Here is a 68,596-nt window from a genome sequence, read left to right as displayed (position 1 = left end):
GGGGGAAAGACGAGATGGTGACAATTTATTACGTGCATGCATACACGTTGCAGAGAGCACTCCTGGAGAAGGGCCTCTGATTTGAGCAAGATGGAAAAGCTGAAGCTAAATGAGCTCCCAGCTGGCACCGACAGCCGGGCGATGAGTGAAGTTGCACGAGAGCTGGGACGACCGGCCTCGTATGCCAAACTAAAGCTCTGCGCTGACGTTATCCCTTGCAGCAAAGAGCTCTGGGCGCTTTCAAGGCTGCTGGCCCTTCAGACTGCTTCTGGACTGAGCCTATTCCTTGTCTTATTGAGTCATTAAAATATCTTGCTCTAAACCAGACGTGGGGTTACTTTTGAGTTGACCTTCCAGGGACGGTGGCAGTTCACGATTGCATGCATCCTACCTCGGGGGTAGGTCGGTATTGCTGCTCCTTTTAAAATGTAAACTTCAGCTTGCTTGCTTTTGCTTAGCCCGGTGTGGCTCTCTGGCCCTGGCTCTGCAAAGCCTGTCTCGTGGGGTTCGTTTAATCCCATCCCGCTGCATTACTTTCCTCCCTCGCAGTGGCTGTGCACACGCGCACAGAAACGCATACGTGGAAACGATATATGCACATACACTCTTATACCACTTGAAATGAGTCAGGGAATGGCTGTTTACGGTGCTAGAGATTTCTTCCCATCCACGCTAGGGATGAGATGACATAGTAAGACCAATAAACTCCACCTTTGTAGTCAGTTGTCTTCGAGTAAAGCAGAAGAGGGGCACTGGCCAGCGCCTACGTTTGGGACCACCCCGTGGTCCCCGAGGTGCAGGGAGGCAGCCGCCCCCACCCACCACCGGGGCGGTGGGACCCGAGCGCGGGGGACAGCCGGCCGGCCCAGCCCCGGCATCCCCCGTGCCTCAGTTCCCCCCGCCCCGTGACAAGGGGACGCCGAGGCTCCCCACCCCATGGGGACCGCGGGAGAGCCGGCGCATCCGCGGCGCTGACGTGCTCTGACAATGGGAAGTGCCGAAGCACCGAGTCGTGGTGCGCAACTGTCCGCCCCGGGAGGAACCAGCCGGCCCGCGGCTGCAGGCGGAGGTTTGGAAGATGACTGCGTGGCCGCGGCGCCGAGCCGTAACCCCAGGGCTCGGCGCCCCGGTTGCCCTCGCGGGCAGGGTTCGCTCCTCCTGCCGCAGCCTGGGCCGCCTTCGCTCGTGCCGGGCGGGCAGCCGGGCGGGGAGCTGGCGCGGCAACGTGGAAGGACTTTCCATCACTAACAGAGCCTCGTCCGGTTCCCTTCGGTCTACCGCGTGCATTTCATTGTCAACTTGAGGTTGTTGTTGTGCAAAAGAAGTGATTATGAAAAAAAAAAAAAGGAAAAAAAAAGAAATAAACTTGGTATGAAACCGTACGTGTCCGTCTGTCTCCATAAATGGATTGTTTTAGTCCTGAGCCTTCTCTTTGTATTGTGAGAATACTAATAAAATGCATTAAATGGAAAATTGACCTAAAGATTTAACAAAATTGACTTTAAGCACCCGTACGCTAGATGAGTACTTTGCACCCAGCATAGAAGAGACAGAAATCCATAGTTCATCGCCATTCTCAGAGGGGAAAACTAATAAAATGCTTGAATGAGGGTACTGCTGACATCCCTTGGGGCAGGAAAGGTGGGGGCATGTAAAGTCCTTACAGAGGAAGATCGAAAAAACTTAAGACAATTACAAATACAATAAATCCAGTTCTGGAAAAGACGTGAGCTGCTTTTTAAAAAGAAATCCAGTGCCTGCTTAACGAGCTTTTCCTGAGAAACGATCCAGCCTTCCCCCTGGGCTGGGCACGGCGGGGGAGCGGGGCTGTGGTTCCCCAGGAGAGGGGACCCTGACCCGGGAGGGCTCGCACGGCCACCGCTCCAAATCGCATCCCTGGGGCCAGCTACACAAAAATACCCAAAAAGCTGCAACTGAAAACAGGGAGGTTTGTAACCCACGGGGACGCCCGAGGGGAAGGTGCCCGGCCGCTTCCCCCGCGGCTGCGGGAAGGATCCCCCGCCTTGGCGTAGGAGCAGCTAAACCGAGGGGAAGGCAGAAAGTGGGACATTTTCATTCCCTGTAAGAGCGGGGAGGACGGCGCTGGGGCCGTCACCGCATCGGCGTCGCGCCGGCGGCCGCGCGGCCTGCGCCCGATGCTCTTCCCATGTGTGCGCAGGATGCTGCCGCCCACACAAACAGGAATTCTATTTTGTCAGCATGACCTTCCTGGTTTTAGAGGTAACGACCCAACTGCAAATGCAGCATTGCTGGCTTTTCCTCCGAGGTTTGCTGTAGACACTGACCCAGGCTCTTAAAGAGCGGATGTAATAAAGTAAGCTTCTGCATTTGCCTTAGGAAAACAGGCACCGTCCTTGGTGCCACAAAATTCGAGATATGTTAGTGAGACCAAGTGTGGTCACCCTCTAGTTAATTCAAGTCAGATCCTTCATCCTCTCGTGACCTGAAGGAGAAAACCGCAGAGGGCTGGGATGCGATGGGGAGGGGGCGGGCGGGAGGAGCAGCAGGCGCCGCGGAGAGGCTCCCGCTGCCCTCCAGCCTCTGCGGAGAGGGCTTAAAGACACGACACTGAAGTCTTGGACCAGATTGTAGCATCCACCAAAATGCTTCTGCCAAGAGCAGAACCAGGCCAACAGTGCAAAATAGCCTAAGTAACCCTTGGAAGGATCCCTACAAAGTGCTTGAGCAGTGTCTGAGCCAGGGGAAGGGATGAGAACCGCAAAAGCACACCTGGGCAGGCAAAAAAAACCCTGATTTTGCAGAGTAACTCGCTAAAGGTTTGAAAAATAACCGGCTGCCCTTTCTCTCTCAACGTCTGTACCTCCCAGACACTGAGGCTGCGAGGAGCCTGCCAACTGATAAAGGGGCAGACCGGGGAGCAGTGAGAGATAAGGGGTCGGGAGGCGAATTCCTCCTGGCCGTGGGTGCTGGGGAGGAGCCCGGGGAAGTCCCCGTTCCCAGGCCACAGGCTGCTGGGAAAACTGGAGCAGGGCAGCGTTGCTGTGGGCTTGCCGCCTTCTCACCGTCTTTATAAAGCCTCTGCCATTGGGCGCCGGCGGGAGCTGGTTACGGTGGCAGAGGGACTTTTTATCTGCCAGGGCAGGTCCCCGGGGAGCCGCTGACAGCAGCGACGGTGGAAATGCAGACAGGCTTCAGCGGAAAAGGGCGTCACCATTTCTAGCGGGTGAATTAACACTGCTGGCTACCGTCGGTTATCTCGGAGATGGAAAAGAAATCCCTTGTGGAATACCACTTCAGTGAGTATTAGCTTGGGTAAACTGGAAAGCAAAAAAGAACATGAGGGACATAGCGCTGGCTGCTGGTTATCGGGCTGGGTTGGGGTGGATGGGGAGGACGGAAAAAGGAAAAGCCATGGAAAAAATAAGCACTAAATAAACCACCATCAGGTGAGTTCATTAGAAATTCATGTGGGAAGTACCACTAACCAGAGCAAACACGCGTGCGACGGGCCAGCCATGCCACCTGAACGCAAGGTTCCCTCACCAAGCAGGTGTGAAACGCCGACAGAAGGAAAACACATCGAGAGCGTTTCAAAAAGGGATTCACGATTTTTCGGGCCGCTGGTCTGGCTCTTCCTTTCTCAAAACACGTTAACCACCCACTTGCAGAAAAAGAGCGATGCGGTAAGATTGCACAAAAAGTCCTCCCTGCAAAATCACTGCGCACCTTTCAAACCCCAGACCTCTTGCACAGCAAGCCCAGAAATGGCAGAAATTACACCAAAACCCGCAAGAGCTTGAGGTGGCCGGGCAAAACCCCAGAGAGCGGAATTGCAGCACGATATTTAGCGCTGGTATGCAGCAGCGTGTCTCGGGTGCAGCAGCTTGGCGGTGGCTCCTGGGCTCTGCGACGGGCAGGAATTCCCTGACCCCGGACCACCCAGCAGCGCTGCGGCATTGCACAGTCGCTTCTCAGTCGCTGAACAGCCTTTGCACGGGACACCCACCGATGCGTTCGCGAAGCCCAGGGACGGCTGGCAGACATCTCGGGTAGGAGGGAGAGGTGTCCACCGTCATGGCGCAAACCCGTGCAGCGCGTTCCTGAGCTGCACGATAAATGGCCGTTGAACCTAAACACCTCCGCAGCCATGGCCACTTTCTCCTCCAGGTGCAAAACACACTTTTCTATCTCCCCTTTTATAATCCATTGCTGATACGACGGTGAAAGAGTCCTCAGAGAGCTTCTTTATCTCTTTAGCTTTTATTAGGCCGTTTGAATCGGAGGCAAAGTCGTGCTGCAGAGCCCGCGGGGCTGCAGCGGGTACCGTAAACACGAGTGAAACACGTGTTGGAAAGCAGATGCCCGAAGCTCTCGCTCGGGGCCAGTCCCAGCGTGGGGAGGGAGCGGCTGGAAGGTCACCGGTGACGCCTTGATACCTGCTCTGAATCCTGGCAGCCTCCAGCGCAGCCCCGCAGCACGGGCAGGCAGCCTGCACCGCCGGGCTCTCGCCCGGGCTGGAGCGGAGCCTGGGCAAAGCGGAGCACGGGCGTGCCCACGGCTGAGCACAAACCCCTCGAGCTGTGTTGCGGGACACCCCAAAACGCTGTGGGGACTGGCGGGGGGACTGGCGGGCGCTGCGCCCCGACGGCAACGGCAGGTACCGAAAGTTCCCCAGCCCCCTTATCAAACACGTGCACAAGCGCTCCCAAACAGCACGCACGCGCGTCCCGACCACGCACACCCACGCGTGGGGTGGGAGGGGAGAAATATCCGCCCGGCACCTCCAGTGCACTTGGCCTCAGGTGCACACACGGCCCCGGGGGCCGGGGGGGGTCGCGCACCCCGAGGTGCACACATCCGAGCCGCGCAGCCACGCGCGGGGCCGAGGGCACGCGGGGGCCCTGCCGGGGCGCACGCGGGACCCAGGGAAGCACGCTCACAGCGGCTGCACGCGCGGGGAGGGCATCGCGCGCAGGCCCCGGGGGGTCACGCGCAGCCGAGGGCACGCACGAACCCCGGGAAGCCTGCGGGGAGCCCGGGAAGGCACGCCGGGCCCGGGGAGGACACGCAGAGCCGCGGGCGACATGCAAGGCCCGGGGGGACATGTAAGGCCCAGGGGAACACGCAGGTCCCGGGGGGGGGGGGGGGCGGGTCATGCGGAGCCCGGGGATCCCACGGAGCCGGCTGCCGGCGCACCAGACCGCGCGCGGCCAAACCCGGGCGGCGCGCGCCTTTGCCCCCGCTTGCCCCCGCCCGCCGCCAGCGCGCAGGCGCGCTGCGCCGGCCCGGCACCTATTTCACAGGCAGCTCGGGCCGCGGCGCCCTCGCGAAATAAGTCCCGGGAGCCGGGCCCGGCCGTGCGCCTGCGCAGGGGCCGAGAGCCGCGCGCGGCGGAGCCCCGCTCCCCCCCCCCACCCTGCCTCCCTCCCTCCCTCCCCGCACCCACCGCCCGCCGCCCAGCCGGAGCGCCCGCCGCCGGAGCCGGAGCGGGGCAGCGGGACCCCGGCCTGAGGTAAGCGCCGGGCCCGGCCTCACCCTGCCGCGGGGCCTCCGCACGCGCCGTCCGGCCGGCGGGTCCCTGCGGAGCGTCAGGACGTTACGGCAGCGGCAGGAGACGGCGGCAGCGCCCGGCCGCCCGCCCCGCGCCCCCCCCCTCCTCCTCCTCCTCCTCCTCCTCCCTCCCTCTCCCTTTCCCTCCCTCCCGCGCGCCCGGCGCTGCCAGCGTGAGCGCGCCCACGCGCCCCCCCCCCGTTCCTCCCCCCCCCCTCCGGCCTCGCGCCCGGCGCCGTCGGCGGGAGCGCGCGCGCCGACCCGCCGCGGGGAGGGAGTGGGGGGGGCACCCCCCTCCCGCGCGGCTCCACGCGGAGCGCCGCGAGCCCGCCCCGGCGCCGGGGGAGTCCTGCGCGCGGCGGCACCCCCGTGCACCCCCCTTCGTGCAGCCGGCCCCATGTACCCCCCCGTGCACCCCCCCGCACCCCGCGACCCCTGTGCTCGCCCCCCGCCCTCCCTGCGGGCACCCTTCAGCCCCCTCCGCGTGCACCCCCTCGCTGGCCGCCCCCACGCACCCCCCGCGCTCCCGCCCCCCAGCAGCGCCGCCCCCACGCGCTGTGGGACCCCGGCTCTGTGCCCCCCTCCACTGACAGCGCACCCCAAAAATCCCTCCTTTCTGCGTGGCGCGATGCTTTGCTTTTCCTTCTTCTTCCTTTTTTTTTTTTTTTTTAATTATTTTCCCCTACCTCACCCCAAATCTTCCCGCAGCCGCCGGAGCTTGCTCAGCGCCAGCCGAGGCGCGCCGGCGGGGACGTGCACGGGCGCACCGAGCCCGGGCAGAGCCGGGGTGCTCCCTGCCAGCCTTCGCCCCCTCCCGCCGCACCCCACGGCTGACGATCCCGTGTGTTTTCCGCCCGGTTTTCGCCATCCCACGCTGGTTCCCGCCCGGAGGCAGCCGAGCAACGCGCGCTGGTGGAGCTGAAGCCGTGCCGCGGGCCCGTGCAGCCAGCCCTCCGCCGGCGTCGCCGGAGCTGGGCGGGATGCCCGGAGCGTCCCAAAACCGGGCACCGGGGCGGAGGCCTCCGCAGGCGACGCTAACGCTGGAAGAAGGGATTTGCCCCAAAACGAAACGTAGCGTTGGAGCGACGAAACAGTTGCAGTGGTTTGGCGCTCGGCTGCGTTCGGGCTGAGACCCCTCCCGCGCCTTCGTACGGCGACGAGCAGCACGCGGCGCGGGGCCCGAGGCAGCGGCTGCCGCGGGGGGCCGCCGTGCCGGGGCAGGAGCGAGGCGAGCGGGAGGCAGAGCGAGCGGGCCCGCGCCTGGAGCGCCGCGCGCTTTTCTGACCCTTCGAATGACGGTTCGTAACGCGCCCTCCCGTTTCCCGCGCCGTGCCCTCGGCCCCGCCGCCCTCGCTCGCTTTGGTCCTTTTTTGTTCCTTTTTGCCGCAAAAACCGAAGCGCTTCTCTTGGTGGCTTCACGCCGGGCTGGCTTGGGGGGGTCCGTCCACCTTTCACCACTTGGTCCCGATAAACCCCGAGGCCCACGCGGAGGGGAAGGTCACCTCGGGGGGTCGGGGCGGGGCGGGAGTTTCTGTGGGGCGTGAATCACGTTGCAAAGTCGGGTCAGACGTGTGGGGTCAGCGCGCGGCTCCGGTGGTGGGAGCCGAGCGGCTGCTCCGCCGCGCTCTGCGCCGCCGTCCCGGAGCGCGGCTCCTTCGGGAAAGGCGACGGCGCTGCTGCCGCCGCAGGTTTGTGGGTGGGGATGTCGCTTGCTCGAGAAACCCCAAGTTTCGGGAAAATTAATCTCTTTCACCTTGCTGCTTTCCTGTGCGATGAAAGCGTCACGCGGGCTGGCACGAGCGAGCTCCCGCCTTGAAATCCGGTTCTGCAGAGGAGCAGCGGCGGTTCTGGTCCTGCTCAGGTGACACCGGAAACAAAACCGGGAGCCCAGCAGGAGCTCACGCTGCGGCTCCCGGCCGGAGCCCGAGCTTGTCGAGGGAGCACTCACGCAGCTATGCCTGCATATGTAGACCGCGTATAGACTGCACCGGCGCTATATGGGGACGCCGGTGCCGTACCGCAGGAGATGCTTGGTGCTCTCCCTCCATACCCGGGCGTTAGCGTGCAAGTGGGTGCCGCGCAGGGGCTTGGGGCAGATGCAGGCGTGGTTCACCCATGGGGCTGATTGGCAAAGAGTTTTGTGGCTCTAAGTAGCGTACGCTAATTTTCTTGTAGCATCCTTGCAACGTGAACGGTAACACGGGTGTTTGGAGGACGTTTATGCACGCGTGTGGACACGTGTGTTGGTAAAGAATATTTACCTCCTTTTCTGACCTCTCCTCCCCTATTGCTTGAATGGCTTAAAACTGCTTTTAATCCTGCAGTTACCAAAAATCTGCAGGAAAGCAGGCAGAGGCGTGGTCACGGGGCGTGAGCTGGCAGGAGAGGTGGGCGATGGTGTCCCCGCGGGCCGGGGGCTTTCCCCGTGAGTTCCGCCACGCCAGGCTTACGGAGGCTGGAGCAGCCGGGGGTGTGCGTAGTACAACCATGAGAGCGTAAAGAGGCGCAGCCCGTTGTGCCTTGAGTTGTTTAGGGTTTGTGGTTCTTTCCAGGTTTCTTCTCACATATGAAATACCGGCTTTGCAGGAGTGGGCACTAAAGTCGGTTTTAAACGCTGTCTTAAATCTATTGCTGATTTATTAAAAACACACACTTTGAGATAGTTTTCAGATGTCGCCTTGTTTATGCAGGCTTGAAGTGCTTTCTAAATCTGATTTTTTTTTGTGTGTGTGTGATTTTGGTGGAGGGGAGAGTCCTCGTTTCTGCCACAGAGGAGACAGTGGTGAGCTCCTCCAACAGCGTGAAATCCTTTGCGATGTTTTGAAAGGCGCCTTCAAACCTTGTCTCTTCGTAGAGTTTTTGGTGAATGCCAGGACCATGTTTTTGCTTGCTACCCGCTCCCACACTGCCCCTCGCCACCCCTGCCCCGCTCCCTTCCCACCTCTTGCCTCTTCCCGTGCCCATCACCCTCACCCAGCCTGCAGAGCACGCGTTGAGTTACAAGCCTGCCCTCATCCCTCCTCTTGGCACGGAGCAGTTGGGGCTTGCTAATCCCCTTCTCCTTAGGAGCGCGGATTCCCTGCAGCCCCCTTGCTCCCACCGCCCTGATGGTCTTTCCACGACTGATTTTAGCAGGGACACCTTTTCACACGGGGCTTCCCCTCGTTTCTCCACAGGCAGCCGGTGACCAAGGGCTTGCCCGGCGCTGCCCGCTCCTGCCTCGCGATGGCGACTTCGGACGTCAGCGTTCACATGGAGGAGGTGGTGGTGGTGACGACGCCTGACGGCACGGTGGATGGAGGCGGCGTGGAGGAGGTGAAAACGGTGCTGGTCACCACCAACCTGTCCCAGCACTGGTAAGAGACGGGGTCGGCGTATGCCCAGGTGATGTGCTGGAAAACCTCCCACCCGTGGTCGTGGCCAGCTGAGCTGGGTGTATTTAATCACCTACTACATACCCTGCATCACTTCTCACAGCGGGCACCTCAGTGACGCCCGGAAACCTCCGTTTCCTCGTTAGGTCCTCGCTGATGGCCCAGGACCGTGCCCAGGGCTGTGGGCTCTGCAGAGCAGAGCAGGCTCCACTCTTTTTCTGTTAAAGCTGAGTTACCGTTGGTGGTTTTAAGCTGGTGTTACCTGGAATAAAAAGCAATGCAACAGTTTGTTTTGGATGTTTTGGAGAAAACAAGAGGAAAAAACCCAACCCAACCAAACCAAAATACCTTTTCTGAGTGGATGTGGCTGTTGGAATGGACAGAACACCAGTAGTTAAATCAATGTTTTCCTGCTATTTATTTTGTGACTGCTTCACTGAGCTGCGTACCTCCAAGAGATGAGTCTCTGTCCGCAGCGTGGTGAGTGCGGTGCAGCCGGGCTCCCCTTCCTGAGCGGGGTTTGGGGCCGTGTTTTTCGGCAGAGCTCTGCAGGAGCTGCTGCTGGCAATAGGAGTGAGAGAGGTGGCATTGAAACCACACGGCGTTGAATGGAGGGGCAGAGTGAATGTGTCTGATTTTTAAATTACCACTGCTTTGCCCAATTTCTGCCTTTCTTGTTGGCATTTCAGATCCAGGACTGCTGTTCGTTCAGGTCCGGTCTGTTCAGCTGCAGGTCGGTCAAGTCTTTGCTTCCATGGCCAAAGTGCCTGGCTGGTATCCTGAGGGCCTGTGTTGTGCTGGGCTCTTTGCTTTATTTCTCTACAGTCTGGTGCCCAGAGACATGTCAGTGCTGTGCTCTTTCGGTGGGCAGAAAATCCAAGTTCGTGCCTGGAGCTGGATCCGGGCAGGTTTGTCTGATCCAGGAATCCCTGCGCTTGAAATAAGTGGGTAGCGAGCGGCTGTTTATTGCTCTCCACAAAATGGAGACATTTGTCTCCTTTCCTCCAACACGTCCTGCTCTTTCTGTGCCGGTTCCCTGTGGCTCAGGGCAGGGCACAGCTTTTACGTTGCAGTGTGGGTGCCGCTCCCCTCGTGCTGCTGTAACTGGTAGAAAGCTCATTCACAGATGAACTTCTTGTAGGGAACAGGCAGGGGCCGGCAGCGGCGAGAGCCGGCAGCGCTGGGGCGGGCAGAGGGGAGAGCTGCCCCGCTCCTCCCCTGCATCCCGGGTCCGCGAGCGCTTCCCAGAGCCTTTTCCTTTCCCAACAGAGTGGGTGATGGTGGGGAGGAAGGGCTCCGCTCCTCTTGCTTTCTGGCCCACAGTGACTTCTTAGTTGTCTCAGTGGAGAAGCCAGATGTGGACCCTGGGATGTGGCTCTCGGATGCAGAGCGGTTGCTGGTTTTAGTGTGGCTCCAAGCCTTTGCAGACCCCCGTGCAGCAGTGCGGCATTGTCCGGGAAGACAGATCCGTGGCAGAGGCTGGCTCAATCAGTTTAGTTTCCTTTCACTCTTATTTCCCCTCCTATTTTTCTTTGGAAACATTTTCTCATCCTCCCAGTGTCCCCTGGATAGTCAGAAGCAGGACGGCGCTACGCAGCAGCGAGGATGACTTTTACTTGCTGCAGCTACAAGCAGAGCGTGTCTTGGCAGGCGTTAAGAGAGTCCCTGAGGGTTTTCCATGCGGCTCTCTGGAGAAGGGCCGGCAGGCAGGCTCCTCGCTCCCCTGTGCGACCTGGGACGGGTTGATGGGAAGGATGTGGGTCTCGGGCTCGTGGAGCAAAATCTGCCCGACTCCCGCTGTGCCGGCTGCTGGGACTCCCCTCGCCGAGCCAGGCTGCGGGGCTGGTGGTGGGTGGCGGCCAGAGCCACCCAGGGTCTCTCCGTAGCCTCGGATGGTTGCCTCTGCGGGGCTGTGCTCCTCCTGGGGAGATGCCGTAGTGGCACTGGGTCCCTCTCCCTCTGTGTTCCCTTTGCAGCCCCAGCTGGGGTAAGGAAAGCAGCTGCAAGCACAGGCTGGGGTTCTTCAGCTTTGGCTCGGTCCTGGCTGCGCGGGAAGCTGGCTTTGAACTCTTCTTTATGGGGCACTCATCAACCCCCGAGCTGAGTTTGGTTTCTGCCTTTTTCTAGTGCTCCTTTGGGCATGGTTTTGCTATTTTAAAAAAAAAAAAAACACACCAAAAAAAAGCAGCTTAATAGCTGAACTAGTTCATGTGTTTTTAAGATTGACTGGAAAAGGCAAAGGAAAATGGGAAAATAGTACTAATCAGCAAGAAGCTTTTCTCTTTCGTCTGTGGCTGGAAGGGGTCTGTACTTGATGCTCTGATGAGGTGCCTGTGTTTCTGATCAGCATCCCCAACGCAGGTTCTGGTGGAGCCTTGTTTTCTCTCTCAAGTTTCCAGGTGAGGCAGGAACGGAGGAGAAAGGAGACGTGAGCCCGCTGCTTTATCAGCACGCGCTTTCTTCTTTTCCTTCCATCTGGTTTGTGGATCCTCCCAGGGAAGATGAGAGCGATCCTCTCCCGGCTTCATCTTGTCCGCTGGTGAAGGCAGGACCGGTCCGGTGGGATGCGCTGCTGGGGCTTGGAAGATGTTTGGGTTCTTTCCTGCGTCTGCCTCAGTCTGTTCCTCTGGAATGGGGGAAGCGGTGTGGAGAAACTCATTTTTGTTGTTTTTTCTCTCCCCCCACCCCAGTTACACCTCCATGGCAGACACAGATTTCGGTTGCTTGAATTTTTCATACAAGTTGGTTTGTTTCTTTTCCTCTGGAGGATGGGGTTTAAGATGTGGGCTGGTTTATTTCTCCCAATCCAATCAAGCCTTTCAGTCATTTTCTGGAGCGGCGCGAATGCGCTGGCGTCCTGGAGGAAGCTCTGTTTCAGGTGCTAGCTTTCTGCTGGGGTGTTTCTTTTTGGCAAGTCAGTGGAGCTTTTGGGCTGGTGGCAGATCAGAGCCAGGGCTGCGGAGTGCTGGGCTTTGCACGTCGGAGGTGCACTTTGCTGAAGTGGTGTTGCTGGCTTTTCTCCGAATGCATCCGGAGAAAGCCAAGAACCAAGCAGCAAACCGATGAAGTAAAACCAGGTTACAGTTCTTCCTTTTTTTGTTTCGTCAAACTGCCACTCTGTAACATTCACCTGCATGCAGAGGTGCTAGCTCTGAGTCTACCTGTTTGAGTCCTTCTGCGTTATCCACCCCCTTTCCCTCCCGGGGTCTGGGTGGTTGGTCACCGAGAGCCGCAGAGGCAGCGTGACGTCGCACGGTGCCTTTCTTCCAAAAGCGGGGCTGCCGTCGGCTCTCGCTTCTCTGGAGCAGCATCTCCCGAGTCACCCAGCCGGTGAGGCCGCGCTGCCGCCCACGCCGGGTCCCTTATCTCAGTGCTGCTCCCCACCAGGTACCTGCCCTGCAGCTGGCAAAGGTGAAGGATGCTTTGAAGCTGCAGTTCCACCCCAGAGCTGTGTGTTAGGAGGCCAGGATGGAAAAACCAGTTGCTCTTGAATCTGCTTGTCCCCGTGGCACTGCAGGTGGGAAATGCGGTTTCCAGTGAGTCACTGGGACCGTTCTTTTAATTCATCCATGGTACCAAAAGGGGGTAGCTTTCAGGTTTAAACCTATTTTCTCCTGACGGTCTTCCTTAGGAAGTTATGTGCTGAAGCATGTGAAAAGTTAACTGTTGTTTCCTCAAAGAGGTCCGGCAAGCCTCCTATGGAATCGGACATCTTCCATAGCAAAACCAAATACGCGTCTTAAAACCCGCGAGGAATGGTCCGTGCCGAGAGCTGGCCGGGGTGCAGAGCTCGGATCCGTAAGGGTACCCGCGCGGGCTTCCTCTCTCGCGCAGGACCCTCCCAGCCGAGGGGCTGAGGAGCATGTCCCAGATCACAGCCCTAAAGGCCTTTCCCGTCCAAGTGTGCAGCGAAGCTTGTTAGAGAGGCTTGCGGCTTCGTACGCCGCAGCGAGAGCTGGAACGGGCAAACGGGGCGGGTGTGGATGCTGTGTGGGACCAGCTGCATGTCCCCATCGGCAAAGCACCAAGAGAAACTGGAGATCTCGGGGGGGAGGACGAAAGCGGTCGGATAGGCAGCTGTTAGTTAATGGTACGGGTATATTGAGTTGCGAGAGGCTCAGAGGTTGGATCGCGGGGGTCTAGAGCTCACGTTCTGTTCTCTCTGCTCGTGGATCCGCTGCTAGGGTTTGTTGAAAGCCTTTACAGGGTGTTTGTGGCTCCGTGAGGTCCTGCCCCAGGGAGCAGCCCGCACGCCGGGGCATTCGGCCAGTCCGTCGCCCAGACAGCGGGCAGCGTGTTTTGCACATGTTTTTCCCTGGGAAATCTTCTCAGGCAAAGCTGCCAGAGGCTGGCAGCGACTTCTGAGCGAGGGGCCGTGCTGGCAGCACCCCTCCACGCCAGGTCCCCAGCATGGGCTGTGCCAGCGGCAGCTCCATGGGGCTGGGATTAAAAAGGAGGTGAGGCAGAGCCGGCCGGGCTGCTGGCAGCGTGCCTGCCTGCCTGCCTGCTGCGGGGCTCTTCATCTCCGTACAGAAAAACAGAGCTGAGACTCTCAAAACTAGAGCTGACTTTTAGCTCTTGTGGGAAAACGTAGTCTGAGCGACTTTTTGAAGCGATGTCTCCGTGGGCCATCGGGTGGGGGGGTGCCACATCCATGTGGCTGAACTCTGCCCCTCTGATTCTTTTACCAGCAGTGACATAAATGAAGACACTCTGGAGACCGAAAATGCGGCTGCTGCGGCTGCTGCTGCCTTTACAGCCTCCACGCACCTGAAGGAAGCGGTCCTAGGTAGGTTCAGCCCGTGCCGTAGCCCCGGGTCGTGCTGCGCTGGCTCTGCCGCGCTGCCGCGGTGCAACCCTGTGCCGGGGCCGGCCGAGAGGGTCCGGCCGCCGCCGCATAGGGCAGCCAGCGGGCCCCGGGCAGGGTCTCCGAGGGGTCCTGGGGAGGGTCTCCCGGCAGCCCCAGGGATGCTCTCCCCAGCATCCAGGGGAGCCCGGCGAGCTGCGGGGTTGGGTGACGAAGGGAGCTGGCGGCTGCTGGCTGGGCTGCTGCTGCCCTCTCCTGGTGCAGGGTGAGACCCTGTGTCGGGCCATCGCCGGCTCCTGCCCTTCCAGCTTGCCATGGGGATGTCAGTTTTGCAGCAAACTCGCAGGCTTTGCTTACAAGTAAAAGTGGATTTAGTGAGCAAAGACCGTAACCAGCTGGGCTGGAGCTGCCTTAAAAACAGCTGCACTCTAAAACAAAAGGTGAATGTATTAATTACCTGAACAACAAAATCCCTTTTATTTTTATCCAGAGTTGAATTTTCTCAGCCCTGGCTACTGACTTCTCAGATTTCACGTGCTCAGCTGCAGCCAGATCAGTATAAATCTGCCTGTACTGTTCTGCCTGAAAAATTTGGGTGGTTGGATGCTTTAGTAGCAAAGTGGAAGTGAATGGTGGCCACAAACCGCAACACACCCCGTCATCCATCGTCTACTTTTTTTTTTAATCCTGAGCTTCAAAACTGCTTTATCACTGTCTGTGTGCATCAGGGTGGTGAATCGGGGGCTGCGACTCATGTTTCTTCTCGATCTGTTCCTTCCTCTGTTCCCTGTGAGAAGTGAAGATGGCTGAAGATGAGGACAGTTTGGAGGCAGAGATTGTCTACCCCATCACCTGCGGAGACAGCAAAGCCAACCTCATCTGGAGAAAGTTTGTGTGCCCTGGGATCAACGTGAAGTGTGTGCAGGTGAGAATAAAGAACCCTGATGCTGGACTCCTGCCTTCCCATGCCCACACCACAGGCACACCTGGCTTGTCCTGGTTTTGGTGAGCTTTGGTAAGCTGCTTTGCATCAGAACCACATCATGGTGGGAGAGGAGGAAATTCTTGTTACTGTTGTGCCTGATAGTTGTCTTCTCGGCCGAGTTGAGCAGTCCTGGCTGGAGAGATGCTGCCTCAATTTAACTGCATTGCTGGAGAGTTTGAGAAATTTGGGCGCTTCCAGTGTCTGCTCAGTTTGGAAGTTGAGAATTTGTTGAGAAGCTTGTCAGTAGGGGACCTACTGAAGAGCTTTTACTGTGTCCTGAGATGGTCTTTTCCATCCCCGAGGCAGAGGACAGGTGCTGCTGCGGATAATGCTGCTGCCTAAAATCAGTCTTGTCTTTGCACCAAAGCCCAAGCGCTAGTTCAGAGAAGCAGTTTCTCATGCAGTAATGGTGAGTGAGCTCTACGTTGGTCAATATGGGCACTGAAGAGAGGAGGCCAGGACTTGGGCCATCCCTTCTGAGATGGGCTGGAAGGCAGCTCTTTAGAGGGCTGCCTGATTCTGCAGGTTGCTTTTAGGCCAGCACATGGGTTGAGGCACAGCTGAGGGCAATAAAAGAAGGGGGAAGAGCTGGCTGCCGATACAGCGTGTGCCAACTCCTTAAAGCTGGATTTCGTTAGAAGTGGGTGTATGCTTTGAGAGAGGCCAGAGGTTTCACTGATATCGATGGTTGGGCTCAGTACCAGAAGGTCAAAGACCGAATGGGCTTCTCCTTCCCTCGGCCGTGCAGGGCATAGTGTGCCCCGGACCCAAACGTCGCCGGGGCAGCCCGGCTCTCGTGAGCTGGTGGGAGCATGAGCAGCTCACTGCTGCTAATAATAATTTGCACAAGCTACGGGTTGTTTTTTTCCCGGCCATCCTGCCTGGGCTGGGCATTTAGCAAACTCCTCCGCTGCACACACTGCCAAACCCTTGGCTTTGAGCAGCTGTTAACCAACCATGAAAGCGATACTTGGCTTTAATTTTCTTTAACTTGGTCAATGTTCTCTAAGGTGGGGAAGCGTGTGTCAGCCATCTGTTCTGGTGCTGTTATTTAAACAGCATGTTGAGGCTGTGATGCAGCTCCGCTCTGCTGCTGGGCACCGGGAAGTGCCGTCCAGGCAGCCTGGCTTTGCTGCTGAATCACGCTTGCGGGGGCACGCTTTCATTATTTCACGGCTTGTCACGCTGATGTTGCACTTCTGCCTCTTACAGTTTGACGATCACCTGATTAGTCCCAAGGAGTTTGTCCACTTGGCGGGCAAGTCAACCCTGAAGGATTGGAAGCGGGCAATCCGGATGAACGGGATCATGCTCCGGTTAGTCTCTTCATTTGTATCCACACAGCGACAGTGGAGACTTCTTCTTTCTGGGGGATAACGGTGGGGTGGAACAGAGCCTTTGGCATGATTGTTTTGCTGCTGAGCCGGCAAATGCACCACTGAACGTTGGTTTTAACAGCGTGGTCCCAAATGTGGTCTGCCCAATGGCTTTGCTTTATCCTTGTGCCTAGGGAATAATTTGGGGCAACAAATGCTTCCCCGGTCTTTTTAGGACTTGAAGCACACAGAGTTCCCAGCTGGCATAAGGTCATTGCAAATTTTAACAGCCAGTGGTGGTCAGGCCATGCTGTTTATGGGTTCTCAGTGTGACCTACCAAATGGAGGTCTGATCATGAACTAACACTCCCGTTGCACCATGCCTGCTTTATATAACTTTTTTTTTTCCCCCCAAGAACTTATTTAAAGCTTATTTATGCAAGCATTTCTCCTCTCTAGTCTTAACTACAGCAATTTAATTCTTCTATGGTCTTCCTGAACACCAGCTTGAGACTGTGATTTAATTAAAGTCTGTCTCTGCCTGGAGGCAGGATAAAAATGCATCACCTCTTTCCCCAGGAATTGTCAGTGGTTTTGTACTCTTTTCACAGGGTGACATTGCCTTTGCCTGTCGTCTTCTGCTTCAATGCAGGCGTCTCCCGTATTCCTTCTAAGCAGTTTTTGCTCCAAGTAGGTTTTGCATAATAGGCTTACGCTTTGGCAAGGCAGGTCCTTCAAGGAAAAAAAAACTTCAGGAGGAATGTGTGAAGGCAAGCCCAGCAGCCCATGGGAGCAAATCTTGGGAAGCTCAGGTTGCTGTTGGCCAGCAAAGCCTGGGGATGCTTTGGAGCCAACGCGCTTAGACTGGGAAGATCACATATGCCAGTGTTGCAACCTCCTTTGCTTAAGCTGAGAGACCTTATTTTAGTTTATAAATGGGGTTATGCCCCATCTCTTTTTGAGATGTAGAGCTAAAAAGGGAAGGAAGAGACTTCCTGCTGTCTCACCCTGAACTTCAGCTGACCCTTCTCTGGAAGCTGCAGGCGTGCGTGCGGGGAAGGTGCTGGTGGGACCAGACTGGGCCCTTCTCTTCTCCTTCCTCCCTCAATGAACCAGGAGTTCATCAGTCCCAGCAAGGGTTCCTAGTTAAAATTAGAGACCCTCATGCAGAAGAGCCTGCTCAGAGAGGTGCGACCAGCTCTGAAACCCACTCAGGGTGTGTGTGTGTTGCTCATACAGAGGCAGGGGATGTCCTCAGAGCAGGTCAGGAGATCCCAGGGAGGAGGACCCTCTTCAGCATCGCAAGGCAGGGGTAAAACTGCTGCATGAGAGCATGGCCCAGAATGACAGGGAAAAGCTCCCCCCACTTCGCTGCTGTTACGGGAATGGCAGCGTTTGGGCTCCAAACAGTACGTTCTCCCTGAAGGCTTCTAACCAGCAGAAGATCTGCTGAGAGCAGTGTGGTTTTTCCCGATGCTTCTCAAGGTATGTTTAGTTTTACAAGGATATATCCTTAGGAAAAGCTCACGTGTCTCTTGAGCCTCTCAGCCCAACCCGAGTGTTCCGGTGGCAAAGAAAAGGACTTTCTTGCACTAAGGAAATTCATCCTCTCTGGGTTGGACTTGGACTGGAACCTTTTCAGAGGGCTGAAGTCCTGCTCCCCCTCCTCCGTCCTGTGGGAGGATGCGAGACGTGGCAGGGAAGTTGTCAGAAACCGAATCTGCTCCAGTCCTGTACAGCAGCTACAGAAAAGATGGGCCCTTTTCTCTCCATCCCAGCCTCCTGAAAGGCTTTACCACCACTGGAGTACTGCGTGGTTGTTGGATTTGTGCGTGTGGCCAGCATGGAGCAGGCTGTGGATGCTGTTTTAATTAACTCTCGGTTGATGCTGCCTCTAAGGTCAGGGCACAGTGGGACTTAAGGGAAATTCAGACTGTTGCCTCTGCCTGTTCTCCTGGCTTTTGCTTTTCATCTGGGTTTTTGAGAAGTTTGGGGGTGAAGGCTGCCAGGAGCTGCGTCTCGGTGCTCTCAGCTCCTGCTGACATGCTGGTCCCTGTGCTTGCTCCCTGACTTGCAGGAAGATCATGGACTCTGGGGAACTGGATTTCTACCAGCACACGAAGGTCTGTTCCAACACCTGCCGGAGCACCAAAATTGACCTGACCGGAGCCAGGGTGTCCCTGACCAGCCAGACGTCGACGGAGTACATCCCTCTCACTCCCGCTTCTGCAGATGGTATGTCCAGCCATTCCTCTCACCCTGAACAGGGGCTTTGAAGCGTCAAAGCATGACAAATGCCACGTAACCAACACCCCTTACGGTTGCCTCTCTTTTTGGCTTTGCAGGTTGTTTTATCCTCTGCTTTCTCTCCCTGCTCTGTTGCAGCATTCCCCATAGCAGAGCTAGGCAGAGTCGTTGTTAGAGCATCTCGGCAGAGATGCAGTAACTCACCTAGTTGCTCTAACACTGCATGACCCGAAGAGCTGTCCTTCTGGCCTCCTGCCCTACCCCAAACTGTGTAGCTGAAGCAGAAGACTGCAATTAATCTGTAAGAAAACAGTAGTCGTTGCTCAGTGAAGTCCCCTTCTGTCCTCGCTGCCGGTTGGGCGCTGTGTCTGTAGGGCTTGTCCCGGGAAGCAGGGATCAGCCTGGCTTCTCCCGCCACGCAGGGTGCCAGGGCAGGAGTCCCTCCTCCCCTGGCCCTGACCTAGCTTCTTCTGGAATAATTTAGGGATTTTCATTTAGGACTCCCTGGCTGCATTATTATCAGGTTTCTCTGATGAGAGATTAAAGAGAACCAGGGGATACAACAGATTTTTATCTGCACTCATGCATGTAGCTTATAAAACTGGATTTAATTGATGTTGCGGCCACACGGCTGTAGCCTTAAACTTAATTTGACCTATAACTACAGGCAACTATCTTATTGGAAAGCTTTCAAATTTCTAAGTACTTTTATGTTTCTGAGAGTTAAGAACAGCCGCTGAAGAGCCCCACACCCCAAGCTCCTTGACGGTGTCTGTGGGAGCAGAGCAGGGACAGGGTGAGCCCCTCGGCCAGCTCTGCAGCGCGCCTGCGGCAGCACGGCCCGGTGTTTTGGTGGGGAAGCCGATGCCGATGCACGGTGCAGCCTCCCCGGGCTCCTGAGCCGCAGCCTGTCCTGAGCCCTCCCGTTAAGTGTGGAGATCAGGTCGCTGACCTGAAGGCTGCAGAGTAATTGGGTTTGATGGCAGCGGCTGAGCACCACAAAGGCTCCATGCAGCACTGCGGATCTCTGGCTGGATTCCCGTTCATCCTGCTCCCGCGCACGGCTCGAACGATGCCGGTTCCCCCAGCTCTATGGCAACAAAACCGCTGAGATTCAGCAGAGCGGGAGGGAGGGAGGGGGGATGCTTCAGAAACCCTCCAGACATCCCAGTCCCCCAAACTGTAACCTGGGCAAAAAAGGATTGCCAAAGAAATCAGTCTCTAAATCTGCTTGACTTTTGCCCTAAGCAGTACTAGTGTGCACGCAGGGGCGCGGGAGGGAAACGCGGCTCTTGGGCATGTGTTCTTGTGCAAGGGTTGCAGAAGCAATCCCTGGGGTATTGCACTCCAATGTGGAAAAATAAGTACTGCTGGCACAGCAACCACCTGCGGCTTCACCGGTCGCTTGGGCGTCTCTCTCCGTTCGGCTTCGAGAGCTACGTTCAAATACAAGTGGTCCTATGCAATAAAAAGGAGAAGTCACAGAAATGCAGCAAGGGAGCGTGTCCCTCAGAAACAGCCTGTGGAAAATAAAGAGAAAAATCAGGACTTGGGTTTTGTTTTTTTTTTTTTTCTTTTCTTTTTTGCTATTGGTTGCAGTGAACGGATCCCCAGCTACGATTACCATAGAAACGTGCGAGGATGCCAGCGATTGGAGCACCAGCATCGGAGGTACGGCTTGGGATCCCGCCGGGCTCGGCGCGCCCGGGGCAGAGGATGGAGGAGGGAAAGAGGGAAACAGAAGGGATGAGGAGCAGTACCTGTCTGCCCAGAGCAGCCCAGCTTGAGCCCCCGCTGGGATTATTCCTTTGCCACGTACCGGCGCACCGGGCTGCATTATATCCCTCCTTTGTGCAGTCTGACTGCGCCATCGTCTTGGGATGAAGTTGTCTCTAAGCGCTAAGATGTCAAAGCGTTGGCCACGTGCTTGGCCTGGCTCTAGGGGAAAAAAAAACCCAACAGGTCATAAAACCATTCTTGCTCCTCTGGTGTACACTGAGCAACGGGCTTTTCCGTAGCACTGGTGTCCTGTTTGTGTGGCAGAGGATGGGGAGACGTGTCCTTTTCCAGCTGCCCCTGCTTCGGGCACACGCTGCGGCTGGGCTTTGCTCCGGCGCCCTGTCCCTGCAGCCTAGCAGGGCTTCACCCTGGCAGGGGCCAGCAGGGGAACCCAGAGCATTAAAACCACCTCGGAGGATTCTGAGGTTCTTCCTTGCTTTCTTTTTCTGCAGATGACAGCTTTGCTTTCTGGCGAGGCTTGAAGGATACAGGTCTCCTGGAAGAAGTAATCCAGGAGTTCCACCAGGAGCTAGTGGAGACCATGAAGGGCTTGCAGCAGCGAGCGCAGGATCCCCCGCTGCAGCTCGGTGGTAAGGACCTGGGCACGGGTCCCCTCGGGAGAGGGGCTGGTAGATTTTTTTGTTCTCCTTAGGGGTATCGGGGTGGCATTATCATCATAAGTAAATCTCATTTCTGGCTGCTCCCTGGGCAGGCTCTTGGCTGCGCTCGGGGACGCTTCAGGAGGCCTCAGTTCTCCAGTTCCCTGTGCCTGGGGCTTCCTGTCTGCTGGCTCTGGGTCTGGACAAACGCCTGGCTCGGGAGCTGAGGTGGAATTTAGGCCACCAAATAATGATGCAGCAACCAGCTACTGTGCCAGCAGGTTTCTTATCGCCCCTGCTGAGCAGGAGAGGGCTCTTCGTACGCGAGTGACCTCTTGCACTTTCTCATGACTTCTCCTGTCTTCTCGTCTTCCCCAGCCTCTTGCCTTACCCTCCCGCAGATTTTGGCCATCTCAGCTGAATGTGTTTGCTGTCGTATGGCCTTTTACCAAGCTGCAAATACTCTGCATAGGGAGTTTTGCTGTCCTCAAAGATCTGTGTCTTGTTTTGAAGATGCTGTTTTACTCAACAACGTAGTCCAGAACTTCGGTATGCTGGATCTGGTCAAGAAGGTCCTGGCCAGCCACAAGTGTCAGATGGATCGCTCGAGGGAGCAGTACACGCGGGATTTGGCAGGTATGCCCCAGGGACACGCTGGTGCTCTGGCACTTCTCGTCACTGCCAGCTCATTTTCTTTCTGCATAAGGGGGGTTTGTGTTAAAGCTGGTGGGTGCTAAACCAGCTCCAGGCGTTGCCGTGGTCCCTGGGAAGCCCGTCCCGGGTCCAGGCTGAGCAGACCCTCCTCTCTGTCCAGCTCTGGAGCAGCAGTGCGACGAGCACCGCAAGCGAGCGAAGGAGCTGAAGCACAAATCGCAGCACCTCAACAACGTCCTGATGACCCTCACGCCCGTCTCCGTCCCCACGCCTCTAAAACGTCCCAGGCTGACCAGGGCCACCTCCGGACCAGCTGCCATCACCTCCCAAGTCCTGTCCCAGCCGGCGCAGCTCGCCGTCACCCCTGGCGTGCCGGTCTCCCAGCTTGCCAACCTCCCTCTCAGCAAAGTGGTCTCAGCCCTCCCGCCCTCGGTGCTGGGGAAGAGCCCGTCCCAGCCTCCGGCTGCCAGCTCCCCGGCCTCCCCGCTGCTGGGAGGGTACACGGTACTGGCCTCCGCTGGCTCCACCTTCCCCGGTACGGTGGAGATCCACCCGGACGCTTCCAACCTGACGGTGCTGAGCACGGCCGCGGTCCAGGACGGCAGCACGGTCGTGAAGGTGGTGAGCCCCTTCCAGCTGCTGACGCTGCCGGGACTTGGCACGACCATCCAGAACGTGACGCAAATGGCTCCCGGTGGGAGCACGGTCGTGACCGTCCCATCTGGTGCCACCGAGGCTGCTGGGGATACGCACGCCGCCGCCGCCATCGAGGTGGCCGATGAGGCGGAGCGGAAGTGAAAGGGGGACTTGCCTGGAGGGACGCTGGCCGTGCCACTCTGGGTGGAACTGCCTTTTCTCTGGCTGCACTGTGGGACGAGGAGCGGTGTAACGAGGGGCACGGGTTAACGAGACTCAGAGCGGCTCACATCGGTAATGAGGAGGTTCAGGTCAGAGGGAAGGATGTGGAGGAAAGATGCCTGGAGAAAGGAAAGGCAAAAATGCTCTGCCCTGTTTGGAGCAAAAAAAAGAAAAGCTTAATTTTTTATAAAGCTTTCCTGCCCCGTTCTCTTGGAATAGTTATTCGCCTCTAGCTCATCAGCCCTGCCTCGTCTGCAGGCACAGCTGGAGCAGCGCCCGTTAGAGGAGCGGGCAGGAGCAGGGCGCAGGGCAGGGAGAAGGCGGTGGCGAAAGGAAAAGCAGGCGAAGCGCTGAGCGGGCACCGGTCCGGCTGCCGAGGGGTCTGGCGTGAGCTGATGGGAGGCGTCGGGGAGCCGGCTGCTCCCCGTCCCCGGGGGGCTCCGGGAGGGAGAGGCGATGCCGAGAGCGGAGTGTCCGTGGGACGTGTGTGGCCGTCGACAGCAGGAAGAGGCTCCGTGCGGCAGCGCTAGCTCCGGGAGGTCGGCGTCTGTGTGTGGCGCTGGCTTTGCGTGATGGCAACAAGCAGCAGCTCTCGTGGCAGTGGTCACAGTGGGTTGCCCAGGTCTGCTGGGGGAAGGAGTGGGGAGAGAGAAACCCAGAGGGTTGGGAAGAGCTGTAACTTCTGAGGATTTAGAGTCTCTTTCTGGTTTTCTCAAAAAAAAAAAAAAAAAAAAAAAAAAAAAATCCACTGTTTGGAATTTTTTTTTTAGGTAAATGGCGATTTTTAAGCAAAGCCCTTTGGTTGTGAAGATCAGGCCGTAAGGCAGGGACGTCCTGTTGAATGTGCAGAGAGATGAGCCGAATGGCAGCGCTCTGAGGAGCTTGCACTTACGTTAACGGGGTGTGAGCCTGGTGCAGGATCAGGCCGGTCCCCGGCATGTCGCCAGGTGCCTCATCCTGCAGGTTTGAGCAGCCGTTCTGTATCGGGGTGGTTGACACCCCAGTGCTCCTTTGACCGTTCAGCTCGCTGCGGGTCTCCCAGCTGGTCCCGTGTCGGGGCACGCGCGCGCCCTGCGGCCGCAGCGACGTTCACGCTGTCTCCGGCTGGAAGGAGTCGGGTGCTTGAAGTGTTGGGGTTTCTACAAACTTGATCTGGCAGCAGCAGCGATGACAGGTCACTTTAATGAGCTAATAAATATTTTTTGAAAGAGCGACGCTGTTTTATTGTGTTTCCGCATCTGGTTGCGACAGCCGGGGTTGCGAAGCGGGGCTCGGGCGGGGCGGGAACACGCTTTTCACTTTAAATGTAAATGAACACGTATGTGTACTGCACGCACGCGGCTGGCTGCACGCGTGCAAAGGTGCTCCCAAACCTTGTGAGGATGGTGGGCACGTTGCGGTGGTCTCCAGCTCTGTCCTGGGTGTTTAAGGAGTGTCCGGGGTGGGATGCACTGCTGTGTTTGGGGGGTTCATTAACCACAGGGAAGATAAAGGGGTGTTTTGTTTGTCTGAATCTGCTAGCTGTGTTTGGGGGTGCTGGTCCGGTCAAACGCCGGGAGGAGGGAAACTTGAGGAAGAACCTTAAGTTTTGTTAAAGGAAGACAAGAAAAGACAAGAACAGAGTTTTGCGTTGGGGGAGCGCGATTCTCCTGTTGGAGGGAGGAAGAGAAGCCCCTCGGCGCTGGTGTGGACCCTGCCAGACACGTGAGCGTGGGCGATATCGGTGCTACCTCAGTGAGTGGGAGCAGCTTTGATCCCAAACACGTTCACAGAATAAAAGGATTTCTTTTCTTTTCTTTGCAGATGATGCTTTTAATTTCAGGAACTGGAAATGCTGGTGCCACCCTGCAAGCCTGCCAGAGTGGCGTGGATGAGAGCAGCGGTCGTGCAGATCTTCCATCCTGGCCGTGGGACGGGGCTGCCCTGCCCAAGTTAGGAGCTGCAGCTCCTAATTTTCTAAATTAAAGTACCAGTTTTAATTTAGAAAAGCGCTTTTTGGGGTGCCAGGCGGGCCTAGGCGGTCCCTGGGGCAGCCCCAGCAGGGCAGGGTGTGCGTGGGGCTGCTGAGCCCAAAACGTGGCTCCAAAGTCTTGTCATTCGTGGGATGGCTGGGGCGGACCCGGCTGTACCTGGTGCTGATAGCAGCCAGCTCCTCAAGCTGCCTTTAGAGGAGTTACGACACACAGTCGGGAGGAAAAAGTATTTATTCCTCTACGGCATTAGATTTTGTTTCGTTTCAGCTGAGCCTGAACCTGGAGCCGTGGCTGGTTAGGAGTCCTGCCTAATCGGAGGCTTCTCCCTCCCAGGCTGCCTGCCAATAAGATACCGTAGTCACTTCTTCCTTCCTATCTTCGTACTTGGGACAGAATTAGTACGTTAGACCGAGGAAATACAGAGTGATCACTGTGAACCTCTTCTTGGCTCTCCAGCGTGAGCAGCAGTGCTGAGCCGGACCCGGGGCTGCGTTTCTAGCCCAAAGCCCCCCGCTGCTGCACTGCAAGGGTGAGTGAAGGTCCCTCCGTGGCCGCAGGGACCCCTTCCTCAGCGGTGCTGGGGGCCGCAAGGTGTCAGGGCATGTGCCCGGCCCTCGAGAGCTGCGGGCTGAGCGCCCTGCACCAGGCTCTGCTTCGGACAAACCCATCCAGGTTATCGGGGGGCTGCGGGCTGAGAGGGGGCGGCTGGAGGGACCTCCTGGCTCCTCGTCAAGGGTGACCAAGAGGTGGTATCTGAGGGCGCGGCGGGGCAGGGTGCGGGGCACGTTGGTGCGGGCGGTGCTGGGGACGCGGCAGCGGGCGGCAAGCGCCAGGGCGGAGCTGGGATCGGGTAGGAGGCAGCGGCTCTTCCCCAGCTCCGTGCACCTTTACCTGCCCCGGAGACGACACATCTCCTCGCCGGCGACGTATTCGCAGTCTGGGTGTACTCTGCCCTGCAAGGCAACGCTTCGCAGGGGGGTAAGCAGCTCTCCAAGCAAGAAAAGCTCCACAGGCAGATTTTGGCTGGCGCAATCCTCCTGTCCCTTTGCAGGAGCTTCTGGGGTGGCCGTGCAGGGAGGTGCCGGCAGTGCAGCCCTGTCTCCCCAGAGAGACCGGCCACGGTGCTCTGGGATGCGCCGGTCGCGCGCTCTGCTCCCGGCGTGGCTGCGCAGCTCCCAACGGCACCAGTGCTTCCCTGCTCTGCGGAGGGTGGCTGGGCTCTTGCAGGGCCGTCGGTCACTCGTGGTAGAGCAGGGGCTGAAGCCTGACGAGGACAAGCAAGGGGAAGATGTCTACAGCAAGCTGTAAATGTAGATTATCAGTTAGCGTGTGCGTAACTGGCCTCGGGCCGGCGGCAGCAGGGATGCAGCCGTTGGGGTTTGAGCAAGATGTCCTGGCCGTGGTGGAAGGTTCCGTGGTGGTTGGTTTGTCTCCTCAGCCCTGGTTTCAGCAGTGGTGGTAAAGCATCGCGCGTGGGGAGCACGTCATCCCCGCGGTGCTGATGGCGGCACCAGGATCCAGGGGTCTGCGCTGGGGAGCCCCCGAGCCCGGCCCTCCCCGGCGAGGCTGCGCGCACGGGCCGAGCGGAGCCGGGATGGGTTCCCGGGGCTGCAGTGGGTGTCGTCCACCCCACGACTGGAGCATCGGGGTGACTCCCAGTGGGTCGACTCGCCATGTGAGCCTGGGGTCCCGGCAGCGGGGCTGGGGCTCCCCGGCACCCGCTCCGCCAGCCCGGTGCTGCCGGCAGCTGCCTTCCCAGGGCCCACTCGGGTGCTCGGTTCTGCTGCCCTTCCCTCCCCAGCGCAGGGGCAGGCAGCATCCCGGGCGAGCCTGGGCTGCTCTGCTCGCAGCCGGGCATGGAGGACTCGCATCCAGAGACAAATTGCATAAGGGCTGCGGATGACTCATGCCGATCTCTGTTTTCCTCCGGGTCATGCGGCGATGGAGATGCGGCCGCCCGCATTTTCTCCTCCAGGCATCCGCAGGAGCAGCCTGCAGCACTTGGGAAAGACCCGCAGAAGCTCCTGCTGCCTGGGCATCCGACCGGCAGCGTTGGAAGCGGAGCCGTGCCGCGGTCCTGCCTGGCAGCTGCCTGCGCTGCTGCCCGTGGGCTGCCGGGGAGTGGGAGGCTGCAGGAAATTGCCAGTTCCTCAGCCACTGGGTTTCTCTGGGCTGGTTAGAGGTGTTACTGGGGCAGGAGATGCTCCGGCATCTTCACGGGAAGGCCCTCCCAGGTCCCAGCTTGTCCTCGCACAGTTGTGCAGCGCACGGACGCAGCGTGCCCAAGGCTGGGGGGGGTGCAGCCGAGCCCCCCGGGGCAGCAGTGATGGCTTTGTGGGGAAGCAGCTCTGTAGCTGTTGGTCACATCACCGCAGGAATGGAAACCGAAACTCACGGCTTTCAGCCGGGTGTTTGTTTGTCTAAAATCAGCAAATCCTGGGTGTTGCCTTTCCCCCACCCTGACGCTGCTGATGCGGTGACGCAGCTTTGCCTCCTCCCCGCTCCGGCTGCGGCTGCCTGGCCCTGGGCAGAGGCTTCCTCCCCTCTGCCGGCCGGAGGTTAAGTAACAGCAGAGCCTGGCTTCTCCTCTGGGTTTCTTCTGTGTTTCTGTTGCCTTTTTATGCGTGCTGAGCAGGGCCAGAAGCTTCCTGTCAGATGGTGAAAGCTCATTGCTCCTGGCTCCTGGAGCTCTGGGGAAAACATCCCACCTGTAAAATCGGAGTGAAACCTCCCAATATCCCACCTGTAAAATCCGAGCGGAGCCTCGGTGCCAAGGCTGCTCTGGCACTGCCCGTCCTGGCTCTGGCATCGTGGGGGGCTGTTGGAGGGTATTTTGTTTCTGTTTTCACTGCTGCCTGATGATGCCTGGGCTGTTACAGAGGCATTTGCTGTGGTTTACAGGCCGCGCTGTGGGGAGGAGGATTTCTGCCCACAGGCAACACAAACCAGGGACAGGCTCCATCACTGTCGCACGTCCCGGTGCTGGCGCTCGCTCCGCGCCAGGACCGGAGCTGACGCCTTCCTGAGCTTTGGCCCCGCTCTGCTCCGGGGCTGCATCTTCACAGGGGAAGGGACCGCTCCTTTCCTGCGCAGGGATGGGGCAGCTGCGAGGAAAAGGCCGGGAGGCTCCTTCCCGGCCAGGACCGCCGGGCGTGGGGGCTCTGTGGGGTCAGCGCCTGCTGTGGGGCTGAGCCGCCCGCTTGCTCCTTGCTGACGAAATGCAGCGCGGAGCAGAGTGCAGCCCTGTGGCCGCGGCCCTGCCGGCGATGGAGCTTCGGTGCATGGAGCAGGCGGGTTTGCTGCCCGGGGAGGGCTGGCTGGCCCGCCCGCCCGCTGCTCCGGTGGGGTCCATCCAACGCCTGCAGCCCTTTCCCTCAGGGCTCTCTGGGGCGCTGCTGGGTGGAAGAGGGGTTGGGCTCCCTCGGAGGCACCTGGTGGGCGCAACCTTCCCACGCAAAGCTGGGAAGTAAAAAACATCGTTCCTCTTCCTCCTTCCTTCGGTGTTGACAAACATGCCAGAAACTGGTCCCTGCCGCTCCTTCCTCCACCACTGGCGTGGCCGGCGGGCTGGCGCTCAGTTCCTCGGCGTTTCCTCCTCCTGCTTGTTTCGAGGCCAAGCTTTTATTTCCCTTGCTGACGCTGGCTCTGGTTCGGGGCACCTGCACGGCGTCACCAAGCGTGACCTGCCCATCCCTCGACGGAGGGATATAACGGCGTTGGTGCCAGCAGGGAAACTTTGCCTCTGGTGCGTGCGATCTTTTACAGCCGCTCGTAGCTGGAGGTGTGGTCGTTTTGCCTGGGTGGTTTCCAGGGCTTGCAGCTGGCCCTTGGGGTGAAGATAATTTTATTAGGTGGGAAGGCTGGGGCCCGGCGCATCGCTGTGTCGCACAGCATCCACTCCACAGGCTGGTGCTTTCTGAAGCCTCGTGTCCCGGCTGGTGAGACAACACGCCACCGCAGCCCCCGTGCCGTGGTGCGGTCCTGGGGCTGGGCGGGGGCTAGAGGGACCTCCTGGGCCTTTTGCTTGGCTGTCTGTGTCTTGGGCGGGGGGGCTCGGGCTGCAGTGTTAGCAGGACCGCTGCGCTTGCCAGTTATCTCTGTGTACCCCCCTCAAATTTACAGCGGCACCAAACGGGGCAGGGGGAGGATGCTGCCTTGGGCCGAGCGGCTGTGGGTTCATCTCAGTGAATGAGGAAGGGGCAGCGCTGGGCGGCTGAGGAGCCCCTGCTCCCCACGGTGACGACGCTTGTGTGGTGGCATGTGCCCGCAAGCCCGGGTGCGGGCTCTTGCTGCCCAGGGCGTGGGTGCTGCCGCCCTGCACAGGGCGCGATGCTCGCCTCGGAGCGCGCTCGCTGCTGCGGGGGGGGGGGTTGGGTGTTGGTTTTTTGGTTTGTTTTTGACTGGAGGTTGAGCTTGCCGCAGCTGGGTGCACCTCGTCAGGCCGGAGAAGGAACGGAAAACGAAAGTGATGCCGAACAGAAAGGAAACCAGCGCTGCGCCCCTCCCGCACCCCCTTTATAAGGGCTGCTGGGCCGCCGGGGGGGCTGCCCGGGCCGGGGAGCGCTGCTGCCGCCGTCCCGCTTAATAATTCGCTTTATTACTGTGGCCGGTACCGCCGCTCGCGGGCGCTGGACCGAGGCTGAGCCCGGGAGAGCCCCGACCCTCCGCGGGTGAGCAAGGCCGGGGGGCGGCGGGGGCGGGCAGGCAGGACCGGGCGGGACGCTCGTCGCCCGGGGGTGCGGCGAGGAGGACGGGGCGGGGGGGACGACGACGGACTGGTGCCCCCGAGGAGTGCCCGGTCCTGTTCGCTGTTGGGTGCGGGCAGCGCTGCCCCCCGCCCCGGACCGCTGCCGGTCGCCCCCCGGTGCTGCCCCCCCTCCCCGGTGCCGGCGGGCGGGGCGGGGCCGCCGTGATGCAATTTCCGCGAAGTCCGGCCCCGGTTTGAATGCGGGGAGCCCCAGAACGAAACCGGTGGCGGCGGCGGGTCCCCCCCGGCTGCGGCAGCGGTGAGAGCGGAGGGGTGCTCCGGCGGGGCTGCAGGGTGCTGGGTGCTCCGGGGTACCAGGTGCTGCAGGGCTCAGGGTGCTCCCGGTAGCCCCGCAGCCTTGCTTTGGGGTGCTGCATGGCGTGGGGTGCTTCAGGGTGGTGCAGGGTGCTCAGCCCCAGCTCGCAGCACCCCTGCCGTGCTGGAGCCCCCTCGGGAGAGGAGGGGGAGCAGGATGCAGGGTTTGGGGTGCACAGCCCCGCGCTGGAGGGCGGGGGGCACCGGGGCTGGCGGGGGGGCTGCGGTGCCGGCGGGCTCTCCCCTCTCTGCCGCCGCCTCGTCGGGGACGCGGCCCGGGACCCCCCAGGGAACTTCGTACGGTTGGATGAGGCAAACGCAGCAGCTGTGGGTGCGGGTGCCTGGGGGCCGTGCACCAACCGGGGGTTCGGGGGGAACCGTCTTGTCGACAGGGAGGGGCCCCCGGAACTTCTGAGGCTGGTTTTGCCTGGGAGGGAAACGCCGTGGGGGCCGCGGCGCTGCTGCGGCCAGAGGATAACGGCGGGCAGTGGGCAAGCCCACGGCCGTGGGGCAGCATCCCTGGTGCGGCTCCTCTTGCACCGGTGCCAAACCCTCCCGTCCAGCCTGGCTGTGGGGTGCTGGGGGACGCTGTGCCGGTCTCCTGCCACTGCTCTGCGTGCTCGTGGCCAAGAGGAAAAGCTCCCCGGGGGCCCAGGTCCGGTGCTGGGCTGGGGCCGATAACCGGGGTGTGGGGCCATGGTCCCCCGAGGCGTGCGGTGCCCCAGGAGTGCTGTTGGCCTGTGCCCACCCCCGCAGAGGGGCTGTCCCGGCACCCTGACCCATTTGCTGTGATCGAGGGGCACTTGGCTCGCCCCAGCCCAGCCTGTTGCCTAATCTTCTGTTAATAATTAATCGAGGCAAGAGCTGACAAAAGGCCACCTTCCTCCTGGTGGGCCGGGATGGCGAGGAGTGCGGAGCGACAGGACTCGGCCGCAGAGGCACGATGAGCATTCCTCTGCCGCAGCCATGCTTCAACTCGCCATTTCCAGGGAAATGTGATTATCCAGGGAAACGTCTTCCCGAGCACAGGGAAAACGCCGTTAGCGAGGCGGTGGCATGGTTTGGTTCGGTTTGGTTTGCAGAGTGGCTGGACCGGTGCTGGGCAGCGGGTGTGTGTGTGTCCGTGTCGGTGCCCAGTGAGGGTACGTGCTATTGGGAGAGAGACAGATGCTCACCCCAATGGGGCCAGGAGCCTCTGCGAGTGGGTGCAGAGCTGGGCATACAATAAACCAGCCTCTCCGTCTGCAAGAGTGACTTGTTTCACCCATCAGCAGGATGCAAGTAGCTTTAAACACCAGGCTGGGCTTTTCAGGACTAGCGTAAGGAAGTTTGTTAAAGTGTACAAAATTCAGCTTGCAAATCATGCTCTGTGCCTTGCTGGTAAATACTGCTCTCAATCTGCTTCCACCTTCCTCGGGGCACTTGGATTTTGCCCTGTTGACATCAGAGTTTTATTATCAGTAGGACGGCTATCTCGTGGTGCACCTCCCCAAGCTTCCTTGTGCCCTGCATCTTTCCTCCGCCCAGGCTTGGATTGCAAAAGCTCCCATAGCTCTTTCCTTTTTTGCCTTTCTTTTCTGGTATAAGATGGTTGTAGAGAGAAAAATGGTTTAATTTGGCTTCAGTGCTCGTGCTGCGCGGAGACTTTAAGAGGGGTTTGCACTTCCCCTTCCTCTTCCCTCCCACCTCCACACCCAGAGCATGTTCTGGCAGCTTGCTCAAAATCAAAGGCTTTCTTAAAAAAATAAACAGCAAGGGAATTGACCCTTTAAAGGTGGACTATTCCCTCTTAGCTTTTTCAAACTGGGATGCCTTGCCTAGGCATGAATACCAGTAACAGCCTGGCTGACCTGTACGGTGTCTACGGGTAGTTCTTAAAGCATTTAACTGAGCAGGTCGGCGTTGTTGCTGCTGCAGGACCACGTCTCCTCTGGGCTCTGTGGCTGTGGACGTGCTGGGACCGGGGAGCTCGGCTCCCACTCCATGGAGCCGAGTGCCAGCAATCAGGCTTCCTCCTCTCTCATGTGCGTTACTGAGGTATTTTGGAGTTTTCACCAGCAACAGCTTTGCACAGATCCTGAATGTGAGTGCCTTTCCCAGGAGGACTCGTCCTACGGAGGAGACTTCCAGAGGAAGGAAGGTGAAGCTGCTATTGGAGGGAAGCCAAAGTGTTCCCAAAGCTGCAGATGTTAGCCCTGAAATAAGCCCCGGTTCCGCTGGGAGCGTGCCGCTCACCCCCGCCAGCTTCAAAGGAGCTGAAAGGCTGTTGGAAGCCGAGCGTGACCTCGGGTCCCTCTCCGGGCGTTGCCGCTGGCTGCGGTTTGGCAGCAGCCCGGCCCCACCGGCCCCTCGCGGCCGCGTCTCCTGCTGCCCTCCCTCCTGCCCTGCCCGCTGCCAGCCCGTGCGGAGCGACCGCGGCAAGCTGAGCCGGCGGCAGCCGGCGTAGGTGCCTCTGCTGTGGGGTCTGGGTTAGCTCCAGCTGGTTCCTGACCTCCCGGGGAAAGGCGAGCGGGAATGCTCCCTCTTAGCATCGCGCTTCGGACAAGGACAAACAGTCTCCCCGCGCTGTGGCAGGAGGGATATTTGCCCCCGCAAAAGGTGCAGGGGTTTCCCCTCCTGCAGCCTAGCACGGAGTCCCGCAGAGCTGTGCTCAGGGCAGACCGTGTCTCCCCAAACCGCTGCCTCGGTTCTCCGGTGCGGAGCGCCGACGGCGTGGCACAGTGACCCGAATCGTGGCGGAGGAAGAGCCAGCGCTGCCGTGGGACTCCACCGTGGAGTCTCACAGGTTACTGAAACAGAAACTAGCAGTTCTGCCCAGCGCCAGGCTCGCTGCCAGACCTTGAGAGATAAACAGGGCTGGTGTTTATCCACTGAGCGTGTGTCCAACCTGATGCACAGCAGGGAAGTGGGATTAGGTGATTTCTTCCTAGCAGCTGGGATGGGATGCGAGGAGCTCGCTGACGGTGTGCTGGGAGAGCGGGTGATGCTCCGGTTGCTGCCTCCCTGCCGTCCTGGCTCCGTGTTTGCTGCCTACAGCCTCAGGCAGAGCAGCAGCTTCAGCCCCCGCCTGCCTGCCTCCCTCCCCCGGCACCAAGCACCCTTTTCATCCCGGCACGGGTAAAGGAGTCTCAATGAAAAATGAGAAGTGTTTCTGCACAAGAGGCGCAAAGTTTGCCCCCTGCTCTGTTGTCTGCCGGACCACAGCCATAAATAACCGTGTTCTTCCGGTATCACTAGAGAGCCCGTCCTTCGTGGCTGCGGGTCAGGAGCCCAAGGCGGATGCTCGGCACAAGGCTGGTGGCTTTGCTTGGCAGCACACCCTGCCCCGTGGATCTGCCCCGGCGTGTTCCCTTCGCGCCGCGTGGCCCAGCCACGAAACCCTGCAGCATCATTCCTGGGGATGCTCATGGCCCCTGGTTACCCAGGAAACTGCTGGCAAATGCCACAGCCAGTGGCCGGGGAGGGCAGGGAGTGGCGAGCTGCCTTCCTCACCCCAGAGCCTGAGGTCTCCCAGCCCCGTGTTTACAGAGCTGTTGGCCAGAGGAGATGCCGGCGAGTCCCTGTTCCAGCATGCCCGTCTCCCGGCCTCGGGTGCTGCATCCAAGGAGCAAAGAGGGTGGTTGCTTTGTTAATTAATTCCAATTAATCTTCTGTGCCACAGGGGAAGATAGGCTGGGGGGTTGGAGATGGGTTTCTCCCGCTCGGCGTGGGGCAGCCCCGTGGGACCCAGGGGAGAGAGAACAGGAAAAAGAAAGAGAAAGTTGGCAGGAATGAACCGAGGCGGGGGAGGCACCGGCAGCGGGAAGAGGAAGTCAGATCGTCTGGCCACTGTCCAAGAGGAGGTTGGTGGCCACAGGGACCGTGTCGGGCCCTCCGGGGCAGCCTCCCCTGCAGCCAGTTCTCCCGGGTTGGACGGTAAATGCCAGCGGTCTGCAGGCTGCGGCACGCCGGGACCGAGCTGAGCCCCGCCAGGAGCCCTCGGCGCTCGCAGCCCGGTCCCTGCGGGACACGGCCGCCCGGGGCCCGGGCTGGCAGGTGAATGGGGCTGGGTGAGCGCGTGGGGGCAGACCCCAGGCGCTTGGGTGCCGAAGGCAAGGGCGTCTCTGGGGGGTTTGGGTGGTGGGTGAGCTTCCTGGGAGCTTGCTGGTGAGCGGGGCCGGGCTGTGCCAGTGCCTCGGCATGCGCCCAGCCAGGGACCCGCTGATGTTTCCTGCTAAATCGCTTGTTCCGTGTTTCTTTGTCAGGCTTTGTGAACTCGCACCAATGGCCGGCAGGTACGTAGCAAGCTAGGACACGGCTGCTCCATGGCGCCTCCTCACCCCGGCATCGGCTGGTAGGAACTTCCCGCCGTTAATTTTGCTCCACTTAAGCCACGGCCGAGGATGCCGACAGCGAACGGCCCGGCGGTGCCGCTGGGCAGCCTCCAGCAGCAGCTGGAGCTGTGCCTGGTCTGCTCCAAGTGCAGCGTGAAGGAGAACGAGATCACCTACCAGCTGCGAGAGGTGGAGCACAAGTGCATGTACGAGATCCTCCTGGCCCGCTGCCGCGGCCGCCGGAGCGCAGCCTGGAGGAAGGTGTCCCGGCGGCCGGGCTTCCCCAACCCGGCCCGCTACGCCGTCTGCAGGTACTACGTGGTGGGGCTGGGCTGCAGCAAGCACAAGAGTCAGTGCACCTTCGCCTGGAGCCCGGAGGAGGCCATGGTCTGGAACTTCGAGAGGGAGCAGCAGCTGGAGCGGCGCTGGCTGAAGGCAGCGGTGCTGCAGGCGCAGCTTGGGGGTCGCACCGCCGCCACCCCCCACCCCATGGCCAGCGCCGCCGGCGAGATTGCCAGCGAGTTCGGGGGGCAGTTCCAGGAGATCTGCAAGCGTTGCTTCTTCGGCTGCCCGCAGCGCGTCTCGGCGGGCGGCCAGGGGCGGCTCTGCGAGTCCCACCGGACCTGGGACCCCCTCCTGGTGCACGTGGTGTCGGACAGCCGGAGGAAGCAGCAGTACACCGCCATCCGGCCCTGCCCCGAGTTCATGCCGACCCTCAGCTACTGCAGGTTCGTCTCCAGGGGCCAGCCCTGCAAGCATGGCCCGCAGCGCTGCCAGTTCGCACACAGCGACGTGGAGATGGCTGTCTGGGAGGCCGAGAGGGAACACGGCTTGGTTCGTTCCGACCTGCTGCCGGCCGTGGGGACCTGCAGCACCAACGGCGAGCCGGCAGCGCCCGTGCCGGTGCACTTCTACTGCCGGATCTGCCTGGTGATCTTCAGCTCGCAGGAGAGCTTTGAGAGCCACTGCTCCTCCATTGAGCACATGCAGATGCTCTCGGCCGACACCTCTGTCCAGTGGGTCCATCGCACACCGCCACTCGGGCTGACCAAGTTCTCGCTGTGTAGCAGGTAAGGCATCCGCCCGGTGCAGCGGGGGAGAGGGCAGGAGCAGCGGGCAGCTGCCGGCTCCCGGTGGACCCCCATGCCAGCGGGTATGGGTGGCACCTGGGACACCTCTCTCCCAACAGAGCGGAGGTGTGCGAAATGGGGAACAGCTGCACCAAGGCTCATTCTGCCGAGGAGCTGCAGGAGTGGATCCAGAGGGTGAAGGTTGCCGTGAAGAAGAAGAAGCAAGCACTGAAGGAAGGGCTCTTGTCCTACCAGGACCGGCTCATTGCTGAGTATCAGACGTGCTCCAACGAGGTGTTGATTGTGAGTCGCGGGCGGCAGGGTGGGAGCACGTTGGTCCAGCACATTGTGAGAAGCCTCTTGTGTAAGAGCTTGGGAACGGAGCCCACCACTCACCTTTCTAACGGTGATGCAGAAAGGGACGTTGCGTTCCCCCTTCCTTCACCCCTTCCGAGACGGCAACCCAAGAGCCTGCTCGGTGTACCTGACCACGCTGCGGTGCCGTGGGTGCTTTTGTTTCCCAAGGCCGCTGCGTGGGAACACTACACTGAGCAGCAGTGGGTGAGGACTGAGCATGAGGATTTACTGACAGTCCCCTCTCGGGGATGTTGCCTTCAGTCCCGCTCCTCTCGTGCCTCCCCCACAGATGGCCGAGCATGTCGAGGGCGTCAGAGTTGTGTGTGAGCAGCCGCTGCACGTGCAGTTGGAGGACAGGAGGATGAAATACCACTGGAAGTTCAGGGTCCACTCCCAGGTAAGCCCAGCTCTGCGCAGCGGGAGGCTGCGAGCCGCGGGCAGGACCTGCTGCTGTGCACAGTCCTTGTACTTTGGGGGTTTTTGGGTTTTTTCAATTATTATTTCTGCAAGGGGCAGAAGGATAGGGGTTTTGGGATGTCCAGATGAGGATGTGGGTATTTGGGAGCAGCTCAGGCTCAGGTGGTGCCCGAGCTGGGACCATGCATGAGGGGTGCAGCCACCGTGTCTCCTGTCTCGACTCGTGCGGTGGGGCTGGGGCGGGCCCGGCTGCTCTCAGCACCTCCCATGTATCACCACAAATAACAAGATTCAGCTGCTTTCCTGCCCAGGATTTTGTGGGTGTTGGGGGCGAGAGGCTGGGTCTGATGGTCCTCTCCAACACAGGAGATTTCCCACTTACAGCAGACTGGCTCAATTGCTATAAAACCGAAACATGACATTCTTTAAGACTTTAAAATACTTGTTGTGGGGTTGCATGAGGAATAGGCTCCTTTAAGGCGAATTTCAAGCGCGCTGTACGTCCGGCATGGCGTTTGGTTCTTGCAGCAGCTTTCAGTAGGAAATGCTGCTGGGAGGACCTCATCAGCCACTGGGCTCTTCCCGTGGGCTGCTCTCACCATGGCCCTGTCTTCTCCTGAACTGGCAGATGCCTCTGCAGCACGTGGCGCTACTGAAGCGGGAACCTGGAGTCAGCTTCTACCTCTCGGGGAACGGGCTTTCCCGGGGCCTGCACTACATTCGAGGGGAGCACGTGGCCACCCTGTCCTCCTCCCCACGCACCGCGCTGGTGGAGGTCTGCATGGAGTGCTGCACGCTGGGCGTCTTTGAGCAATGGGTGGTGTTCGACTTTGGCAGACGCCCCGTCCTTATGCAGAAGATCAAGGTGAAGGTGGGCCAGCGGGAGACCCCCCAGCACATCCCCAGCAGCAGGGAGAGCCGCCGCCCCGTCAACTTCGTGCGATGGGATAGAGGTAACCGGATCATCGTTCCCAGCGTGCCAAGGACCAGTGACGATGTGGATCTGCTGGCTAAATACAAACCTCCTGCTCTCGCACTGGACTACCAACGTGAGGGTGGTGCAAACATTCCCATCACCCGTCTCAACTATCGTGAGAGGATGCACAGCTTCCTCTTCCGTGAGGAAGAAGCTGAACAGGCTCTGATTGCAAAGTAAGTGCCAGGTGTGGATCCAGAGGGGTTCCTCCTCACTGTGGACCACGAGCCCATTGCTAACCCTGGGGCCATGCTGCTACTGAAGTCTCTGTCCCTTCTGGGTTGTGTCCTGGGGCGCCTCTCCCAGAAAAATGGAAACCAGCCAAGAAAGATGGCTTGCTGGGTACTGATAGGAGGGGAAGGGCTGGGTCTTGTCCCGCACCTGTGGCTTAGCTAGAAGCACAGTTTCAGACTCCGTGTGCTCAGGGGGCTGGCAGACCCTCTCTGGGTGTAGGTGGCAATCCCCCCTCTGCAGCAGGGAGGGCGGTTGCTGATGAACTGGTGGGTCAGTTCTCTGCTTTTCATTCGGGTGTTTCCTCCTTTCAGACTCAACCTGCGTGTCCTCATCTTGCTGACCCCCATGCTGCAAAGCCTCTCCGTGGGGATGAAGTTTGCTCTCTCTGGTGAGCTGTTTGCTGAAGTGCCTACCCCTTATAACCTCTCGCCGGACACGGACGAGGGGTATCTGCTGAGCAGGTCTGTGCCCACTGCTTTCCTGGCACTTGACCCACCCGTAGACAATCGGGTTTACGAAGTTGGTGTGGAGCATAAAGCCACCACAGAGAAGACTGTCTGGCTACAGATACCAAAGAGATGCTGCTCAGAGCTGAACTTCAAGCCAAACACCTCCCACAGGGTAGAGATCCAGTTCCAGATTGACCAGCTGCTGTTCCGGCAGTGGCACCAGGCTGTGGACCGCCTGTTGGATGAGAAGCTGGTCCTCCCGGATGTTGCCAGTTGCTCTATCCCCTACTCTCTTGGGTCACCACAGAAAGGGAACAGCAAGCAGAAACTAGCCATCTCCTTCATCACGGGACAGGCAACCAGCAGCCGGCAGGTCCCACCTCTTCTCATCTATGGGCCTTTTGGCACAGGGAAGACATTCACCTTGGCAATGGCCACCATAGAGATCCTCAGGCAGCCCAACACGCGGGTGCTGATTTGCACTCACACTAACAGGTTAGCAGGGGATGAGGGAAGAGGCAACTGGAGTTGTGGGCCAGGTCCCTGCACTGATCCATCGCTTGCCTGATGGGATGAGCGGGAGCCAGTGTGTATGAGATGGAGCTGAGCCCTTTTCTTAGTATGCATTTCAATTACTTGTTTAAATACATTAATTTTTATTTAATACGTCTTAAACTGCTTTAGTACTTCCTGCTAGGAAGAAGCCTGGGATGAGTGGAAGTCTCTGTGGAAGAGGCAGCGTATTCCTGCCTCATTTATAAAATGGGGATGGGGTTGGACAGACAGTTAGTTCTTTCTAGCCTTCACTGTGTACTGGAAGAAGTAGAAAGCCGTTGCCTGATGTTGCTGAGTTGTGCTCTACTTGCCCTTGAAGACCGTTGTGCTTTGTGCACATGCCAATTTTTTTACTTTTTCCAGGGAGAGCCTGGGGAAGAGAAAATGCAGATCTGGTCTGACTGCCATTGAATCTGCCTTCAGAGAAACCAGGCCAAGACTGTTAAAATTAGAGCAGTTACGCTGAAAAGAGTGTCCACATCTGATCCTGCAGGCTGTTACTGCCTTAGTTTTTAATGTATAATAGATGGGCGACTGCTAATCTTAGCCTGTTTCAGGCTGTCTGGTTGCACTGAAGCTTCCTCTGCAGATCTTGTATCACCCGCCTGGGCTGGGCATGGTTAGCTATCAGAGGAGAGTTCTGTGTGACTTGGCTCTAGAGAGAAGCAGGGCCACAGGTTTTGTTGGGCACACTGCATTTCTCCATAGTCTGCAGTATCAACTCCTAGTTTAAACCATACTCTCAAAATAGGCTTGGAATTGGTGGCTGCATAAACCGCCAGCTTCTTTGCACGTATGTGAGTATCTCCTGTGACGAGTGCGTTGTCGGCCAAAGCTCGGGGAAGAGTTTCGGTGCGTGTTGGTGAATGATCAGATAGCGCATTGGGATGATGGTCACAGCATTGGGAACAGCACTTACAATTCCTTGATAATTTCCCTTTGTGTTCCTCGCCAGTGCTGCTGACATCTACATCCGGGAGTATTTCCATCATTACGTGACCAACGGGCATCCGTGGGCTGTTCCCTTGAGGATTATATCCACTGACCGTCCTACCAACTTGACAGACCCCATCACTCAGATGTACTGCTGCCTCTCGCCCGACCAGCGCTCCTTCCGGCACCCCACGCGGGCGGAGATCGACAGGCACCACATCATTATTACCACCTCCATGTTATCCAAGAACTTGAAGGTTGCCCCAGGCTACTTCACCCACATCATGATCGACGAGGCTGCTCAGATGCTGGAGTGTGAAGCTTTGGTTCCACTCTCCTATGCCACTTTTGAGACCCGGATTGTCCTCGCCGGGGACCACATGCAGATAACCCCAAAGCTGTTCTGTGTTGGGGATGGACAATCTGCTGATCACACCCTGTTAAACCGACTCTTTCAGTTTTACCAGAAAGAGAGGCATGAAGTGGCCGTGAAGAGCAGGATCATCTTCAATGAAAATTATCGTTCCACTGCAGGCATAATTGAGTTTGTCTCCAAGCACTTCTACATTGGCAAAGGCAATGCCATCCAAGCCAGTGGGAACATCCCACCCCATCCTGAAATCTACCCACTCATGTTCTGCCACGTGTCTGGCATGGCTGAAAGGGATATGTCCATGATTTCTTGGCACAACACCTCTGAGATAATACAAGTGATTGAGAAAGTGAAGGAGATCTATCAGAGGTGGCCAGATGAGTGGGGTGTCCGAGATCTGAAGAGGATCTGTGTGGTCTCCCATGGGATGCAGGTATGTAGGAGAACCACGCGTTCCCCCCCTAAAGGGGCTATGCATGCACTGCTGACCACTCTCTAAACACTCCCTAATAAATGCTGGCCTCTCTTTCTGATAAACTTATCTCTTGTGCTAGTGAAAATAGGGAATCTGGGGTCTTGCATGCCATCGGTGTTTTTTCGAGGCACTCCCCTTTTGGGTAGTATGTCATGGGTGGTCAGAGCAGAGATGCCTCATGGTGGCATGGTTTAGTTGAAGATTTCTTTCAACATCTTCTAGGCAGGTTAACTATAGGGCAGAGTGGGAGCACTGGCTGAAGTCAGCCCAGGAAGTATGGCTGCTGTCGAGTAACTTTCTTGGGGAACCTGCAGCTGAGAAGGGTGAGGAACCTCAGTGTTTGGTGGGGAGCATTTCTGAGCTGAAACTGTATTATTCAGTTGTGCCTCTTTCTTTATTACCAGGTTTCTGCAACAAGACAAGAGCTGAGGAAAAAGCAGCTACAAGATGTGGTGGTAGAAAACTATGAAAACTTGCCAGGTTTGTGTCTTGTGCAATAGTTGGTCATGCCTGGCTGTTTTGAGGTCTTCTGTGTGCTAGAGAGAACTTTTGCAGTCATGTTGGTGGACAGGAGAGTCTATTAGCAGCTACAGCCACTGTGTAACGGACAGGGGGAAGACACTGGGTCATTAGCAGAGGTCTTTCCCACATCTTAACATTGTCCTCCTTGCTAAAATGCAAAATACTGACTGATCTCGTGGCAAAATACCTCTTTGGGAGGGTGCATGCAGCATTGTCAGGCAGAGCTCCCCTGCCCTTCCCTGTGGCTCTGCCACCACTGCAGCAAGTGGCCACAGCCCATGTAGCACTGATTAGCAGGGAGTGCCTGGAAATCCTTTGGCTGATTTCCATCCCCTTCTGGTTGGTAGTTCTTTGATTTTTTTTTTTTTTTTTTTTTTTTTTTTTTGTCCTTTCCTTAGTGAATAAGGAAAGATTTCACTCTGAATTAAATCTGCACCAACTGTCAATTCGTTTCAAATATATGGACGTTGCTTTGTAGGAGGGTGAAAACCCTGTAAGTGTGATCCCAGGGACTTGAGCATGTGTGAGTCATGTGAAAACCCCTAGTACCAGTGGGGGAGACTAGTAATAGAAGGGAATTGAAACCAGGATGGCCTGTGGGTATCAGTCACAGCAAAAAATCACAGAACAGCTCACTAAAGGAGTCGTCTGCTACTCTCGATGACGAGAGAGGGATAGGGCTGGTTTTGTCCTCAAGATCTTAGTTTATGACTCATCCATGTTTGTTTGTTTTTTTTTTTTTTTATTGTGCAGCTGGGACTCCTCATGGTGAGAAAAACTGACCCCTGGGGTGTGTTTCTGATCTCCACACCCTTTCTTTGCAGTCTCTTCCCAGCTCTGAAATCACCAGGGTGCCTTTTGCTGTTTTTTATTTGTTGTGCCATCAGCAGAGCTGTCCTCAAGGGGAGAGGGAGTCTTGTGAATGGTCACTGCTCTTGTTCCTGCAAGACCCTTTGTTCCCCAAGGAATCTGGGGTTCACAGAAAACTATCCACGTTTGCAAGGAGTGGCTGGCGGGGGCTGCCAGTGGCACTGAGCACGCAGGGCTGCTCCATGGGCACTCGTGGTTGCACTGGTCCAGTGCCCTGCCTTTCTCCCCTCTCCACGCTGCCCTTCACTCCCTTGGTGCGTGGGTGGTGGTGGCCTCGTGGTGTCTGTCCATCCTGGTTCATGGCTGGAGGCCCTCACGATCTCCAAGAGCGGCTTTATTTGCATCAGGCAACCGTGATCAACTCCTGTGACTCGGCCAAGTGAGGTTACATCAGCCCATGGCCATGTAACACAGCGTAGATGTGCAGAGGGCCGGGTGGCAGCTAGACAGGGTCTTCCCAATTGGGTTCCCATGAGTGACTTCTCCTTTGTCCCCTCCGGTGCAGGGCGGGAGTTCCGGGTCATCATCATCAGCACAGTCCACACCAGCGAGAGCCTGCGTGTCTCAGCTTCCCACCACCTTGAGTTCTTCAACGAAGCCAGAGTGCTCAACACCATCATGACCCGGGCTCAGTCGCTGGTTATTGCGGTGGGGGATGCTGTGGCCTTGTGCTCACATGGCCAGTGCAGCAAGGTATGGAAGCGCTTCATCCAGCAGTGCATCGAGAAGGAAAGCATCTTCCCGGAGAATCTGACGATGGCCCAGATCAAACAAGCTGCATGTGACAAGGAGATCTGGAGCAGGAGGAGCCCAGAGGGGGACGAGGAGGACAGCGACACGGATTCTTGGAGCTCTGAGGCTGAAAGCGTGAATCCCGACGATCCCATCCTCCAGGAGCTCTTAGATGAGAGCAAGAATGTGCTGGTGACTGTGTCCGAAGAAGGGCTGCTGAATGTGAAGTCTGAGGCTTCAAACCTGTGGGAAAACAGGCAGGAATACATCAGCTTCTCTTCTCAGATGATGCAGGAGTATCTGCACATGCACCCCAAAATGTACAAGAGATGCGAGCTGATCAAAGAAGGGTTTGACAGAGCTTCTGCCTTCACCCTCAATGACTCCCCTGCGATGACCATTCAGATCAAAGGCAGAGTTCACTGCGGGACAGCCTTCACCGGGGATGAGGTGCTTGTGGAAATCCTACAGGGCAGCATGGCTGACAGCAGCAGTCACCGCCCTCAGGGGAAGGTGGTGGGCATCTTAAAGCGTGCGGAGAGAGAACGGACCTTCATCTGCATGATGGATGAATTTGATCCCCGGGTGATGATACCCATTGATCCCACTGTCACCAAAATATTTGTCCCAGGGCTGAAAGAGAAACCCAACGTCATTCCTATCCGCAGGCTTGTCAATGGGAAGTACAGAGTGGTCAGCTGCGAGAAGATCAGCCAGGAGACAAGGAGATGCCAGTTCTTCTGCGTCCAGGTTATCTCCTGGCGGGAAGGGTTTTACTACCCTTTGGGGATAATAACAGAGATTCTGCATGCAGCGTTGACTTTGGAAGAAGGCTTGAAGATCCTTGACTTGGAGTATGGTTTGGAGAAGAAATACCCAGCAGCTGTCAGCAAGGAGTCAGCCAAATACACCTCCAGCAGCAAAATAAACCTCAGCAAGGAAAATCTGAAGGACTGTCGGAGTTACCCGACCTTCACTGTTGACCCCCAAGGTGCCAGGGATTTGGACGATGCTGTCAGCGTTAGGGATCTTGGGCGTCACTATGAGATTGGCATCCACATTGCAGACGTGGCTGGCATCATTCCCAAAGGCAGTGCCTTGGACCTGGAAGCAAAGAAACGGGGTGTCACCTACTATGCTCCCAACCAGGAGCCGCTGTGCATGTTCCCACCCCACATTAGCCAAGATGTCTGCAGCCTCCTGCCACAGAAAGATCGTCGGGTGATCTCCTTCTTTGTCACCATAGAAAAGAAGACTGATGAGATGTTAAATGGAGTCTTCACCATCTCTGTGATCCGCTCAGACAGGCAGCTGTCCTATGAAGAGGCAGAGCTCTGCATTAAGGACCACTACAGGGGAGCGGCAGGGTCCCTTTGTTTTGATACCCTGGAGGACTGCATAGCTGTGGCTTATCACTTCTCCAGGATCCATCGGAAGTTTCGGCTGCAGGAGGACTGTTTCTATGACCGGCTGGATGAGGAAAGCTCCCCAGGTAACAGGGGGTCCCATCAGATGATAGAGGAGTTAATGATCATGTTCAACAGTTTTGTGGCTGAGTTCCTCACCAACCAGGAGGACACCAGAAATGTCACTCCTCTCCGCTGTCAGTGCGAGCCAAGCCCTCAACAGTTATCATTCATGAAAAACAAGTATAGCCACATCCTTCCTTTGTCCATCCATCTCTCACACCACCTGGGAGAGGTGCCTCCTGGCCAAGACTCCTCTAAAAATGTGGAGTTCAGCCTCCTGGTCCCCATCTGGGAGCACCTGCAGTCAGCCGCTAATGTCTCTGACTTCCTCAAGATGCTAGACCTTATCGTTACTGATGACATCCACCCGAAGCTGGCCCCTGTGGCCCTGGAGTTCAGGAGACTGCTCAGCCGTTCCTATTTCAGTCGCTCTAACTCCACTGTCCAGTCAAAAGCGGGCCATTACTCCCTGCACGTTGACTCATACACCTGGGCTTCCTCTCCCATCCGTCGGTACGTGGATGTCGTGGTCCAGCGGCACCTTCATTCTGTGCTCCGCAAAAAGCCCATCGTCTATTCTTCAGATGACATTGAGTTTCTCTGTCATGACTTCAACAGGAAGAATTCCCAGGCAGTGATGTATGAGAAGAGAGCCCGCTGCCTGCATATGGCCACCCAGCTGAAGGGCCAAGTCCTGCAGAAGATTGCCTTTGTAGTGGATATCGAAGGGATGAACAAGTATTTTAAAGCCCTTTTTCCACTGAACAAAGAGAGTCTTCCAGATCCCCAGATAATTAACTACAGGTCTCTTCAGCTGATAGAGCAGCCCATGTTCATCCAGCAGCGGAACAGCATCAGGCTGATGTGGAAGAGGAGGGTGTACTCTGTGGAGACGATGAAGGAGCATAGCCTGCAGGAAGGACGTCTCTGTGACCGCAGCATCACCCTCTTTGGCACCCAGACTTGGCAAGATGTGCTCGCAGCCGTCAGGAGCGAGGAGTTTGAAACTGCTGCCTCCCTCCTTCGGAAGAGCAAGAAGTTGTACCATCGGCACATGGGCTGGGTAAGGAGGAGCCAGTGCTCGCACTACATGGAGCTCACCCTGGAGCTGAGTGCCGGCGACGTGCTGCAGTTCCAGCTCACCACGGATGTCTGCCGGGGCTTCCTGGTGCCCTTCGTGCAGCTGTGGTGTGTGACACCGGGTTTCGACATCTGCCTGCAGCACACAGAAAAGCCTATTGATTGCTTCTCTGCCTATGCCACCCTGCCATCCAAAGACAAGTACAAGAACGCAACAGAGTATAACAAGATATGGATGCCAATGAGCACCATGGAGTCTGCTTCGTGTGCGGTGGCCGAAAATGACTCGATTGTCCTCCATGATGTCAAAATAACCTGGGCAAAGCAAAGGACAAGCAAAGGACAGCTGCAAGGGAGTTTCCTTCTAAACAAAACATTTTTGGAGGAGTGCTCCATTGAAGTGGACTTCAACCACTGTTACTTGTGCATTCGCTTAAGTGGGCTGAAAGTTGGGAGCCTTCAAAGCGATGAGGAATACCTTAGCCACGGCCTCCAGAACCTGACTTTGCTTAACAAGGGCAGGTCAGAAAGCAAACTTGTGGTTGATCCAGATACCTACACCTGGGTGGCTCATGGGGTCACTGAAGAGTTCAGTGATGACGAGAAGTCAGACAGGACTGCTCAGCAGACTATGAACTTTTACATCTGCTATATGTCTATGGAGAACATCCCCGTGGAAATCTCACAGGCCTCTGCCCGGTTCACGGTGGAGCTCATACCAAAGATGCTGCCGGACATGTAAGTGCGCTTAGTGGTCATGCTCCAGTTAACCTGTCCACGAAGAGCAACAGCTTCCCATGCGACTCCATTGCTGCACCCAAACGGGCTTTGCTCGCTGGTGCGGCTGATCACCTGAAAAATCTGTCTTTGCCCAGTTCCGACTGGCTATGCTGTTGGGCAGCTGGTGTTTGGTGGGGGTGGCAGCATTTTTCAGATCTGTTCTCCAGACGGCCTCTTGCTCTTCTGATTGACCTTGAGAATGGGGAGATAGGGAAGGTGCCATGCTGAAATTTCCCTGGGCATCTGTTTCTTATGTTACTGGATTGCTGCAATATGTGTCATAAAAGGCAGCGTGAAGCACTGGATCAGGGTTTGCTTAGCAGAAGTGCTCCCTGATTTCCCAATCATTCCCCTTTGTTGTTGCTGTGAAGCAAGATCTGCTCTTATTAAAGCAGAGCTGATGTCTAGTTTGCCTTTCTTTGTACACAGTGTTGGACTTCTACGCACTCACAACTGCTGTAGCTTTTTCAGGGCAGAATGTGCTTCCTTTTGTACTGGGAATTTTAGGAAAAAATTGGAAGGTAATCCAATAAAATGGGGTGGGCCATAATAAAATGGAGTTGGGACAGAAGTTGTGCTCCTTGCTCTCAACATCCTTGCAGGCTCAGCCCGGACAGTTGAGAAATAGTCCCAGATGCAAAAGAGCAGAACAAGAGTTGTTTTGGTTTAAGTTCTTTGTGGAAGGATTTAATGCAACACTAAAGCAGAGAGAAAGAACAAACAAGACAGCTGTATAAAGCTGTATTACACTTTTTGCTATTTTATGCTACATTCCATTCATTCTTATTTTTCCCTATCTGTCAGACGGAAAGAAAAGGCAATTTGGAGGCTCAAGTATGCCTCTGACCTTGCTAAAAGCATCGCCCTTGGCCATGAACCTCCTAAAAGAGGTAAGTGCAAATATTTGCCTTTCTTACTTTGTGCCTACTTACTTCTGGCCAGGCAGGTGCCCTGGCAGCTTCGGTGGGCCCTTAGTGTAGGGGTTATGCCAGACCAGGAGGGTTCCCTGCCGAGGGGAGGAGAGGAGCTGCTAGCCTGGGAGAGTGAAAGTGGTATGGGATGCCCTGCTGGAGAGTGGCACGGGTGATGTTCTAATCCCCAGGATTCGCAGAGAAGGCTCAGGGGCAGAACCTCTTGGCACTGGACAAGGATTATTTTTAGGTGGTCTTTTAAATGGGCCTCGATGGCTTGGTACGTGCTGCATCCTCCTGTTGAATTGCTTGTGAGCTGTCTTCAGTAACCTTCTTTAAACTTGTTTTCTTGGCTCTTTCCTGTAACAGTGACAATGTCCAAAATCCTGCAGCAAAAATCCTTTGATCTCCCTGGCAGCTACAGGAAGCTCAACCAGAGTCAGAACCAGGCTATTCTAAATGCCCTGAGCAAATCCTTCACGCTCATCCAAGGGCCACCAGGTAAGGCTGGGGAGATGGCATGAGTACATGCCTACTTTGTTATGAAAGGCAGGTTAGAGCTAATCTGTTGCTTTCCATAGGACCCTCAGCAAGACAGGCCAAGGTAGCATGGGTCAGCATCGCCCACGGCTGTTCAAGGCAGTCTCCTCAGTTCTTGATTTTATTTCATGGCTGGTCATCTGTATGCTGATCGGGTGTCGTGGTTAAAGCATTCTCAGCAACTTCCTTGCTTTTCTAGGCACTGGGAAAACTGTTGTTGGAACTCACATTGTCTACTGGTTCCATAAGCTGAACAAGGAGAGCGTTGAGAAGGAGAAACCACCACCTTTTGAAGAAGAAAAACCTAAGGGGAGAAAGTGCATCTTGTACTGTGGCCCATCCAACAAGTCTGTTGATGTTGTTGCTGGTAACTATTCGTTTTAGGCCCCTGAAGCAGCTCACACTGGTGGGAGGGAGAACAAGTGGCCATGAGCAGGAGGCTGGGAGACAGGAGGGGCATGACGTGGGGCTGGTCCTTACAGAAGACCCCTCACTGCAGGGCAAGGACCAGTAAAGGTGGGGTTGATAAGCAAAGGGTGGGGAGAAGAGGCAAGTGCATGGCGAACGCTGGGCACCTTGCAGGCGATGAGCAGGCTCGTTCTCCTTACCCAGGGATGCTGCTGAAGATGAAGAACCTGAAACCACTGCGGGTTTACGGGGAGGCCATTGAGACGATGGAATACCCGTACCCGGGGAGCAACCGGCACCTCTACCGCAAAGCCTTGCGGGATGCAAAACCAAAGCGTGAGCTCAGGTAGGACTGCATGGCCCTGCAGGCTCCGAGAGCGCTGGGAGCGATGTTTTCTGCACCGGTACAGCTGAGCAAGCCAGAGATGTGTTTTCCACTCCACTACTGTGGAGCCAGCACCATTAACCTACTTCGTAATTAATTTTTTCAAGTGAAGGTGTATAGTCTAATGTAGCACCTCGTCAGGAAACCCAGGCTGCTGAAAACATCCTAGATGTTTTAATCTCTCTTTTGAACAGCTCTAAAAGTCTTGGACTTCATTTCTGCTTGCAGCTGTTAAGGAAAGGCGGTTGTATTTTGCGTCTTCAACGGTGAACTGTTAGGTCTGTAAAGATGGAAAAGTCAGGCTGTGACTTCTTTAGCTAATGGGGTTTCTTCACACAGACAGATGTGATATGCTTCACTGTAGAAGAGGTCACTTCGGTCAAAATACTTATATATTGACTCTTTATTCAGCGAAATAATCCTGCATCATCGCATCCGGCGGCCACCCAACCCTTTCTATCAGGAGATCTGTAACTTTGACGCTCGGATGAAGAAGGGAGAGCTGGTAACAGAAGAAGAAACAAAGAAGTGAGTAGAAAGAGACCCTGGTGAGAGACAGCTGACTTTGACCATGTGCCACCTCTGAAGCCCTGCCCGAAGGAGCACAGTGCAAGCAATCTCCTCCCCCTGTGAGAAGAGGTTTGGGCTACACTTGCTGGGCTTCTGCTGATGCAAACTGGTAGACTGCATGAAAGTCAGCAGATTTGTCCTGGCTCTTGCAAGCCAAGGGTCTAGGTGAAAAACATTGAGACAGATTAACAAACTCTGTGTTTGGAATGATAAAAAGTGAGTAACTCGTGGTTAGTGGTACAGTGCAGAGCCTCAGCATTACTTCTTCTCTGGTGCTTTGGTCCATCTGGACCAGAAGTCACATTATGTGTGTGACACTTGCATCCTCCACCATGAGCCTCTGCTCTGTTGAGTTCAAGACAAAGTACATTTCCTCAGTGCCCATCCAAAGCCCTTTTCTGGGAACACCAGCACATCCTGGGGGAGGGATATGGAGGCATAATAATTTGGGAAAGTACAGCTTCTGCCTGGTTCTTGCATGAGGAACTGGGAGATGTTTCTCTTATGCATAACCTTGTGTCTTCTGCATCGACCACCAGTTACAAAAATAAGTTGTCAGCTGCTCGCGCATATGAACTGGCAGTCCACAATGTCATCCTGTGCACATGCTCCGCTGCATCTGCCACCTCCCTGGAGCAGCTCAATGTCAAGCAGATAATCATTGATGAGTGCGCCATGTCCACGGAGCCAGAGACCCTCATCCCCTTGGTCAGCCACCACCGTGCTGAGAAGGTAAGTCCCTTCCAAAGATGCGTCTCTAGGACAGCTGCTCAGGGCTCTCGAACCTCTGCACATCTTTCACCCCTCACCATGCTGCTTTTCCAAGTTTAACCAGGTTTTAAGGTTGCTCTTGGTAGTATCTATGATGGTGTATCAGTGTTTCAGCCTTCTGGGAGTTGTTTCCTTTGAGGTATAATTCTACTAACTATAATTAAAACCTCAAGGTACCTGCAGTACGTAAGTATTCTCACTAGATGCATGAGCTGTGCATTATCTGTTCATACCACGTAAAGCAGAATCGTAAGACCTGCTGTAGGCCTGAAAGCTGTGGTGGTGAACTATTTCATCTGCTCACCTCTCTGCTGTGCGTATCAGCTCAGCCGTGCGTATCAGCTCAGCCCCTTGTCTTCAAACAGTTACACCCAACTTGCTCTTGGCTTTCTGCAAGAGAAAACAAGTGGTGGTGTGGCTGGATTTTTGGTGCTTCTTTACAGGGTGGGGTACCACTGCCACCAAAAGCTGTGCTGACCCAGGTACAAAGTATTAACATGACAAGCAGTACAGAGCAGATCTCAGTAGACTTAACTACATGATGTCTTTCTCCTGTCAGATGGGAACAAGGCTTCATGTTATCTGGATCAGGATCTTTACGTAACGTGCAACATGGTCCTTGATTGAGGTTGCTGTGACCGTAACAGAAATAAGTAGCAACATAGAAATAGCCTTTCAAAGAGCTGATTGCCTTCACCATTGCCACCACCCTCATAGTTGAGGTGCCCACTCTTCATTCCAGGTTGTTTTGCTGGGGGATCACAAACAGCTGCGGCCTGTGGTCAACAATGACTTCTGCAAGAGTCTTGGTATGGAGACGTCTCTTTTTGAGCGCTACCGCGATCAGGCATGGATGCTGGATATGCAATACCGCATGGTAAGGCCTTCCTCAAGTGGATTGTCTTCTCCCCATCACAGAAAATGTTGCTATTAGGGCTTGCCTTGAGCCACTGGGAAAGAGATATTCTCCATTAGTGCTTTCCCTTCGTAGAGTAATGAGTAACGCACTCACCCGGTGCCAGCTATAGCAAGTGGCGTTGCAGGTGAAGCCTACCCAAAAAGGTGCTGCAGGTAGAGAAGTTCCTTGGCTTTTCGTTCACCTCAGTTTCTTTCCTTTTCTCTGCCAGCACAAAGGCATTTGCGACTTCCCATCCCAGGAGTTTTATGAAATGCGGCTGAGAACATGCCCCCAGCTGCTTCGTAAACCCAGTGTCTTCCACCACAAAGATAACGGCTGCTGCCCTATCATCTTCGGGCACGTGGAGGGGAAGGAGCAGACCCTCATGATTTCTACAGAGGAAGGAAATGAGAACTCCAAAGCTAACCTAGAAGAAGTGGAGCAGGCAGTAAGGAGGGTCCTGGGGAATTGCTGGAGATGCAAAAGGGGAGGGTGCTGTGCAGGGGCACTCTGGGGATTGTGGAGGGACGATCAGTAGCGATACATGACAAAGATCAGTGGCGTACAGTACCTGCCTGGTGTCTTCTCGGGTCTGGGGCACACCACGATGCCCCCGGCCAGAGGGAAGGACCCTGCGCAGGGAGACCAGCACAGCCAGGCACCATCGCTGCCCTGGGGACAGGGTGCTGGAGGGCTGGTTCCCTCTGGCCGCGGCTGCCAGGTGAGCAGGACCCTGCTCTCCCCAGGTGAGGATGGCGAAGCAGCTGACACTAGATGGCACCATCCAGCCGGAGAACATCGCCGTCCTGAGTCCCTACAACGCCCAGGTGTCCAAGATCAGCAAGAGCCTCCTGAAAGAGGGCATCCGTGGCGTGACCGTCTGCACCATCATGAAGAGTCAAGGTGAGGCTGGCAGGAGAGGGGAGGGTCGGTTCTGTTCTCTCCTGCCTTCCCGAGGACTGAAGCAACTTTTCACCGAGACAGTCTTTGAGCAAATCCTACACCAGGGTCATTTCAGCCATTGGAGGAAGCATCCCTGGGCCAGGTTTCTGGGTGACTTGTGATTATAATAAATAAATCCTTTGGAAACCTCTGGAGCACCCAGGCAGGGTGAGACTGCTGAAGATAGGGAGGCGGAGGATGTCTGAAGATGTCACATGCTCCGTGGAGAGCAACAACCAGGGGTCTGATGGTATCCAAAGCTGGAGAAACCCAAATGGTGGCTGCAGTTTTGTGGGTCTTGCTGTAGAGAAATGAGTGTCTTGTGGGGTGGAAGGGTGGCCGGATGCTTCCTTCTAAAAAAATCTGGTTCAATTCCGCTTTCTAGGAAGTGAGTGGAGATACGTGATCCTGTCGACTGTACGTTCCTGCCCCCGATCAGAGATTGATAGAAAGCCCACAAAGAGCTGGCAGAAGAAGTACCTGGGGTTTGTTACTGACCCAAACCAGGTCAACGTTGGCATCACGCGAGCTCAGGAAGGACTCTGCATTTTAGGTGGGTCTCCTGGGAGTGTGCACAGGCCTGCCGGGGAACAGGATGCTTGGATAAAGGGGTGGAGATGCAAACTAGTACAACCAATGGCCTGTGGTTTTGAAACTGGGCAGTCTGTGCAAAGCAGAGATTGTGCATGGCTCGTATGCAGCATGTATAATTATTTTTTCTCACTCTCTGGTTCAGACCGTGTTGTTTCCATCACCTGTATACTACAGCGCTCTCCTAACAGAATTTGGCGACTGCTTTTCCTCCTAATCACGCAGGCGTAGGCTGTGATGTGTAGGGAAGCTGCTCGCAGATACGACAGCACTGAAAAGGGAGCTGGGATTTCACAGAGCTCTGGCTAAAGCAAATGTCCCCGCCAGTTATGCAGCACCTTTAGGCTAGAAATGTTAGACAAAAGTTTCTGTGATGGTATCATCTGAGCCTCTTCTGGCCACTAACCCGCTGCCTCCATCCCCGTGCCAACAGGGAACCGGTACCTCCTGGAGTGCAACCCTTTGTGGAGGAGGCTGCTTCAGCATTACAGACAGCGCAACTGCTATACTGCAGCCCAGGGGATTTTTGTCAGGAAGACTTCAGCCTTCCACCGATGAGGATGGGTTGTACCCCAGTGAGCTCGTCCCTCTATGTGAACTGTGTTACGTGTGCCTTGGGAAGGACGCAATCTTTCCATTATTTAATGACCTGTGGAGCCAAATGCAGTGGGGGAGCCAGGATCTTCCCCTGCACAGTGACAGCTCAGCTTCAGCGCGTGCTTTGGCTTCTTGGGTTTTTGGATTTTTTAATCAGTGCAACCTTGGACAGGAACTTTCAGCTCTAGCAAACCAAAAAGCATTGGAAATGGATGAATGAGTGTGTGACTTTATTGATGATGATACTATTTTTTTAATTGTAAGATGCTCAGCGGAGCCCCCGTCCTATCTGCTGGTGCAGCTGCGCTTTGGGGACCAAATACTCAGTCCATTCATCAAGGGTGGAATGACTGCACGCAACGGAGCTGCGCGGCAAGCTGCGATTTGCCATGGAGGACCAAAGCTTCTGAGTACTACCACTCATTTTAAAACCAAGGCCAGGGAATTTTTAAGGCTTCTTGTTTCTCAAAGCAGAAAAACTTTTTTTTTTCCTTTCGGTTCTTTTTTGTTGTTTTTTTTAAGTGAAGGAAGAAACAGTACCATGTACCACTCTTTGTCTAGCCAAAACGCTGTTCTCTGAGCGTGTAAATATCACAGAGACAAGGCCAAGTTGATTTTGTAAATAGATTTACTTATTCTTTGTACAAAGGAGGTCGTCCTCACCAATATAAAGTTAATGAAAAGCAAGGACCGCTCCTACCAGGAAACGTTGGAATTTGTAAGCATATTTTAAACTGTTCTGAGTTTTATTTGAAATCTCCTCCTGTAAGAGCCACCCTTTCCTACCCTATGTTTTTTTTAAAGCTGCTTCTAATTTATTAACTTTTAACTCTGTGAATTTGTTTCACAGTCTTACGGCCTGAGTTTTTAAGAGCGGTGATGGAAATTTGATAAATGCACCACAGCATAGATGTGTATAATGGCCAAACTGCTGTGGACTGGAAGGTGTGACTCACTAGAGAAAGCTGCTTTTGCCCAATAACGTATGGCTGATAGAGATGTATAGCGGTGAAGCGGTGCTCTCTGCTGAATCATGGAACTGCTTTTTGAAGCATGATACTTTTGAGGGAGGGCGTCTTTTATCTCATTTCAATTCTGAATGTATGAAGTGCCTGCTTCAGCTCTCCCCAGGACCGCATGCTTGACTGTCTCTAGATGTTTGTGTGGGATGGTGCCAAGAAGCAATCACGATGGTTTTGCACCAAGTATATACTGTGCTGGGACTCAAGTCCTCCTTGGCATAAGCGAGGGGTCCCCGTGACTTCACAGCACTATGGCAAGGATGAATTTTGTCCTGTGTTTGCAACTGAAAATGCAGCATGGCTCTTTCCAGTGGGGAGGAATGTGCAATAAGAAAGGGTTGTGTCTGGAAAAATCCTTATTTAGCGCTGTGTTTCTTCTCATGACTCTGTGTTAGACTTGACTTAAGAACCTATGGAGGAATTTTGTTGTTCTCTTCGTTATTTTAAACTACCTTCCTGCACTTCTGCATTTGGTGGGTTCGGTCTGTACAGTAGACACCACCCAGGCTTGCTCTTGTCTTACTGAAGCGTAATAACGGGCATATGGCTGGTGATTCCGTAAGGGACGAAAGCCCGTAGGAAGTAACTCCTGCTGGTTCTAAAGATGCTTGATAAAGGTTGGTAAGATGTAAAGTTCACTGGTCTTCTTTGAAGTCATCCTGGCTGGGATCTTAAAGATTCTGTGCCAGTCTGATTTTGCAAGTAATATTGCAATTCCAAAACAAGCTTCTACGGGAATAATTTAGTGGACTACTGAAATGCGATCATGTATCTCCAAGATGGTGTGGAGAATTGCAAAAGACGCTGGAATCGTTGGGTTAAATGCTTTAGCATGGTGCCAGCATCATTCTAACAAAGTCACCTTGGTCCCTTTAGAACCAGTGGGTCTCATTTTTATGATCTACTGTAAGTGGAGAGTCTCTCCCCTGTTTTTTTTGGCTGGTTATTTCATTACATGTAACGCAAATGTGGGGATTTACCCCAAGTGTAGCAGCTTAGTCCAATGCTCTTGTGTAGGGTTTGTCCATGTGTTTGTATAGACCAAGAAAGAGACCTCGTAAAGCGTCTCCCTTTGCCCTCAGCAGGGAAAAAATGTTTACTGCTGCTTGTTGGAGGGTGAAGCCTGGACTGAAATGCTTTGCGCGGTCACCTCTGTGTTGCAAGACAATAGATTTTTGGGTTGGTTTTTTTTTTGCCCCTGAAGATGCATTTTGTACCTGGTGTTTAGAAAACACTGACCTAGAGCACCCAAGCAGCAGTAAACAGCCAGGCTGGACTCTTGGGCTGTTTGGGCTGTGAGCAGGTACCTGGAGAGTTGGTCATGCAGCTGCAATAGTCAGGGATAGCAGAAAGTGCAATTAATCACATTTTTTTATAGACTGTTAGTGACAGCTGAATATCATGTTCTTGTCCTTACGCTCATGGATAGAGAGAATCATAGAAATTAATAGAGAAAAAAAGTTCAAAGTAGTCTGGTTTCATTTGCACAGAGAGCTTTGGATTTACTTTTGAAAGAATTTTATGTTCAAGCATATATTCTTAAAATACTTATAAAAAACCAAAACCACCAAACCGTTGGTAATTCCAGTAGGAAACCACTGGCAGCACGGGGCACAGGGTATCTCTCCGGTCACAGGCTCTATGTTTTCCACCGCTCACAGACAAAAGAACATTGTTGCAGGACACACATGTCAGTTCATCCGACGGGATAACTTTAATTTCCTTGGCGCTGGCTAGAGCTTGAGCCCAAGTTGAACAATGGAACCTGTGCACGCAGCAAGCGGCGTGCCAGGCGCCGGCCTGCGACGGTCCATGCGGCTGCAGCCATCGCCCTGCATCCTGCTCGCCCTGGCAGTGAAATTACAGACATCCAGAACTAGGAATCCTCTCCTTGGCTCCAGCTGGCAAAGGAGAAGCCCACTGGGCTGTTTTTGAGGATTTGGACAGATCTGTGTAGGACGATCAATTTACTGCAATAAATTGTTGGGTTTTTTTTCAATAGAAATGAAATGCTAAGTGTCATGAAGTGTAAATTAAGGGACTTTCAATGTGGCAGGTTTTTATCTTTTGTATGTCTGTGACTTGCAGCAAACCTCAAATGACGTTTTGGATACAAATATTTTTACCTGCTTCTACCGTTTATAAGAATGAACCTCAACATTCCTTTTTTGATATTTAAGCCATAATTGTAAAAATTATTTGAATTTATTTAAATAATAAATTTTATTACTAAAAAGTCTGTTTATGTGATGGTTTGACTAGAATCTGCGTGGGGACAGCTGTATTTGGACTGAACCAAATGGTAAAAAAGAAAATGAGCATTAACTGCAATCCGTGGCAGAAAAGGTTGTCTTCCACACGTTGGGTCGTGTGGATGTATTATCCTTCCCTGTTTGTTTTGGGGGTTTGAGGGGATGGGGGAGGTGGTTGTTGTGAGTTTGGTTTTGGGGTTGGGGTTTTTTTGTTACTCAGAGTGATCTTTTCATGCGCTGTAGAGGGGTGAGCATGAAATCATGCTAAGGTACTTACAAGGCACAGGGTGTAGAGGGTGAGAGGAACCAGAGATGGAGATGAGTTAGGGTGAGTGATTTAAAGAGCTTAGGATTCAGTTCAAGTGTTCTGAAGGAAGGACGTGGGGAAAAATAACTTGGGATATAAAAACAAAACAAAACATCATCAGTGCAAGAAGCTGATACTGGACATCTTTCAGTGGATGGAAAGCACTGGATGATGGAGATGCTTCTATCTATCTCCTGTGCTTTGCATCCAAGGTGTCCTGCAAGACTGCCTGCTTCTAGCCGCTCCCGCCTGTGAGTTCTGGCAGCGGGAGGCGAGTGTTGAGCCTCGAATGCTGCCTAAGGGTGTTATTTTGTGTGAGAAGTTTGGAATGGGTTACTGTTAACCTGGAAAGATTTGCGGAAGGCGCTTGTAAAATTGTTATTGAAAACAGAGCGAGTTCAGTTTTACGCAAAATGTTTAAAATAAGGTTTACCTTTAATTATTCTCATTCATCTTTTTCAAATGCATAAAATGAGAAAAAATATTCTTGTGTGCCACCTCATCCTTCTGGTGCACCAGCGCTGCTCTCTGCGTCTTCAACAGCGTCAGTTTTTGTCTTCAGTGTAATGCTGTCGTGCCAGTTCCCAAAGACAAGCATGTGAGTGCCTGATCTTCGAATTGTGAATTCATACGATCTGCCAGGCTGCAGGTCCTGGACTACACATGTATTGGAGGTGACTTCCTGAATCCTACTGTATCCTGCTTCTGTCTGACTCCCATTTGTCAGTAACTTCAAGTGCAGTTCACATTGTTCAAGGTGTGACTCTTGATTTTCGGTAAACCACTTGAGCTTGGCCCAGTCCTTGTGTGCAAATGATTCTTTTCGATCAAAAATCAGTGGCATCTTTGTACAGAGAGAAAGCCTAATGCTGGGCAGTCTAGCACCCCTAAGATCTGCGTGTGACACCAAACGGTGCTTGATGTAGAGCTTTCCTGGCACTTGCAAGGAAAGGAGAGTTTCCATAAACTCTGAGAGCTTGGACAGTCTCTGCATAATAAAGTCCCACTGGGAGAGGAAAGTTACCGTGTCACAGGTCTCCACGTAACAGCTCAGCTCCTCCCGACCGCGTTCCAGCTGTTCTAACAGCTCGGTTAAAAGTGACAGCTGGATTTCAGTTTGTTTTTTTCCCACCTTCTTCATTCTCTGGAATTGGTAGGGGTCTATTAGTTGCAAGATGTCAGTGCGATGCATCACGTGGTTCTGGTCTCTCACGTTCATGTGCTTGGGCTCAATTTCCAAGTAAAAGTAAGACTTCTTCAGAAGCTCAACTTTGTTCTGGTGGTGCTGGAGGTGGTGGAGGTTCAGGTTGGAGTGCAGGAACTGCAGAACGAGGTTCCTCCTTTCCAAGTACCTCTCCCAGCTGGTATTGTCCTGCTGTTCTTCTCTGTGCACAGTATTCTCCGAATTGGTTTCAAATTCATTCAAAATCACAGCCATGATTCCAAAGCTCAGTTTCTGTGTAAGAAAGCAGCAATAGTAACATTAAGAACCAAAGAAAAAGCAGCTGTGAGGGAGTATAATCACGGCTGTGACGCTTCGCTCTTAATTAAAGCTTAGCTTCTAAGTTTATACGTGGGAAAGAACTGTTCGACTAGGTGTAGTTCCAGAGGAGTTTTCCTTTATAGTTACACAGTTTCTAACGTTTTGTATAGTCTACTTTTATATGTTCCGACCAGCTGGTCTCTTGCTACACCCCCTTGAGAGGTTCTACCTCTGCTTAATAGATTCACTGTCAGGAATTATTCTCTGATACACTCTGCCAAAATTTCTCCCTATCTTATTATCTTCCGTTTCATTCTAATTAGATGCCTTTGTACTCCTGTAAGCGATTTCCTTCCATTCTTCTACATCCCTGGAGATGTCTGTTCTCTCTTTGTAATCTGCCAGGCTGTTGAGGTTTGAGACCCATCTTCTAAGCCAGTTCATACAGCTACATAATCACCTTGGTGATTCAAATTAACCCTCTGCACCCCCAACGAGCTGGTATGCAGCAGGCAGAACCATGCAATACGCAGAGTGCCACCTCACAACAGCTTTCAAGGGGAGTGCTGGTGTTTTTCCTTGCGCCTCTGCCTTCAACAGCGGATTGACAGTCGTAACCTGTCATGATGTTTTCAGTGACGTATTGTTTTCTCTTTTTTTTTGGTTTTAGTTTACATCATCACCTCGGCCCATGATCTCTACTTGCTTTTCTTGTAGAAGAATGTTGTTAGTCTAGAAACAATGTACAGTAAGAGAATGAAACACATGTAAAGCACTTGTGAACAGGTAAGGGTTTGCTGGTAAGAAGGGGTTGAGGTAGCAGCCCTCTGCGATGCCGTATCTGCTCTCAGTCTTACTCTTAGCAGTTTCATTTACCGGCAAAGCTGTGCCCGGGTTGGTGGTGCCTGCCGAGCCGAGATGGAAGGTGTTTCTCCGCTTTAGCTGGAGTACCTGTGGCTTGCACATCTTATGTATCATAGACAGAAATTAGCTAAATAAATGCCTGTGTCCTTGTTGTTGGTGATATTGTGATGAGAACCCAGCTTGATGTGGAGAATGTGGCTTTCACAAGCTGAACATGATTAGAAGAAAAAATAAATATGGAATTCTGAAAGTAAGATTTTGTGACCCCAGTCAGACTGCGATGATCTGTTCTAGCAATACCATCTAGGATGACAGGAAAAAACCTAGGGGGGAAAAAAAACTAGGAAAGGTAACTTTCCTCATTCTATATAATTTTCTGGTTATAATTATTTAAGTTCTTGTAGTATCTAACTGGGATATTTTAATTCTTACATGTCTTGTAGAAGCTGGATGGTGATACCTAGCTGACAGAGCAGTTTTTCTTAGCCTCATTTTCCCTAAATACAAAACAGAACTAATAACGCTTCCTCGTAGGAATTTCAAGTGTTTGTAAACCTTTCAGACTTCAGGCCCGTCGCTGCGCTACAATTCGTACTAATTCACTCATTCGCCGCCACATTTTTCCCAAGAGAGCTGTCGACTCTTGCCCTATTTCCTTTTTTCCCACAGGAAAAAAAAAAACAAACCCAAACCACCAGAACCCAAACCCTAAGCCAAAGCGGTGCCAGCTCCTGGCACCACCGGCTTACCCACCGCGCGCGCGGAGCGATGTGGCTCTCCAGAGCCGCCCGCCCGCGGGGCGAGCTGTGCTTGCGCTTGTTTTCCCTTTCTGTTTTTATATCCCTTTTTTTCTCGCCAGAAACGGCTTTTCCCCCCCGCCCCGGTAGTGCTGCTCTGTGGGCAGCCTGGGAGGCTGCAGCCGCCCCAGCCCGGGGCTCCCCCAGGCCAGGGGTTGGAGGGGTCAAGGGCACCCACGGGAGCCGCGGCCACGCCACCACCTTCCCCGCGGCTCGCACCCAGCCCCTCAGCCCGGGGCTGCGGGACCAGCCCTGGAAGCCCCGATCCTGCCTTACCCAGACCCCGGGGCGCTCCGGCCAGCGGCCCCGGCCCGGCCCGGCTCCACCTGCGGCCCGGCCCGGCCCGGCCGCCCGCAGGCCGCGGCGGTTGCCCTTGGCGACGCATTGTGGCGTCCGGGGCCGGCGCCGGGGAGTCCCTGCCTGCCCTCGCCAGGGACCCGGGAGGGGGGGTCCCTGCCTGCCCTTGGGGCCGGGGGTCCCTGCCTGCCCTCTCCACACCCAGGCCTGGGGAGCTGCGGGCAAACCGCCCGAGGAGCAGGCTCCAGCGTCCTGGGAGGTGCTGGTGCCTCTCCCTCGCAGTCAGTCGTGCCCCGGCCGAGCCCCCAGCTTTTCACCGTGATGCTTTTTGCTCTTGGCGGGAGTGGTTTGTGGGGACATACCCCAATTGTCTGTGGGACTGTAGGGCCCAAAATCGTCTGCGCTTTCCCCACCATAAATCTCAGTCACCCACTCCTCAGCCACCCCCCTTCACCCTCCGGTCCCTGAGGACACGTGGTACCTTGGGTTCGCTGACACCAGCCCGGCCCCGAGGGGAGATGGCCGCATGTGTGGGGAGAGGAGCACGGCCGCACTCCCCTCTGCCTCCTTAATTAGCGGCGTCTGCTTCTATAGCGAAAGCGGTGACTCGGGTCGCTTACGGCGAGCCAGCACACAATGCCTGGCTGTGGTAACCGCGGTGCTGGGCACGGGGCGAGGCGTCAGTGCGATCCTTGGGCTGTGCATCGCGCACTTCGCGGGGTGAGAAGGCTCCGTCCCCCACCCCAGGGCTGTGCCCGGGCCGCTCCCCATCGTACTGGAGGGCACGGAGGAGAAGAGCAGAGGGGCTGAGAGCTCTGCGCTTCCCCCTTAACAGGCACATTTTGTTTCACTCCCATCTTGTGCCCTTGCTGTTGCGATGGGGCTCTGGGAGCGCTAAGCTGGCAAAAGGATCATTTTCTGAGGACTGCAGGGATCGCGGTTGTTGGAGAATCCAAAATGTCGTTTCCAAAGCTTTGCTTCCCTGGGTGTGGGAAGGATGTGTGTGTGTGTGCCATTGCCCCTCCAGCATTTCACCCCTGCTCCGCAGAGCTAGGCAGCCGCTCGGGTGTTTGACGAGCCCTAGCTCCGAGGCCAAGGAGCCGGAGCCGCTGCACTGCGGGCCGGTTTAAAGCTCTCTTCCCCCTGCGAAGCCCGGACCTCCGCAGCAAACTGCGGGCACGCGGCCTTCAGCCCTGTAGCTCAAGCAGGACAGCCGGAAAATGGCAAGCTGACAGCAAGGTGTAGCGAGAGCAGCAGTGAGCAGAAAAGCTGTCTCCGTCCTGGGGGGCCCTCGGGTCTAAGGGGCACCCCGCACCCTGTGAGGCAGCCGCGGTGAAGCGCCGTGCCAGCACGCGGCCGCCCTGTTTCTCACTCCGCGGGCACCTCGCTGGGGCTTTCAGTTGCCTGGTGTAGGCAGGGTTTGCCTCCGGGACTGGCGAATCCTCGCAGCCCCGGCGGTGCCGACAGCAGCGCTGTCCGCAGCATTTCTGGGAGGAGGATTGCGAATGACCCTGCCCCGAATTCCCGAGCATTAGGCCGTCACCGCAGCACCCCACGGCTGCTGGGGGCATTTTCGCTTTTTGAGGGTGAATCTCGCAGCCTTTACGTCTGAGGCCAGACGCACGGCAGTGCTTTGTGCTCTGCAGAGAGACTGAGGCTGTTTCACAAAGTGTCAGGAGTTTTGTTAACCTAAATGCATAATCCTTGTTAAAGAGATGTGTTGAAATAGGATATAAACTGCTCCATTAAGTGCAGCAAACTTCCTTTTGGGTAGGAAGGGATTTTCCTGCTCTGCTTTGCTGCGGGACCTGACTGGCCGGTCCGTTCTTTATTGTGGAGAAGAGACCGGCTCCGCTGGTTCACAGTGGCGACCGCAATACCATGACTGGTGTGTTCATCAGCAAACCCGACCGGCGTCCTGCGGCGGAAGGTGCCTTCATACTCTCTGCAATTAAATCTTTGGGTCAGGGCTTAGCCTTACTGCTGTCTTGTACGCTCAGCTGGTACATCTCTGCTAAGGCTTTTAATTGAATGATAGGCAAGATTCGTAACACCAGCCCCGAGCTTCTGCTTGAACATCAAGGGAGGAGGCGATCTGTCATTTTAAGAAATCAATGATCTTCTCAAGGCAGCTGGAGCTTACTGTTTCATTTCACAGCTGCCAAGAGATTAACTATACAATTGTCAGGTGTGATTCTCTAACAGACGAGGCAGATAACAAATATCAGTGAAAGAAGGTTGACAGCCTTGCCTGGGGGGAGGGCTAGCAGAGATCAGTATTGGGTAATAATGCCAAGTTTCTGCAGAAAATGAATGTTCGTGCTCACGTCATGGATCCCAATCCTGTCGTTCGGGCTCTGTGTGCTGGGTAGACCTGTCCTTCTCCGTCAGCCTCGGTGGTCTGGGGGCCTAAGGACATGCAAAGAGCCCCGTGGAGGTCCAGCTAACCTCGCCTCCCGTTCCAGCCATGGCCTGTGCCGGTGCCCAGGGAGGAGTTTAAAACAAGGCTTGCACTTCATGTCCGTTTCCCTTGGCACCCTCCCATCCCACGATTTCTGAAGACGGTGCCTCTGTATGTAATAGCTCTTGGTGGACAGCACGTCTGCCTTCGGGCTGGCGAGGTCTAGGCTCCTCAGGGTGTTCCTGTACCCCAGAACAGACCCGAAAAAGATGGAGGTAGAAGATGAAAGTATTGCACAGCTGAGCTGAGTGCAGTGGCTGAGCTTCTGCAGCAGAGGTGAAGTCCTGGGCTTAGCAAGTTTTGCTCATCATTTTGGCAGGGTTAGGATGTCACCTGAGCACCTTCCTACGAGTACGGCATGGTGCACGTTTGGGTTTATTGCTGGAGCTGTGCAGAGACTTTTGCACTGACCTCGCTTGTACTTCTCATTGTCATAAAAACTAACTTTCATCCCAAATTTTGCATGGAAAAATGGAATCCCTTTGGCTGCCCTACCCAGAACAGCTGGCCAAGCGGCTGTCTTGGTTTTAGGAATATGAGCATAAACCTGCTTATAATGTGCAGCTGAAATGTTACTGTTTTCCGTAGCTTTGCATCAGGGTTCAATTCAACTATAGGATTTTATAGCATTCTATGAGTCTCTTTGAACTAATACAAATACAAATGTGTTAAAAAAACTCAAATATCATGTACCCCTTTTCCTCCCTCTCTCATCAGCTGAGCTGTCTCTGTAGCAGAGCTGACAGCCGTTGTCTGCCACGTTTGTCATTCTGCCCTGTCCTCCTGCCCACAAGCATCAAAATAAAGAACTTGTTAGTCCTGTCTTTGAGATCAAGATATAAGCAGACAATTGATTTTCCTCACTCCTCTCATTAGTGAGCTCTGACACTTAATAAAACATATATTTCCACTCTCGGGAAAAGCAAAACACCCAGATAGTATCTGTCAGAGAGAGCTGGGAGCGGGGATTCATCTTTATGGAAAATCAATAGCCGGAACAGAGAAATTGGCAGAACCCAAATTAAAAGTCGCTGGCAATTTCTGTCTTCATATTTCATGTCTGCTGCATTTCTGAAACGGTAATTTGCTGCAAAGGAAACCACCACCGGGACAGGGACCAGGATGGACTTTGTGCCTCCTTCTTCCTCTGCCACTTCCAGATGGGACCTCAAGGCGGGTTCAGATTCGGAGCAGCTCTTTGGGCAGTGCCGGGTTCAAGGTGATCCCTGTCCCGGGGATTGAGAGCTGTTCACACTGGGACTCTTTCTGCCAGAGCTGTCACCGCGGCCGCTGCTGGCAGCACTGTCACAGAAGCCTCCCAATGCCACCAGCTCCTCCAGGGTTCCTGGCTGCGTCCCTGCCTCCCCAGACGGTACCCACGGCTCATCGCGCTCGCGCGGCCCCACGGGAGCGGGACTTTGGGAGCAGGGCTGCTCGTCAGCCGGCTACACCGAGCTGCTTCAACGCCCGCGACCACAAGGGTGTGACTGATTTACTCACTGCTCGCTCCCAGTTTCACTGGTGCCTCATAGACCTGAAAGAAATTATACGTTCCAGATATATTCCAAATCTAAATCATCGGGGAACTCGTTTTGCTCGTCAGGCTGTGATTCAGAAGGCTCACTCCAAGAAGGAAGAGGGATGTTAAGTTTTCTAAAGAACCTGGGCAGGGAACTGCTCTCCCGGGCTGCAAAAGCCCCAGCTGGAGCAGGCCAGGAAGGAGTTAATTGCGTCCCCGAGGCAGCAATTATCTCCAGCTCATTACACCCACTAATGGCACCCTGGGAGGGAGCCCCACGGCCTGGACCTGCTGGGGTGCGGGGTAGCTGTTTGCCTGCAGCAAGCCAAGAAGTTTGTGGGTTTGGACGCTGGTTTGGGGCAAAAATCTTCCCTGGTCTGTGCCCGGCCCTTCTCCCTGCTACGTGCAGGGCCGAGGGCGCGGGGTTTCCTCGGGAAAGGCAGCCTCTGCCTGCTCTCCTCCTCCCCTGCCTGAGGGTCGGACGGCCTGGGCAGGTCTGCAGCCGAAGGGGGGTCCTAGGGCGCAGGGACCCTCCGTTCTCCAGCGGCGTCATTCATCTAAGCACCCAGACACGCGTGCGCGGTGCGAGAGGCGAGAGCTGGCCCGAGCCGCCGGCTACAGCAGCGGCTGCTTTACCCGTGGTGGAGCTCAGGAAGATGCAGCAGGGTCACAGAAGCTCATTTGTCTTGCTGGAAACTCATCAAAAGCCGTTTGGATATCCTTGTGCTGTGCTGCACTTTACAAGACAGGCATCCTTGGGCATAAGTTCAAGGCAGGCTGTTGTGTCCCGGATCCCACAAGACGGCCCTTGCTGGCAGGCTCATCCGAGTGAGCGTGTATCCCTCTTTTTCCAGGAAAACTTCCCAAGCGGGTCATGTTTGCTTGGATGTAGGACAGAGAGCGAAGATGGGAAGTGGGAATCTTGCTGAGCCTGCAGCCTTGTCCCCTGGTCCTCACCTGCGGTCGGTCCCGGCTCGGGGTGCGGCTGCCGGGGAGCACAGTCAGGCTCGTGTCGGGGTGCAGCGCTCCCAGAGCGCGGGGCGTCCGCGCTCCCCGGGACATGGGACGTGACAGCAGCTCCAAGGCTCGAGCAATCGTCCCGCTGGGAACATGGTGACCAGCACCTTTCCTACCAGTGGGCAGAGCACGGCAGCCAGAGCTGGAGCCTGCGTCCTATATTTATTGCCTGTCCGGCTGGCTCACGCTCCCTTCCATCTCTCGGGGCTGGCGCGTTAATCTGCAACTCCAATGTTCTGGATAAATCAGCCCAAAGCGCCTGTTCCCACAGCAACCTCCAAGCAAGGGGGGGGTTGCAAACCCCTAGGGCAAGGGGGGGCATTTTTTCTTGCCATTGAAGACTATGGTGGGCTTGTGAACTTTTGTCTGCGTTCCCCAAACACAGGGCCAGTACTGGGGCATTTCTGTGTTACGAGGAGGAACTGAGGCTCACAATAAGGTAACGACCTGCTTGGGTGTGTGGAAGAGGGGAGGTGAATCCTGTGCGGCCAGTTTTGTGCCCCTCACTGGTTTCCAGAAGGCTTTTCAGAGGGGGAACAAGCATCTTTCACACGATGGCAGATGCTGGCCCTGCCTGGGTTAAAACAGGAGCGACCGTGGGGCTGGATCCATGCAGCGGGAGCAGGGATGGAGCTTGGAGCGGGGTGCTGCTGGCGCGGGGTGCTGCTGGCGCGGGCTTTGCTGCTGCTTGCAGGGATGCTCGCCCCGGGGGCCTCATCCAGCCCGGGGGCTGCGGCACCGCAGTGGTCCGTGTGGTTGATCCATGGGGGCTGGCGGGGCTGCAGGGCAGGGCCAGAGCGGGGGGGTCGCGCTGGGAATGCTGACAGCCGGCGGCTCCGGTGGCAGGACAGCAAGGGTGAAGTCACGCCCGTGTGTCAGCTCATCCGTCTCCGCTGCTCGCAGGCTGGTCCCAGGGGAAGCGCAGGCTTTGGCAGCTCTAAGTGGGGTTGGAGGCGGATGCAATTCTGGAGAACAAGATTCCCTTGCAAAACCTGTAAAAAAAAAAAAAAATTAAAGTTCTTGGCTGAGCAGCTTGTTTAAAGATCTTATCTCTGGCAGAGGAAATAAGGTCTTAATTCCCTCTCTTGCCGCTTGCCTCCCAGCCTGTGCGTCTTCGCAAGTGCTGGGTCCCCAGAGGAGTGCAGGCCATTATCTCTGCCAGGAAACGAGCTGGAGGCAAGAAGTGGCTTTTGTTCGTGGCACTGAGACCGACCTGAAGTGGCTCTGGGCGAAGCGGCTGCCTCTGCCACGTGCGGTCCCTGCTGTGGGGAGAGGCAGGGGTGTGTGTGGGGTGGGCACCCTGCGCAGCTCCACAGATGTGCATTCGAGGCAAATAGCAAGCAAAAAAATGTGCCTGGCTTTCTGACTTGGCCACCTTTCTTTTCTGAAGACTTGGTTGGGATCGGGAGGTGGTTTGGGCGACGTTGCTCCCCTCGGACAGGGCTGGCATCCCGGGGGCTGCCTGGGGTTTCCGCAGGAGGAAGGACGGGGTGGCCGTGGCCGTCCCACGCACGCTGGGGGCTGCACTGCTCCTGTCCGGGCGGGCGCTGGACAGCTGTTGGGATGCCGTGTGCATCGGGGTAAAAGGCATTTAATTAATAAGTGACAGCCTCGATGCCATCCACGGCCCTATCTGCCGTGCGGCAGAGCACCGGGGCTGCGCTGTCCCTGCGCCGAGGACCCCCATGACTGCCCTGCAACCGAAGAGGGGGGACAGACGGTGAGGAGGGTCCACCCGCCCGCCCGCCTTGCAGCACGGCGGCCGGTGGGGAGCGCAGAGCCCCCGCTCGCCAGCGTGCCGGCTTTCGTACCCCGGCGTTTCATCGTCACCTCCACCCGCACGTGGAGCCTCGCCTGAGTCATCTCCCGGCTAAATGGCGTGTGTGGGCTTACCGCAGCTCTAGCTGTTCATCCTCTGCTTTGCTGGAGCCTGACACGGGGTAAAATAGAGCTATTCATCGATGTGGAGATGAGGCAGATGAATGTCCTGTACCAATATAACGGGCCTTGCCCTCCTCCTACAGCTCGAGCAGCCGTGTCTCCCTGTGGGCCGGCGAGGACTGCTGAAGTGGCTGCTGCCTGAGGAGCTCAAGAGATCTTAAAAGAAATATGGACTTACGTTTTGCACGGAATGACTTACTGCTCTAGCTGTAAAACGCAGTGCCAGAGCCTCTGTGGAGAGGAGGCTCTCGAAAATGTTCCCACCGTGTGTCGAAGCAGGGAGAGGGAGCGAGGGAGCGAAGCCGGTGGCAGCTTCATACCCCGGCTCTCTGGTATTAAATCCCTCAGGGGTGAGGTTGGTGCTGGCCCAGCTGGCGCCCGGGACCGCGTCTGGCCTCATGGCCGTGGTGGCTGCCACGGCTTTCCTTGCTTATCCCACCCTCACCCTGCTGCCTGCTCCCTGCCCGCTGCCTGGCCACGGCCTTTGCCACCTGCCCTGGTCCCCAGGGAGCGGCAGGGCAGGCGGTGGCTGGTGCTGCGGTACTTCTGTCACCTGTCAAGTGACTGAAGTGTCTTCGTGGAGCTTGGCAGCCCTCTTTGCATACGAAATAGCAGGTCTCCAGAGAGCAAATCCAGAGTGAAACATTTCTCCTGGTGACTGACACCGACCTCTCTCTGTTCATGATGTTAAAAGCTTTTTGGCTGTCGGCTGTGCCGTGCGGTCACCTGCCCTTAGCAGCTTCTCGCCTGCGGCGCGGCGGCACACGTGCGAGGTGTCCTGGGCTCTCCCCCCGAGCTCCTGCTGGATTTCATCTCCACCACATCTGCAGGGACCGAGCTATGAGAGCCGGGGGCCCAGGGGCCGTGGGAGCTCAGGGAGCGCGTTGCCTGTCTGGTCACAGAGAAGTGCACGATGCCCTGAACCTGGTGGTTGGCAAAAGGAGCCTTGTCACCGCTGTAGCTTAAAACAGAGAGAAGTCATGAGAGCACAAGGAGCTGCAGCATTCGTGCTGGGGAGTTTGGGGGTGACTGCATGTGGTGGGGGACAGCAGTGTGGCACTCTCTGCAGCGGGACTTGTCACCAGGACAGGGACAGTCTCAGGGCTTGTCCCACACCCACTGCCAGTGTGACCGGAGCTGACCCGGCCCCTTCCCTGCCTGCAGGCAGGATGCTCTGGGCAGGAGTGGGGACGATGTTTGAGCACCCGGGGTTGCCCTCACAGTGGGTGCTATGCAGTCAATGCCCCTCAGCCCCAAGATAACCCAGCTGGAAGCTGGGGGGGGGCCAGCAGAAACGTGCCTTGGGCCCCCCTTGCTTGCCTGCCGGTGAGCAGGGCAGCTCTGGCCCCTTGGCATCACTCTGGCCGGGGCTGACCAGCCCCATTGCGGCCCCACTGCGCTGAAAGCATCCATTCTAGGTCCCTGTCAGCAGCGATTAGGGAGCACAATGCTGACGGCCATGCGGGGGGAGCCCGCGGCCACGCGACCAGTGGTGCGGGGCTGCCAGAGCGGGAGGGGAGGACTGGCCCCCAAGCACGTCCCGGCACGGGTCGCACGAGGCTGCGGGGCCGTTACGCAAGGGCTGGCGAGCGGCGGTGCACAGCCCCGCGTGTCAGGACACCCTGTGTCCCACGCTGGCGCGGGGTGGCCCCAGGCTGCTTGAAACCCGGGAAATCGCTGGCTGCCGTCCCCTGCGCAAAGGAAAACTTCTCGTCGCTGCAGGATGCGGCTCAGCCTTGCTGTGCTTTTCCCATCGTCCATGTCAGCCGTGGAACTGGGCGTCCCAGCTGGAAACGGGGCTACAGGGTCTCACGGCTGCTACGACCAGCTTGGTTTTGGTCTGTGCATCTGGGAGTTGGGGCAGAGGATCTGTGCGAAGGGAGAAAATATGTGTGGCTACTAAAGTGGCAATTCTGCAGGGCATTTTCCTTGCTGGGTTTGTGGCCACCTCTGGAGCAAGTGGCCAGCTGGGCGAGAGGCTGCTCGTCCTCTTTGTCCCCCAAACGGCAGGGCTGCTGGGGAAGGAGCAGGACAGGCAGGTGTTTCCGCAGGCAGCGTGCAGGCAGAGGCCAGGCTTGCCTGCCCCACTAATCACCGTGGCTTACTTGGTGTCTGCAGCGAGAATGGGGCTAATCCTAATATGGGGCGAGGATAAACGGCTGTGGGTGCTGTGTGCCAGGGAGCCACATTCTGGTTGGCACCAGCCACCATGCCTTGGTTTAGTGCCCTAAGCCCCTGGGGTCAGGCTGGCTAGCCCAGCCCAGGCTTAGCTGGACCTGCCCTCCAGGACAGAGCTTTAGGGCCTTGGTCCCCCCCACCCCTGCCCAGGGACTCCCCTTCCTCACAAACCCGCTGCTGGCAGCATGGCTGAGGACAAACGCACGAAGCTTGTGTTTCAAGTTGTGTGTGGCTTTTCAACCCCGTCAAATAGCTTTATTCACACAAACGTCTCTTAACTTACAAAGCCTCTGCCACTCATACACATCAGGGTATCCACAGTGTTCGAAGAACTTAAATAGAACGTCTCATACCAACCCGAGTAAACCAAGTACAAAAAATATTTATATAAAGTTGTTCACACATAGGTCCTAGATTACCAGCTTCTGTGCAAAAAAAAAAAAAAAAAAAGAAAAATACAGATTCATTTACTAGTATCATTATCTTTAGTTTGGAGTCTGGGTTTAAGCCTTCTGCTCGCTCAGCACAGGGGCCGCGGGGAGTGAGGAAGCCCAGAGCAGGGCTGGGCCAGCGTGCCCCTGTCCCAGGGCTCACCAGCGCTGCTGGGGCCCCGGCCCCCCCGGCGTGGCAGGGAAGCGGCTCGGCTCTGCAAAGCTGCTGGGTTTTGCTGGATGAGGGAGCTGAAGGCCCGGGGTGGGCTGGGCAGCTGCTGGGGAGGGGTCACGCACCAGAATGGGGACACCAAGCACTCCACATCGCCCCTGCGAGCTCTTCCAGCAGCCTGGACATCACCCTTAGAGTTAAAAGCACTTGTGCAGACGGCCGAGAAACAGAGATTTGTCAGGCCGCAGCTGGAAGACAGCAGCTCCCTGCGCTTTCCTTCCAGCTGCACCCGCCACCCCGACGCCCCGCTCTGGTCACCCTGCTCTGAAGCGTGAAATGCTTTTGGACCGGAAGGGCCACACGCTGGGACGTGCCCGGTAACCAGCTGAGGAACCGCCGGCGCAGCTCTCCCCACCACCGGCAGCGGCTCGGCCAGGGAGCCAGCGACAGG

The 68,596-nt window shown here is 55.9% G+C and overlaps 3 protein-coding genes across 3 annotated transcripts; 2 read left to right on the top strand and 1 right to left on the bottom strand.

Moving 5' to 3' along the window:
* The first annotated feature begins 8,751 nt into the window (after window positions 1-8,751).
* GMEB2 (glucocorticoid modulatory element binding protein 2) lies at window positions 8,752-22,209 on the top strand. The gene is made up of 9 exons (XM_082007019.1): window positions 8,752-8,888; window positions 13,598-13,695; window positions 14,511-14,638; window positions 15,911-16,014; window positions 18,092-18,249; window positions 19,861-19,932; window positions 20,493-20,630; window positions 21,153-21,275; window positions 21,454-22,209. The coding sequence occupies exons 1-9, from the start codon at window positions 8,758-8,760 to the stop codon at window positions 22,089-22,091; spliced, it is 1,590 nt and encodes a 529-aa protein (XP_081863145.1). The 5' UTR covers window positions 8,752-8,757; the 3' UTR covers window positions 22,092-22,209.
* Window positions 22,210-33,568: 11,359 nt separating this feature from the next.
* Window positions 33,569-52,440, top strand: HELZ2 (helicase with zinc finger 2; the record flags this gene model as incomplete). Its single annotated transcript, XM_082007066.1, has 19 exons — window positions 33,569-34,569; window positions 34,689-34,872; window positions 35,216-35,323; window positions 35,972-36,495; window positions 36,865-37,497; window positions 38,513-39,296; window positions 39,743-39,818; window positions 41,236-44,749; window positions 45,596-45,681; window positions 46,072-46,203; window positions 46,442-46,609; window positions 46,855-46,996; window positions 47,447-47,563; window positions 48,145-48,337; window positions 49,119-49,253; window positions 49,504-49,722; window positions 50,021-50,177; window positions 50,602-50,769; window positions 51,241-52,440. 19 exons carry the CDS (start codon window positions 33,569-33,571, stop codon window positions 51,363-51,365), a joined length of 8,466 nt encoding a protein of 2,821 aa, XP_081863192.1. The 3' UTR covers window positions 51,366-52,440.
* A 3,044-nt stretch (window positions 52,441-55,484) lies between these two features.
* On the bottom strand, window positions 55,485-56,423 carry FNDC11 (fibronectin type III domain containing 11; the record flags this gene model as incomplete). The annotated part of the gene is made up of 1 exon (XM_082007142.1): window positions 55,485-56,423. One exon carries the CDS (start codon window positions 56,421-56,423, stop codon window positions 55,485-55,487), a length of 939 nt encoding a protein of 312 aa, XP_081863268.1.
* Window positions 56,424-68,596: the final 12,173 nt, after the last annotated feature.

Source organism: Phaethon aethereus, assembly GCF_964289735.1.
Source record: "Phaethon aethereus genome assembly, chromosome: 16".
Taxonomy (NCBI): domain Eukaryota; kingdom Metazoa; phylum Chordata; class Aves; order Phaethontiformes; family Phaethontidae; genus Phaethon; species Phaethon aethereus.
Note: the sequence above shows the minus strand (reverse complement) of the source record. Positions and strands in the feature narration are given on the sequence as shown.

Bases quoted from the DNA above. Each gene is read 5' to 3' on its own strand.
- GMEB2 (XM_082007019.1), top strand. From the start codon at position 8,758: ATGGCGACTTCGGACGTCAGCGTTCACATGGAGGAGGTGGTGGTGGTG. The intron at 8,889-13,597 runs GTAAGAGACGGG...TTCTTTTACCAG, and splicing joins ACCAACCTGTCCCAGCACTG to CAGTGACATAAATGAAGACA. The intron at 20,631-21,152 runs GTAAGGACCTGG...CTTGTTTTGAAG, and splicing joins TCCCCCGCTGCAGCTCGGTG to ATGCTGTTTTACTCAACAAC.